The sequence below is a fragment of the Azolla caroliniana genome, unplaced genomic scaffold (genome assembly GCF_043228905.1).
Source record: "Azolla caroliniana isolate FFs.n. ecotype wild unplaced genomic scaffold, voAzoCaro1.0.p SCAF_16, whole genome shotgun sequence".
Taxonomy (NCBI): domain Eukaryota; kingdom Viridiplantae; phylum Streptophyta; class Polypodiopsida; order Salviniales; family Salviniaceae; genus Azolla; species Azolla caroliniana.
Genome location: NW_028230451.1, coordinates 12183492 through 12255580, shown reverse-complemented (window position 1 = coordinate 12255580; position 72089 = coordinate 12183492). Strand labels below are relative to the sequence as shown.

The 72089-nt window shown below is 44.9% G+C and overlaps 12 non-coding genes across 12 annotated transcripts; all 12 read left to right on the top strand.

The window, feature by feature from the left end:
• Positions 1-41136: 41136 nt before the first annotated feature.
• Positions 41137-41210, top strand: TRNAV-CAC (transfer RNA valine (anticodon CAC)). The gene has a single exon. It is a non-coding gene; the product is annotated as a tRNA-Val (tRNA).
• Positions 41211-42601: 1391 nt separating this feature from the next.
• TRNAV-CAC (transfer RNA valine (anticodon CAC)) lies at positions 42602-42675 on the top strand. The gene has a single exon. It is a non-coding gene; the product is annotated as a tRNA-Val (tRNA).
• Positions 42676-42797: 122 nt separating this feature from the next.
• Positions 42798-42871, top strand: TRNAV-AAC (transfer RNA valine (anticodon AAC)). Its single transcript has one exon. It is a non-coding gene; the product is annotated as a tRNA-Val (tRNA).
• Positions 42872-43207: 336 nt separating this feature from the next.
• On the top strand, positions 43208-43281 carry TRNAV-UAC (transfer RNA valine (anticodon UAC)). The gene has a single exon. It is a non-coding gene; the product is annotated as a tRNA-Val (tRNA).
• Positions 43282-44140: 859 nt separating this feature from the next.
• TRNAV-CAC (transfer RNA valine (anticodon CAC)) lies at positions 44141-44214 on the top strand. The gene has a single exon. It is a non-coding gene; the product is annotated as a tRNA-Val (tRNA).
• Positions 44215-44336: 122 nt separating this feature from the next.
• Positions 44337-44410, top strand: TRNAV-CAC (transfer RNA valine (anticodon CAC)). Its single transcript has one exon. It is a non-coding gene; the product is annotated as a tRNA-Val (tRNA).
• A 1466-nt stretch (positions 44411-45876) lies between these two features.
• On the top strand, positions 45877-45950 carry TRNAV-AAC (transfer RNA valine (anticodon AAC)). The gene has a single exon. It is a non-coding gene; the product is annotated as a tRNA-Val (tRNA).
• A 1203-nt stretch (positions 45951-47153) lies between these two features.
• On the top strand, positions 47154-47227 carry TRNAV-CAC (transfer RNA valine (anticodon CAC)). Its single transcript has one exon. It is a non-coding gene; the product is annotated as a tRNA-Val (tRNA).
• A 122-nt stretch (positions 47228-47349) lies between these two features.
• Positions 47350-47423, top strand: TRNAV-AAC (transfer RNA valine (anticodon AAC)). The gene has a single exon. It is a non-coding gene; the product is annotated as a tRNA-Val (tRNA).
• Positions 47424-48693: 1270 nt separating this feature from the next.
• TRNAV-CAC (transfer RNA valine (anticodon CAC)) lies at positions 48694-48767 on the top strand. Its single transcript has one exon. It is a non-coding gene; the product is annotated as a tRNA-Val (tRNA).
• A 122-nt stretch (positions 48768-48889) lies between these two features.
• TRNAV-AAC (transfer RNA valine (anticodon AAC)) lies at positions 48890-48963 on the top strand. Its single transcript has one exon. It is a non-coding gene; the product is annotated as a tRNA-Val (tRNA).
• Positions 48964-50161: 1198 nt separating this feature from the next.
• On the top strand, positions 50162-50235 carry TRNAV-AAC (transfer RNA valine (anticodon AAC)). The gene has a single exon. It is a non-coding gene; the product is annotated as a tRNA-Val (tRNA).
• The last annotated feature ends 21854 nt before the right edge of the window (positions 50236-72089 follow it).

Below are 72089 nucleotides of genomic sequence, written 5' to 3'. Positions count from 1 at the left end.
GATTTCAATATCGAATGTTTTCCTTTTCGGGGAAAGGATCTTGGTCGCCGTCCTCACATTTTTGTGAGAATGGCATTGTCACCATCCCCTTTCAACAAATTTTTATTGTTGACATCCCCGTTGGTGACTTTGATTTGGTTACGTAATGAAACAATCTTAGCCACAATGGTGTTGAGAACATAGGGCTTGACCCAGTTGATGTGAGGTCGCTCTATGACACACATATCTAACATCCCTCCCTCGTTACATGGATATGATGCCACCATGAGGTTATTCTTACGAAAGGCATTTGTAATGATGTAACCATGTGATGGGCCACGTGGGCCTACTACGAAAAGAAGGCTCATTTGGCTTGACCATTAGGTTGCACTTTGGCGTATGCCATCGTAATTTCAAGACTTGACGTTAGGTAATGTACAAAAAAAGTTTGCGGTAAACGAGGGGGAAATAAGGACTCTTAATATATATGCTTCTTTTAAAAAAACATATATGGGTAAATGCCTGACATATCTCTTATATGCATTAAATATTAAACATTTAAGAAGAGCAACGTACTTGGTTGGCTCAAGTGTTTAATGCATTTGTTCTCGAGGTCTCGAGTTCAAATATGACCAAGACAATACAACATTGTTGATACATATGACTATAACAAATGTTTAGACTTGAGGTCTAAGTGCACTTTGGGGTCCTCATAGTAGGACTTAAAGAGCCAAAACCACAAATGTGGGCACCGAAACATAGTTTATTGTTAACATTTTTTTCGTGTATAAACTATTCATGACGCGAACATAAATGGTTGAGCCTCGGGGAGCCACCATGAAAAAAACGATATAGACGTTAGGGAAAGACATTCATTTGTCACCCCCATGGTTTTTAAAACACCTTTGTGTTACCATAGTAACCTGATCTTGAACCTCATCTCATACGTCTAGAGGGGTATTGACATGGGATCATGATATCGATAAATGTTGACCCATGATATGTTTACATTACGACATGACGTTATGACTATTTGTCTGACCTTATCCTATTTCTTTGGCAGAAATAATCATTGAATGGCTCAAAATAACGACCCGATGTCATCCGCTCAAGCGGAAGGAACTCAAGGAAATCCTCCTGAACAAATGTCCATTGAGATGTATTTTTCACAAATAAGCCAATACCTTACTTTCACTACTCTCGAGGTACGTGTCATTAGTTTACAATGTGAGACTAATAGACCTGATGAGCAACAAGGTAAACCATCGTTTGTCGTTAAGCCATTTACGGGAGAAAAAAGGAAAGAACCGAAGAAGGGTTTAGGGTTTGCTCTACCCCACACCAGATATTACGAAGATTGCATATGTTGGTCGAGAACTAGGGGGTAAGGTCACCACCTAGTGACGTGGGCTCCGAATTTTGGGGAAATTGCCTGATACCTGGAAAGAATTTGTCACAGTTTTTAAGGGCCAATTTCTGTAACCTCCCTCTTGAACCAAGGCAACACAAGCTTTAATGAACCTTTCTACTAGGAAGTTTTCCTCGCTAAAAGACTATGTTCACCATGCTAGAACCCAAATCCAAAAATCGGGTCTAGAAGGGGACAACTGGTTAATAGCTTGTTTTGTCAATGGCATCCCCAATTAGGACTATCATTGGATAGTGCATGATAAGGATCCAAAATCCTTCGAAGAGGCCGTTGAAATAGTTCTTCGCTATCAACACACTTCGAAGAAGGACCATAACAAACCCAACGAAGCGCCTGCGACTAAGCAGTCACAATTCGCTGGGAAACGCAAGACACCCAACGAATTCATTGATCGCGATTGTAAGCGACAATATCCTTTTTGCGTATTCTGCAAAAAGAAGGGTCATACAAAAGAACAATGTCGAAAGCTCCAACGGAAAGAGCACGACAACAAAGTTAAAGCTGGAGACCATAAAGGTCAGATTCCGAATGTCCTTAAGGTCTATATACATCATTTAAGTAATTGTTAATGTTCTTTCCCTCATTATGTATTGGGTCCCAATGATTTACTACGTGCAAACGGGTAATACTGGGTTATGCCTGGTTTTTTAATAAAAACTCTTCTTTATCTATTGATTGGGTTCATCATTCATTTACATTTAGTTGAGCGGAAAGCTCAACCGGATCCGGATCGGCTAAATAAGCCTGAGCCGGATCGACATCTGGAAGGATGAAGCCGGATCGATGAGACAGATTGGACGGATTGGCGAGCTGGTGAGCTGGGCAGCCGGTTAGCTGGATCAAACAGTAAACGGAAGCCTAGGAGTAGCCTAGACTATTAGGTAGTTAATAGTCTCGTATTTAGTGTTAGACGCTCTTATGAGCATTGAAGTACACAATACTTCTGTCAGTCCACTTAGGACTTGTATAAATAGTGTTGTTGAGCACGTCTTATGTACAGAGAACTATTATTGTATTTGAAACAGATTTAACTTGTTCTGTTCTTTCTATGTCTCTCTCGCGTACTGTCAAGCTCTCCATTAAACCTGCGTTTCTGTGTTCGGTTTTCTATTGCTTCCGCACACTATTCATTTCTACATGATATTAGAGCGCGAGGGTTGAGAACCTCTACAACCGACATCAGCATCTGAAGACAAACCCTAAGAACAAAAAGAGAAGTAAGGGACAAAGGAATGGCTAGCTCGCTCCCGACGGAGAAGCTCGACAGAAACAATTACACATCTTGGTCCTACAAGATGCACTAGTACCTACTCCGGCACGGTTACTGGAGCTATGTCGATGGAGCAAATGACATAGCACCCGAATTGACACACAGAGATTTCCCGGTGTGGGAACAGTCGGCGAGCAGAGTACTGTACTGCTTCGCGTCTTGTGTGGGCGAATAGCTCCTAAGCTACATTTGGGATGCAAAAACACCGATAGATGGTTGGGGAAATCTGAAGAAGATTTTCGCCACAAGCACTACAGCCAGGAAGCTTCAACTCCGACAAGAGTTGAGCAACCTATGACAACGCGACTTGTCGGTGGCAGACTACACCTCTAAAATCAAGGACATTTGCGACTCTCTGGCCTCCATCGATGTGAATATCGAAGAAGCCGATATGGTACAAATCTGTCTCAGAGGTTTGGCATCAAAGTTCGGACTGTTCCGAACTGCTGTGTGTACAAGGGACAATACGCTGTCATTTTTCGACTTATAGTCAATGCTCCTTGTAGAGGAGAACCACGCCGGTGCTTCAACAAGTGCACCCACCGACAACCCGATGTTGTACACGGAGGCGGATCGGCCCCGTGGGCGTAGTGGATGAGGCGGCTCAGGTCGCAATGGTAGCGACCGCCAAGAGCAGGACCGAAGGCATAGAGAACGTGCTGACAGCAGTTCCAAACCCTCCACAAGCAGGGGGAGTTAGGGCGACGCCAGAGGCCGGCAATCAAAGGCCGACACGGAATGCTGGTATTGTGGTAAAAAGGGCCATAGAGAAAGCAAATGTTGGAAGAAGCGCGCCGATTCGGACAAATCCGGATCCGGCAAGGCCGGTAGAGAGAATTGGCAATACTCGCACTACGCAGAAGGATCCGGAGGATCCAAAACTGGGAAAGCCGGTAAAGGCCAGCCTTGGTGATGAAACACGAGGCTAACTCAATGAAGAAGACCACTTCCAAATCGGAGGAAGTGTGGTACGTTGATTCCGGTGCATCAAATCACATTACGAGCCACAAAGAGTGGTTCTCTTTCTTGGAGAAACCGGAACAACCAGGAGTTGTCGAAACCGGAGACGACACTCCACACCCAATCGTGCATGTCAGAGAAGTCCCTTCGAGCCACGTTCGACAGGGGGGGAAGCTAATGAACGTATTACACATTCCAACCATCACGAAGAACCAGGTGTCGGTTGGACAGATTGTCAACTAGGGAATGTAGGTGCAGTGTACACACCTCGGGTGCTTCATCGAGGAAGAGGGCCAGATTATTGTGCAAGGGCGTAGAGAAGGGAGGATGTTCATTCTCGACACCAATGACGTCGGCACCGCTTTGTTCGCCAAAGGACAGAAGATTGAATCGGATATTGATCTCTGGCACAAGCGGATCGACCACGTCAATTACCGGAGGCTTCAAGTCTTGCAAATGAAACAAGTTGTTTTCGGTTTGCCAAAGTTTAGTGGCCGGAAGGACCAAATATGTCAAGTCTGCCAACTCGGGAAGCAACGCCGGTTTCCATTCCCCACCGAATGAAACTGTAGTCGTAACAAGTTCGACCTTATTCATTCAGATGTGTAAAGAATCAGATATGATTCTTGTGAAGCGGAAGAGAAGTGGAAAAGATGTGAGTTATGTGTGTGTGTAAGAGAGAGAGAGAGAGAGAGAGAGAGAGAGAGAGAGTGAAACACAAAGAATACGCAAGGTAAAAGTATATTGACAAAGGAGATAAACTCAACAACATACAAGGTGGGAGGAGGGTGCTATATGTAGTCACCCTCTCTCTTCATTAACTACAAGGCTCATGGATCATGGGGAATGTGAAAGCTCATAAGTTATGTGTCATAGAATATGATTCTATGACTCACACTAAATGCTAGAATACAAAGAGGTGACTTAATGGTGACTCTTGACCGTTGGAGTGTCTATTCACTCTGAAGGTGAGTTCACACACTAGACCAAGTTGAGCTTGATTCTCAACACGCCCCCTCAAGCTCAAATTGGGTCGGTTTCAGATGGTATCCGAAATCCGCTTCAACTCGCGTTACGGAGTCCGCGTCAACTCGCGCCGGCTCGCTTTATGCGGAGTTGTAGAATCCGTGCTCCAGCTTGCGTTGTGCGTAGTTGCGAAGTTTGTGCTTCGGCTTGCGTCTTTCTTCGCGGTAAATCAGCTCTCCGTGGCTTTGATGCGTGGTTTACGGAATCCACGCGTTATTGCGTAGTGTGCGGTTGCGGAATCTACGCATTATTGTGTAGTGTCTTGCATACTCCCCCTCAAGCTTGGCAAGTCAGGGATCGTCAATCCGAGATTGGTCATGAATTGCCATAGCTTGTCGGCTCCTAAAGCTTTAGTGAAAATGTTGGCCATTTGAAGATTGGTGCTAATATGTTGTAGGTCGACATCGCCAGCTACAACGCGCTCTCGGATGAAGTGATAGTGCTTTGTTTGCGCGTGGAACACCGGTTTCCGAGCCAGATAAATACTGCTCATGTTGTCGCAGTAAAGGGAAGTCAGATCCTTGATGGGTACGCCCAGATCCTTCAAAATCCTCTTGAGCCATACGGCTTCACATGTAGCTACGGCTACGCCCCTGTATTCCACCTCCGTACTCGAAAGAGCGACGGTAGGCTGCTTCTTGCTACTCCAGGATATTGCTCCGCTGCCGAGGGAGGAAACAAATCCAGAGGTTGATCTTCTATCGGCTTTGTAGCCGGCCCAATTGGCGTCGGTGTACCCCTTGAGTCCTATTGGCATCGCGGTCTTGTAGAGGATGCCGCAATCCATTGTGCCGCTCACGTATCGTAGAACTCGCTTAGCGCAATCCAAGTGAGTATCACGCGGTGTTTGCATGAATTGGCTAAGGAGATCAGCCGGATAACTGAGATCGGGTCGTGTGATCGTGAGGTAGATGAGACTCCCGATGAGTTGCCAATACTGAGTCGACTCACACACTTTGGTGCCGGAGTTCGCATCTAGTTTGAGATTGCGATCGAGTGGGGTTGCCGTGGATTTGCACTCAGCCATCCCGAACTTGTATAACAAGTTGAGGATGTAGTGCCGTTGAGAGATCATGATTCCGGCCGGAGTCCGAATTACCTCGATGCCGAGGAAGTAGTGGAGCTCCTTCATGTCCGTCATCTCGAACTTGTTGGAAAGGAGAGATTTGACTTATTGATTTCGACGAGATGCTCACCTCCAATGAATAGATCATCCACATATAAGATGATCACAAGAGGACTTGCGGAATTGCTTCGTATGTAGAGGGAGTTGTCCGATTTTGACATACGGAAGCCAATTTGATGAAGATATTGCGTTATCTTCGAATCTCAAGCACGCGGTGCTTGCTTGAGGCCGTAGAGTGTCTTCTTGAGTCGGCATATAGCTTTCGGATGGGTGCTCGAGTTGAAGCCGGGTGGTTGTATCATGTACACCTCCTCTTCTAATTCACCTTGTAGAAAGGCATTCTTGACGTCCATTTGATGGAGGTGCCATCCTTTCGCCGCAGCAAGCGCAATTACGGTCTGCACCGTCGTCATCGTTGCCACCGGGGCAAAGGTCTCTTCGTAGTCGACGCCATGCGTCTGAGCGTATCCTTTCGCTACGAGTCAAGCTTTGTAGCGATTTACGGAGCCATCGGCGTTATACTTGACCTTGTAGATCCATCTTCATCTGATCGCCTTTTTGTGTGGTGAGGTGGGAACGAGATCCCACGTCTCGTTCTTCCGTAGTGCCTGCATATCCTCGTTCATTGCTTCGATCCATTGCGGGTCCTTCGCGGTTTCCGAAAAAGTTTCCGGCTCCCATACTGTCGCTACCTTCATCATAAAGGCATAATGGTATGCCATATAATCGTTGTAGCTGAATCGGCTTACGGGGTTCTTTTCACGAGTGGATCGGCGGAGCTTTTCATTTGCAGAGATGAGGGCTTTCTTAGCTCCGATTGGTACCTCGAAACCGCCGAACTCACTATCGAGTGAGTGAGTCGACTCATCGTCGTTGAAGCGATCGTCTTCTTATTCCGACATTTTCACCTTGCCTTTGTCCATCTTCGGGCTAGGCCGTGATATGCTTTGATCGCTCAAAGGCTCTTGTGGTCCGCTCAATCGGGTCGTGATCGGACTTTCTTCGAATATGCACATAAGGCGATCTTCATCCTCGATCTCTTGTTGGGTGAATTCCGGGTTGAGCGGAGTCGGAGTTGGAGTTGTCTCTGGTGCGTACCAGGATGCGGACTCGTCAAAAACGACGTCTCGACTTACTCGAGATTTTCGAGTTGAGGGGTTGTAGCACTTGTACCCCTTTTGCTCTAATGAGTATCCTACAAGGATATATTTCTCCGACTTCGGGTCAAGCTTTTGACGCTTCTCGTTGGGGATATGTACGTATGTTATCGCGCTGAATATCCGGATGTGCGATAAGTCCGGATTCTTTCCGAAGTATTTTTCGTGCGGAGTGACCTCGTGCATGCCGGATATTGTGCACCGGTTCATTAGGTAAACGACCGTATTTCCAGCTTCGGCCCAATATGACTTGGGCATATGCTTCTTGTTCATCATGGCCCGCGCTACTTCGAGGATGTGCTGATTTTTGCGCTCAGCTACTCCGTTTTGTTGCGGAGTGTGTCGGCAAGTGAATTCTCATCGAATTCCTTCCTTTCGGAGATACGCCGTGAAATCGTCCGAGAAGTACTCCTTGCCGCCATTCGATCGAAGGCATCGTACATGTCGGCCCGTGGCTTTCTCGAATTCATTCTTGAAATTTTGGAAGTGTCCGAACACTTCGCTCTTTTGCCGCATCGGGTAGATCCAAGTGTGCCTAGAGAAGTCGTCGATGAAGAGCACGTAATATCGGCATCCGCCGAATGTAGCCGTCTGCGCCGGTCCCCATACGTCGGAATGGACTATGTCGAGTAGACCTTTGCTCACGTTCCGATCTTTCGGAAATGGGTGTCGATGTTGCTTGCCGAATTGGCACGCTCCGCATACACCTTCAATCTCCTCCTCTTTGAATGTCGGGAGTCCGATGACGACTCCTTTCGATTTCATTGATTTGAGTTTGTTGAGATTGATGTGGCCGATTCGCTTGTTCCATAGCTCTATGTCGGAGTCGGCTTTCGTGTTTTTCGCGAACATGGCGGATTTCATCTCACGTGAATCGAGAATGAACATCCGGCCCTCTCTTCGTCTGTGTGCGATGAGTCGGCCCTCTTTTTCGATGAAGCAACTGCCTTGATTAAATCGAACTTGCATCCCTTGCTCTACAATTTGGCCGACGGAGACCAAATTCTTTGTAATGGTCGGTACATGCAAGACATTTTTAATGTAATTTTGCTTACCTTCTTTTCCGAACGGAACATTGCCATTGTGCCGAATCAGGTGCGTAGTGTCGTCTCCGGTTCCGACATAGCTGGGTCGGTCCGGCTCTCGAAGTTCTCGGAAGCATTCTTGATGCGATGTCATATGGTTCGAGGCACCGGAATCGACGAACCATATGTCTTCCGGACCGGAGGCACTAGTTGAGGTAGTAGCTGACATAGAGTTTGCTCTATGTTTCATCATGAACATTCCGCCACGGTCGGAGTTGCGCGCATGCATTCCGCCACGATCTTCGTAGTCGGAGTTGTGCCCGTACATTTTGCCACGGTCGAAGTTGTGTGCATACATTCCGCCACGATCTTCGTAGTCAGAGTTGTGTGTGTAATTCGTGAGTTGTCGGCTTGTGGAAGCCGATTCACGCATCTTCTTTCGGCACTCTTCCTCGTGGTGGCCGAGCTTTCCACAATATCCGTATTCGGTTGCGTTTTGACGGCTCGGGCCGGAGTGGAAGCTCCCCCTTCCTGCGAAGGTTCCTCGTTGGCCTCCGTTTTGCGGCCGAAATTAGGAGTTGTTGTCGTAGGTCGGACCTCGTCTGCCTTGTCCTTGGCCGAATCGGCCTCTCGCTCGTCCGCGTCCTCTTCCTCCATTAGAGTGCGTGTAGAGCATGTGGCCTTCCGACTCATTGCTCCTTGTACACACGTGGTTTTCTTCGACCAATAGTATTGATTGGAGCTCAAAGAAGGAGGGATATTTATCCCGTGCTAGAACGGCGGTTTGCATCGCGCCGAACCGTGGTGCGAGGCCGCCGAGGCATATTTGCACCATTTCATCATCATCTATACTTACGCTTATTGAGCCGAGCGAGTCGCAAAGCTCCTTGATCTTCAAGGTGTATGTCGTGATGGACATGTCCCTTTGTTGAATGTTGTTCAAGTCTTGGCGGAGTTGAAGATTCCTCGCGGTCGTGTTGGCGGCGAAAATCTTTCGTAGATTTTCCCACACTTCCTTCGGCGTCTTGGCTTCTCGAATGTAACCGAGCATGTGGTCGTGAACACATGTCGCCAAACAATACATCACGTGGCTTGCGGCTTGCTCCCATGTCGCGTATCTGGGGCCGCTTTGGCGGGTCGGTCTTCATGCGCTCCTTTTATGTAGCTCCAATAGCCTTGTCCGACAAGGTATTGGTGCATCTTGTACTCCCAAGATGCGAAGTTGTTTCAATCCAACTTCTCGGTAGGGAGAGCGCTCCCCATTTGAGTATTCATTATGTCGATTCTTCTTCTTCTTCTTCTCTCTTCGAATGCAAGCTATGTAGCGAAGCTACAATAGCTATGAGCTGGTTCTTGATCGTCAGCGTAGAGCACAACACATGATCACGATGAGGCGAATGGGCTAGGTTGAGCTACCAAATCGCTCTAATACCATGTAAAGAATCAGATATGATTCTTGTGAAGCGGAAAAGATGTGATTTATGTGTGTGTGTAAGAAAGAGAGAGAGAGAGTGTGAAACACAAAGGATACGCAAGGTAAAAGTATATTGACAAAGGAGAAAGACTCAACAACATACAAGGTGGGAGGAGGGTGCTTTATGTAGTCACCCTCTCTCTTCATTAACTACAAGGCTCATGGAGCATGGGGAATGTGAAAGCTCATAAGTTATGTGTCATAGAATATGATTCTATGACTCATACTAAATGCTAGAATACAAAGAGGTGACTTAATGCTGACTCTTGACCGTTGGAGTGTCTATTCACTCTGAAGGTGAGTTCACACACTAGACCAAGTTGACCTTGATTCTCAACAAGATGTATGGGAACCGGCATACAACGTTAGTCTTGGGTGGAGTCATTATTTCGTCTCCTTCATCGATCACTACAACCAACACACATGGATCTACCTCATTGAGCGGAAGAGCGAAGTCTTCGAGTGTTTTGTTATTCGCTGACCGGACAAGGCCTAACACAAGGTGTCGCGGAGACACTTCACCAAAGGGTGATTACGGCATAGGATTAAGATTCAACGATTACAACGACTTCCATAGGTTACACGATTAGAGTGCTTTAGTTAATTACACGCGTAAGATATAACAGTAATTACAGAACGGAAATCAAGATAGAAGTATAAACATCATAAGCTCTATTAATTATCCGCTGCGATTACAATGGGGTCCGGGCCTTTAAATAGGTTTCCGGCCCGTAGTACAAAACGGTGCCTATCGCACCTATTCGGGATCCGTCCGGATCTGGAACGGCATACCGTTTCCAGTCCGTCCGTCCACACTATGCTCATTTACAACCATATTTAATTAATTCCTTCACTCCGTATTTTGGACTCCTTGCCGGCCGGTAACACATGGCACGCCCGTGGGACAGTACCTTGTACGTCGAACCCTTCTCGGCCCCTTCATTGTTCACCCCAACTGTCCAAAATATCTTGTTTCAGAGTTTCCAATTATTCTTCCGGTTGTGGTTGTTGCGGCTGTGCTTGCTGCTGCTGCTGCTGTGGTTGCGGTTGGGACTGAGGCTGCTCCGGCTGCTCTATAGGCGGCTGCTCGACGGCTGCTCCGTTTGTTTCTCTATTCTCTGACTCCGGCATCTCCGTTTGACTGCTTCCGGTCCGGTCTCCTTCCAGTACCAGTTCCTCATCACTGAGGTTGACCGTAACCGGTTCTCGTGCTTTCTCTTCCCGGATCCGGGACCTCTCATAGCTTTCAAACTGGATCTGCGCCTCCAGCCTGTCGTCGTCCAGCTGAGCTACAAGTTGCCGGACTTGCTCTAGTTGGTCCTCTGCCAAGGCTTGAAAGTCTTCGGCCAGCTCATCTCTTATGCCGGTGAAGTCTTCGGAATTCAGCATATAGCAATCATCTCCCTCCTTCCGCCGGTTCTCTACGTCGGCCCAGAGCAATTGGAGTTCCGCCGCGTTCGTGGCCCACTTGGTCCACCATTTGACGGACCTGTTGTCAATCAAGCTCTTGGTCTGGTTCAACCAGGCCCGCATGATATCCTGGATGCGACTTGCTCCCATTTGTGCTCTGCTTTCCACAACTTGTCGCTCCTCCTTCAACTGCTTGATGAGATTAGCCGTATCCTCCGCTTGCTCTCTGTAGCGCGTCAGCTGCCCTTGATATGTCGTTTGCAGCCTCTGCAGTACCTCCGCCGCTCTTTCTTTTTCCGCCTGCTGTTGCCTGAGGAGCTCTGTCCGAACCTTCTCCGCCTCTTCCAACCGTCTTCTGGTTTCCGCTTGTTCCTTGGCGAATGCGGTTGCGGTCCGATCAACTGCTTGCCGGAGCTCATCCGTCCGTTCCTTGTGCTCCGTTTGCAACCGTTTATACTCCCGGTGCAATTGCTCAAATTCCTCCGTTTTTTGTTTGAGCTTGCCGTTGATCTGGCGATGGTTCCGGTCCTCCCGGTCCTTTACCTGCCGGAGTTCCTCTTTCAGGCGCTCTACTTCTGTTTCGGCGTTTCTCCGGAGCCTCTCCTTCTCTTGCAGCATTTTCTCCTTCTCCTCCTTGAGCCGGTCGTACGCTTGGTGGCCTTTTCGTAAGCTCTCCTCGGCCAAGCGTAGCTTCTCAGCAGTCTTCTTGAGTTCTGCCTCCGCTGCCGTTTTCAACTCTCTTTCGCGGCTCCTCAGCGCTTCTTGGGCAGCTAGCTCATCCTTTAAGTCCGCAAGCTCTTGGGCTCGTGCCGCATTTCTCTCCCGAACGGTTTCCGTTGCCGGGGTCTGATTGCTATGTACAGGTTGATCTGCCGCTTTATTCTGTACATTGCCCCGAGTCACCGGTGCTTGGACTTGTGTTGTCAAAGCCAATTGAGCCATTTCCCTTGTGACCCTGTCCAAGTCTTGTTCAAGGCTCCGGATTCTGGACCGGGCCGTCTCTAGATCTACGGTTGTGACGAGCAACCGTTCCTGGTGCGCTCTCTCCTCCGCCTCTATGTACTCAACCACTCCGGCGATTTGCTCGCCAACCCACCGTAGCCACATACTACTGGTGCCTTGCTGCTGTACTGGTCCTACTCCTTGGCCGCCGTGTGTGCTGGCTGGGCTCGCCGGCTATTGAGTTCCGGTTCTCGCCGTCTTCGGAGCCGATGGAATGACTTCTTCTATAGAAGCCGACAAGGCCGGTTCCATACGCATCGGTTCCGGTTCCTCCCTTGTGGTTTGCTCAGGTTGAGTTGGGGGCGTTTCTTCCTCTTGCGGGTACGAACGCTCCCCCGCTGTCCCGGCGGTCCTACTTCTTGACCGTCGTTGGAGGTGCTCTTCTGGCTCCTCCGTTTCCTCTTCCTGGGTAACGACCTGTTTCTATGCCGTCAAGGGTTCTGGTTCCTTCTGTCCCGGTCGCCATATGGTTATCTTAACGGGTCGGACCGGTGACACCTCCTCCGGTTCTGAGAGCCGTTTCTTCCCTTTCGTCGCCTTCGACGCCAGCAGCTGCTGTCGTTTGGACGCCGGCTTCGAGGTGCTTCCTTCCGATACTCTTGGCCGCTTCTTTGGCTGGACGGTCTCAACCGGCGGCACGAGCAATGTTATCCACTGAGCTACGGCGTGCCACAGCTTCCGGCCCTCCTTGCCGTCCTTTCCTCGTACCATGTCGATTGCCGTGCACAAACCGTCTGCAATCAACACCGGCCAGTCCACCTTGATCCCTTCATAGGTGGCTATGATCATCCCTGCCCGATTTTTTGGCATGACAGGGGGTCGGGGGTACACGTGGCCGTACTCATGGAGCACTCGAGCTATCTCCCTGAATAGGGGATCTTCGCCGCCCTGCGTCCGATAGCCTTTGCCGGCAACAGAGTACTCACCAAAATATCGGATGAGTTGCTCCGAGGTTGGGTTATCGATCTGAAAGATACCTCCCTCCGGAAGGCCTGTTAGCGCACGGATCGCTTCCTCGGTGATGACCTCTGTGGCGAGCTCCTTGATGACCCGGTTGGCTTCTCTGTGCGGCGGTGCCTCCATGATGGCCAAGAACCCCTCCAGTCCGTGTTGCCTGAACCATTTCCTGGCCGCTTCCGACAGCGTTTGTGGTTCCATGTCTGCTTCGAGGTCGAGGAAAGATGGCGAGGTAGAGTGGTGATGAGAGTGAGAGCGAGAGAGAGAGCGTTCCGAACGTGGGGGTTCTCTGCGTGCAGGTTCGCGTTTGCTCAGCTTCCACTGCCTTGGTGCTTCTGTGCTTCTTGGCTCGCGAAATGAAAAGGTCTCCATGCGTTCTGCTTCTTCTTTGTGCGTTTTGGCGCCTTTTCCGAGCATGCACACGTCGTGTACCAATTTAGTAGCGTGGCGGCTCTTAAATGCCCACTTCGTACCTTTTCGCTCCTTGCTTTCACGTCCGTTCATACCTCGATTTTTAATGATTTTTTTTTTTTTTTTTTTTTTTTTTTTTTTTTTAATGACGGTATGTGATCTTACACATCCGTAGGTCCCTTCGGACCCTTACCGTTTTCCTTACGGGTTGCCGTGTCTTCCTTCGCTTCTGCTACGGTTCCAGGTATAGTGCCGGTGGGCTGCATAAACGGGTTACTTGGCATCGGTCCTTTATAGGGCTTTAGTCTAAATCCGTTCACCCACTTGCCTAGTACTTCACCGGCAAGTGTCCCTATCTGATAGGACCCGTTGTATTCCCGTGTCAGCCAATACGGGCCTGTCCATCTAAACCGGAGTTTACCAGGCATCTTGCCCATCCTTGTTTGGAATACTAGCACCGGCTTTCCGATTTCGAACATCTTCTCATTACCTTTCCGGTGACGGTCAACGAACGCTTTCCGTCGTCGTTGCTCCAGTTCCATGTGTAGGATGCTGGCCAGCCGTTGCTCCTCCAATTCGCATAGTGCTGCTAGCCGCATTTCCTCCGACTCCTTTTCATTCAGCCGCTCCCGTAGTTGGATCCGTAAGCTTGGTACCTGAAATTCCACCGGCATGACCGCCTCTAAGCCGAACGCTAGCCGGAACGGCGTTGTCCGGATACTTGTTTTGTATGCCGTTCGGTACGCCCATAGCGCGCTATGGAGCTTTGTATCCCAGTCCGTCCGGTTTTCATTGACGATTTTGCGGAGAATGTTCTGCAGCGTTTTGTTGGTGGACTCTGCTAACCCGTTCGCTTGTGGGTAGTACGGTGTGCTCCGTTTATGGACCACGGCATAGAACGTTGTTAAGCTTTCCACTACCTGGCCGAGGAAGTGCCCTCCTTGGTCGCTGATTAATTCAATCGGACATCCATATCGGCACCAAATGTTCTCGTACAGGAATTTTGCTGTGGATGACGCGGTATTGTCTCTCAAGGCCTTAGCCTCCACCCATTTAGTGCAATAATCCGTTGCCACGATGACATAACGATTACCCGTTCTCATTGCCGGTGGCTTGAACGGTCCGACAAAATCCAACCCCCACTTTTGGAATGGCTCTAGTGGAAGTACCGGTTGGTGTGGCATCCGTGCTTGCTCCGTAGGCTGGCCCATTCGTTGGCATAGGTCGCATTCCTTAGCATACTTGACGGCGTCTTTTAACGTCGTGGGCCACCATAAGCCGCTCTGCCATACTTTCCTTGCCGTCGCTTCCCCGGCATAGTGTCCTCTGACAACCCCACAGTGTGCTTCCCGTAAGATTACTTGTTTCTCGTCACTACGGACTGCCCGTCTCCATATTCCATCTGCTCCCTTGTGGTAGAGAGTGTCCCGTAACAGACAGAAATTGCGGCTTTGCACCGCCAGTCGTTTCCTCTCGTCCTGGTTCATTTCCTCCGGTGGCAGGCCCGTGCTTAGGAACTGGTGCATGTTTGTCAGCCACCTATCTTCTGATGCCACCGTGTCGTCCGCTGCCGTTTCCGGGGTGATACGGAATAACTCTGCGTCCGGGAATTCATCCGATACTCCGTCGCCTGCTTCTCCGGACTCTAACCGGCTCAGGTAGTCTGCTACGGCATGCTGGATACCGGGCCGGTGGAAGATCTCGAATTCGAACTCCTGCAACAGCAAGGTCCAACGGGCCAACTTACCGGTCAGGGACGCCTTGGACACTAAGTACAGGAGCGCCGAGTGATCCACATGAAAGGAGAACTTCCTTCCCAATAGGTAATGCCGAAACTTTGTGACACTGTAGATCATGCCCAGGGCCTCCCGTTCCGTCGTCGAATAGTTCTTCTCCGCTTGGGACAGCTTCCGGCTGGCGTAATAGACCGGCCGGTACCATTTAGGCTCCGTAAGTTGCATTAAGGCGCTGCCGATAGCGATGTCGGACGCGTCAACGAACACGTGAAATTCCTTGCTCCAATCCGGAGGCTGCACGACGGGTGCTTGCGACAAAAGTAGCTTCAGGGCATTGTATGCCTTATCCTCCGTATCTGTCCATTGGAACGGTGTCCGATGTACCGCGGTGTGTAATGGTGTAGCCAAGTCAACCAAGTGACGGAGCATCCGGCTGTGCCACCGGATCTGTCCTAAGAATCGGCTTAGTGCTTTGGCCGTTTTTGGCGCCGGTGCCCCTAGTATCGCGTTTACTTTGTCCGGGTCGACCGCAATGCCCTCCTTACTTACAATGTGTCCCAGTAAGATTCCACTTGAAACCCCAAAGATGCATTTTGCTGGGTTTAAGCTTAGCCGGTATAACCTACACTTTTCAAGGCATAACCGTAGGTGCTGCAAATGGTCTTTTCCCCGGCTATAGACTGCAAAATCATCCAGGAAAACTTGCATGAAGGCAGGAATATATTCGCCGAAGATCTCCATGATGATTCGCTGGAACGTTGCTGGTGCCGTTTTTAGGCCGAACATCATGACTTCGGCCACAAACACCCCCCATTCGGTGACGAACGCTGTCTTCTCCTGGTCGTCCGGGTGCATCCGGATTTGATTGTAACCGCTGAACCCGTCTAGAAAGCTATAAACTTCATGGCCGGCGACGGCATCCAGTACTCCATCCGTGAACGGAAGAGGGAATGCATCCGTAATTGTGGCTGCATTTAATTTCCTGTAAGCTACAGACACGCGGATTTTACCGTTCTTCTTTGGGACGACGACGATGGGGCTCAGCCACGTCGCTTTCTTTACCGGCCGGATGAAGCCCACTCTTAGGAGTTTGTCGATTTCCTCCTTCACTTTGGCGGCGTAGTTGGGGTTCATTCGGTAACGTCGTTGCGCCACTGGTTTCACGTCCTTGCCTAAGTGGATCTGATGCTGATATAATTGAGGGTCCAGCCCTCGCATGTCCTCGTATGACCAGGCGAATACGTCGCGAAACTCCGTGAGAAGTTTGATCATCGCCGCTTTATCTTCCGGCTTCATTTCTTTGGCGATGTGAACCGGCTTTGATTCGTCCTTGCTTCCTAGGTTCACTTCGTCGAGCTGGGATGTTTTTACCCGTTGGGAAACGGCCATTTCCCGTTCCAACGCTTCTTGTGCTTGCCGTAATTCCCGAATCGCATCTTTGTCTGGTTCGGCTTCGGTTTCGTCCCGCTGCGGCAAGTATGGCGCTACGGCTTCAGCCACGTCAATCTCGAAGAGTGGTACGATCTTTGGGTGTTCCTCCAAGTACTGGGCTTCTTCGTCGTCTGCCAACCCTTCAAGCATGTTCACGCATTCCGCATATAGCGGTGTGCATTCCTTACCGTTGCTCGTCCGTGGTTGTGTCGGAACCCGGACCTTGGCTTTTCCGCGCCGGAAGGTAATCATATTTTTCCGCCAATTTTGCTTGATGTGTGCTGTTTTCAACCATGGTCTGCCCAGCAACAGTGGGTACGCGCCTTGCGCCTGTAGCTGCAGCACGACAGCCGAGATGTGAAATGTGTGACCTCCTATGGTGACTTCCAATTTCCGTATTAAGCCCGTCGGCCGTACAGAGCTCGTATCCGCCATCCATAGCCAGAACGGACATGGCTCCCATTCATGTATACCCAAGGCATCACACGTGCGGACGCTTATTACGTTCACTCCGGAACCTCCATCGATTACTGTGCCGGGAAGTTCGTGCCCTTTGACAATAGCTGTGATCACCGGACTACTAGTGTCCACCACCGTCGGTCCCTCCTCCGGATTCGAGAAGAGGACTGGTGCCGATGGGGCTATACCGTCTGTCATGACCGTTTTTAGTCCTTCTGTAAATCGCGGCACGAGCTGCAAGAGTCTTCCTAATGGTAACGTGATCTGACATTCTTGCAGTGCTTGCCATGTCTCGTTTTCTGGGTGGCTACCGCCGGCACTCCCTATGGTATTCGCCTTTTGCCGTTCCGCGTCCGCGACGTTCCTTTCATTGGCTTCCTTCACCCATTCCGTCGCCTGTTTTCGTATGGCCTCCTCTGTTTCCCACTCTTTGGCCATGCCTTTCGACCGTGTGGTTACTTGCTGTAAATCCGCCACTTCCGGAACCACCATATTAACTGTTGGTCGTTTATCGTAGCTCTTTGCCGGGCACTGGTTACTGTAGTGGCCTTCCTGCCTGCAGTAATAGCAGTACTCTTTACGGGTATTGCTGGATTCAGCTTTGCTGGTATCCGGAGTCGGTCCCGTAGTGAGTGGTGCGTTCTGTGCCGGTTGGCTCCTTGGGGTTCCCTGTTCCGGGTCCCTAGTGTGACCACTTTTCTTGAAATTACGTTTCTTATTATTCTTATTTTTATTTCGGTAGTCCGGTCGTGGTGGATCGTAAAATCGGCCGTAGTCCTCCTGGTGCCTTCGGTAACCAGGGGAATGGTCTCTGTCGTATTGCTCGTGTCGTCTGTTGGGCTCCCGATAACGGTCCGATCGCTCATACCGGTCGTAGTTATCACGCCGATTCCCGTATCGGCCATCATTCTGTTGCCTGTCTCCGTACCGGACATCCTATGCCAGTGGGTACCGGTTCATTCTTTGCCAACGATCGTCATCTTCGTCTCGGCTGCTTCTTGGCTCGATCCGTCGGACGGGTGGTGCTTGTCGGTTTAACAGGTTATACTCGCACCGGTCCGTTGTATGACTCTTGGATTGACAAATCACACACTGGGTTCGCATGGTGCACTCCACTGCCGAATGTCCGGCATTCACGCAGATTGTGCATTGAATTGCCTACCGGAACCGGAGATCTTCCTCGGTGGGTAACGCCCGTTGCAGTGTTCCCAGCGTAAGCCATGAGCTTGACTTTTCCATTTCTCTGACCCGGTCAATGACCTGGTCGATGGTGCATCCTCGAAAGTCGATCACCGTACACACCGTGCGTAACGATTCCCGGAGTGCGTTTAAAAATATCGTCCGTAATTCCTCCTCCGGGGGTGCACGGGCAAGCTGGCTATGCATTCGTTGGAAACGGATGACGAATTGGGGAATGCTTTCCCCTACCTCCTGTCGGATCGTATAAAACAAGCCCACCATTGTCGTCTGGTCGACCTCCTTGTGGAAAAAATGCAAGAATTTTGCTTTTAATTCTGCAAAGGTTGTGATGGTCGCCGGGTCCTGCGTCCGCCGCCATCGTGTCGCTGGTCCCTCCAACGTGACTCCGAATTCCGCTATCTTCGAGCGTTCTTCTTCCTCCGGTGTCATTCGCTGGGACGTGTGATTTGCTTCCCATGTCTGCTCGAAGTCATGAACATGCGCTTCCGCGTCCGGATCATCGCGATACTTTGATTATTGGAACGGCATGTCGTCGTCCAGTATTAGGCCGCGGTTTAGTGGCGTTTGTTGATATCTTTCCGGTTTTTTCTCCGGTTCTTGTGCCGGTGCTTTTTCCGGTTCCTTTTCCGGCTCTTCTTCCGGTACCTTTGCCGGCTCTTTCGTTGGTGTCGGTGGCTTTGCTTCTTCCACTTCCGGTGTTGGTAAGTTGACGGCTTCCGTTTGCGGTTCCGGATAGCCCTGGTTGAGCGGTTCCGGTTCTGGAGTCGGCACGGTATCCGACCCGTCGTCCTCCGCGCCGCCGGGGGTATCGTTGCTGCTCCAGTAGTTCGTGTGCACGCTGTATCCCCCTTCGGAATCCGATTCGTAGGCTGAAAAGGCTGCTGCCTCGTTTTCTCCGCTTGCCAGCGCCTCGAGGAGGCGTTCGGTTTCCCGGAGACTACTTAGATTGCTTCCGTCGTCCTGGTCGCGAGTTTGCCGTAACCGAAGAGATTCCTACGCGACTCTCCGGATCTCGTTGGAGAACGAACGATCCGAGCGAATTTCCTGCGCTGCTTGCTGGAAAGTCTCACGCCGTCTTTGCCGTTCGGCGAGGCGTCTAGCTCGGTCTGTAACCAGGTCGTGCGTTGGTCTCGTCATCCATTAAGCCGCCGTTCGCTGCGAGAAAGCAGGAATCGTGGTCGCCAAAACTGTGTTATTCGCTGACCGGACAAGGCCTAACACAAGGTGTCGCGGAGACACTTCACCAAAGGGTGATTACGGCATAGGATTAAGATTCAACGATTACAACGACTTCCATAGGTTACACGATTAGAGTGCTTTAGTTAATTACACGCGTAAGATATAACAGTAATTACAGAACGGAAATCAAGACAGAAGTATAAACATCATAAGCTCTATTAATTATCCGCTGCGATTACAATGGGGTCCGGGCCTTTAAATAGGTTTCCGGCCCGTAGTACAAAACGGTGCCTATCGCACCTATTCGGGATCCGTCCGGATCTGGAACGGCATACCGTTTCCAGTCCGTCCGTCCACACTATGCTCATTTACAACCATATTTAATTAATTCCTTCACTCCGTATTTTGGACTCCTTGCCGGCCGGTAACATGTTCCGGATGAGAAGCAGAGGAAGTTGAATGCAAAGTTGGAGAAATGCATCCTGGTCGGTTACTCGCATGAGCAAAAGGGGTATAAGTGTTATAACCCCCGGACAAAGCAGGTCTGAGTTAGCCGGGATGTTGAGTTTGATGAGATGGCATCATGGTATGTCTTACCGGCTCCGACTTCCGACCCTGACCCGATACCAGAGGATAGTCCGATCTAGAAGAGAGCCCAATCTAGAAGTGAGTCTAAACTAGTCCAGATAGAAGATGAAGACCTCGGCACTCTAGAAGAGAATCCGATCTCATTTCAGTTAAGTGAACCGAATGAGCAGCTGAGCCGGGATGACCAGTCGGATGAGGAACCAGCGAGTAGTGGAGACTCTGACGTGCTCTGCCCACACAAGGAATCAAGGAGATGGTTCACGTGCAAAGAAAAAGGGAAGAAGAAGACGTCGGAATACGAAACCAGCAACGATGAGTCGGATCGGAGCAAATCCGACTCTGGAAAGGACGAAGGCTGATCTTCGGAAACAAAGTCCAACCTGGCCAAGAAGGGCCCCAAACTGGGTAATACCAAGTTACGCCGGTCTTCCCGCCTGAAGAGCCCAGTTACGGGTACAATGAATACATGACACATCATTATGCGCACATGACCAAGGTGGCGGAAGTGCGTGAGCGGGAGAGCTACGCAGAAGCGGCAAAGGACACAAATTGGTGTGCCGCTATGGAGGAAGAGATGCGGGCAGTTGATGCCAACGACACATGGGACCTAGTTGACCCTCCTCGACACTGTAAACCGATCGGATGTAAGTGGGTGTACAAGGTAAAGTACAATGCCGACGGTTCAGTTAACCGGTACAAGGCCCGGTTAGTGGTGAAGGGATACGTGCAAACCCACGGAATTGACTACGACGAGATCTTCGCTCTGGTAGCGAAGATGACGATAATTCGTGTGGTGTTGGCGGTTGCTACGGCAAGGGGGTGGCATCTTCACCAGATGCACATGAAGAATGCATTTCTTCAAGGTGATCTTGAAGAAGAGGTCTCTATGACCCAACCCCCCGGTTTCCAGTCAGAGATGAACAAGTCGGCGGTATGCCGGCTTGGAATGCGAAGATCACGCACTGGTTGCGTAAGATGGGGTTTGTGGCATTCAAGTCCGACTCTTCGTTGTTCATCCGGCAAGGTCCGACCGGTTCGGTTTGCATCTTGCTATATGTTGATGACCTAGTCATCACCGGACCCGGACTTGATGAAATCAACCGAGTCAAGTCCCAGCTGTCAGACACATTTGAGATGAAGGACCTAGGGGACCTTCACTATTTCCTTGGGATCTAGGTGATCCGAACCCCCGACGGCATATTGCTCTCATAGAGACACTATGTGTTGAATATGTTGTACAGTCATGACAGAATGCCGACCGATCTCCACACCCCTGGACCGGAACCAAAAGCTTCGTCCCGACTCCAGACCGGCCTGCGATGAGAAGCGGTTCCGACAAATCGTCGAAAACCTTATATATTTGACAATCACCCGACCCGACATCAATTATCCAGTCAGCGTGATCAACCAATATATGCAGAAGCCGACGGTGGAGTACCTTCTGTGCGTGTATCGAATTTTGTGATATGTGAGCAGCACGAGGGAACGGGGACTGGTATACCGGCATGGTATAACTGAAGACCTAATCGGCTACACCGATGCCGATTGGGCCGGTGATGCATCGGATCGCCGATCCACCTCCGGCTATATGTTTTCCCTTGGTAGCGTGGCTGTTGCGTGGACCAACAAAAAGCAACCAACAATGGCCCTTTCGAGCACTAAGGCTGAGTACCGGGGCGCTACCGTTGCCACCTGTGAAGCCATTTGGCTTCGGCGACTACTGCAAGACCTGCGGATCGAGGTGCCGACCCCAATCCTGATCTACTGCAACAACATAAGCAGCATGCAGCTCGCCAAGAACCCCATATTCCATGCTCGCACAAAGCACATAGAAGTGTACTACCACTTCGTGCGTTAGCGTGTCCTGAGTGGTGAAGTCTAACTTCGGTATGTTCATACGGATCGGTAGGTTGCTGACATCTTCACCAAACCGCTCGGATCAGACAAGTTGCAACAGTTCACCGAAATGCTTGGTGTTCAGCATCTCGACATGCCACACCTGAGGGGGAGAATGGGCAAAGACACTGGAATGGGCAAAGGCAAAGAAACTACTGATTGCGCCGGTGAGAGAAGAACCATCAAAGGGGGAGACAAGAAGAAGAAAGGAGCCGAGTCGACAAAGGAAGTTGACACATCCGAACAAGTCAGAACAGGCGGCAACGGTGGCAGGGTCAAAAAGGACAGAGCCGACCGAAAGAAGAAGGCCAAGACCTATACATGGTCCGATGTGGTGAAGGGCCTGGAACTGGAAGACGAATTGGGAGTGACCGATTCGGACAAGATCTGGAACGAGTCGAAGACAGCCAATTCGGTTCAATAGACGGATTCGGAAGAACCGGATCAATTCAAGGCCAAGAGGATGAGAAGGCAGCGAAAGTCGACGCCAACACGAAGGAATCGACGAATCGGCAAGCCCTGAAGTCACAACAACGAGGGAGTTGAATTGGGCCTATTGAGCAGACAACCCGACTAAGGAGGTCTAGGTGCGCAAAATCAGAAGGGTCGCGGGAAACGGGACCAGACCGGACGAGGAGCGCGAGTGAGACTGAGTGACGCTAGAAGGAGCTGGGTGGAAGGACCGGCTGCCATGGAGACTGACACTACGATCCGACCTCAAGTTGAGGTCTTGACCAGCACGCTCAACCGGATCCGGATCAGTAGAATAAGCCTAAACCGGATCGGCATCTGGAAGGATGAAGCCGGATCGGTGAGACGGATCGGCGAGCCGGTGAGCTGGGGAGCCGGTTAGCTGGATCAAACAGTAACCAGAAGCCTAGTAGTAACCTAGACTACTAGGTAGTTAATAGTCTCATCGTTAGTGTCAGACGCTTGTATGAGCATTGAAGTACACAATACTTCTGTCAGTCCTCTTAGGACTTGTATAAATAGTGATGTTGAGCACTTCTTATGTACAGAGAACCATTATTGTTTTTGAAACAAATTTAACTTGTTCTGCTCTTTCTTTGTCTCTGCCACGTACTGTCAAGCTCTCCATTAAACCTGCATTTCTGTGTTCGATTTTCTATTGCTTCCGCATGCTCTTCGTTTCTACACATTTCTACTGAACGATTGTACTCATTTTATTCAATGTGTTAAAAAACAATCTCTCTTGATTGTTTCCTCTCCATCAATATCCGAGTTGTCTTGTTCTACTCTATTTTACTCTGTACTTGATCCGGACATTCACGTTTACAATATCGATGCAGTCTTGGTTCAATTAACATATTTTGAACAACAACAACTTGATGAAATCTTAAATGATTTTTGTGATGTTTTTCCAAGTGAACTACCAGATGGGTTACCTCCTAAAAGTAATATAGATCATCGTATAGATATTGTACCTGTGTTGCACCAATAAGTATAACTCCTTATCGCTTAAGTCAATCCATAGAGGATGAGATATCTAAGCAACTCAAGGACTATTTACGAATGGGTTATATACGCTATAGTAAATCTTCATGGGGTGCACCAGTTCTCTTGGTTGAAAAGAAAAAGGCCACATGGCATATGTGTATTAATTACCGACGCTTGAATAAAGTCACGATCAAGAATTCGTATCCATTGCCCCGAGTTGACGATCTAATTGACCGTCTCCAAAGAACTTAGTATTTTATGACACTTGATCTCTGTATTGGCTACCATCAAATTCGTATAAGTGAGGACGATGTTCCTAAAACGGCATTTCGTACACGCTCTGGCCATTATGAGTTTTTGGTTATGCCTTTTGGTTTGACCAAAGCTCCCTTCCCTCCGGATGGGAAGGGAGAAGAACAGTGCTAATGAGCAAACTCGACCGAGGCCGAGAACCGGATGAGGAGTACCCGGCTTTGGAGAGCCAGATGGTGCAGGCACGGTGAGAACCGGATGGTGCAGACCCGGTGAGAACCGGATGAGGACTACCCAGCTACGGAGAGCCGGATGGTGCAGACCCGGTGAGAACCGGATGAGGAGTACCTGGCTTCGGACAGCCGGATGGTGCAGACCCGGTGAGAACCGGATGAGGAGTACCCGGCTTTGGAGAGACGGATGGTGCAGACCCGGTGAGAACCGGAGGAGGAGTACCCGGCTACGGAGAGCCGGATGGTGCAGACCCGGTGAGAACCGGATGGGGAGTACCCGGCTATGGAGAGCCGGATGGTGCAGACTCGGTGAGAACCGGATGAGGAGTACCCGGCTACGGAGAGCCGGATGGTGTAGACCTGGTGAGGAGTGCTCACCGGATGAAGAGACATATTCGTAAATATGTTTCTGAAAGTCCATCGAGGCTATATTTGTAAATAGCCGAAAAGTCATATTAGTATAAATATGACTTAGGGCAAACTTATTGTGTGTGATGTAGAGTGTTGTTGTCATTCTTGTTGGCGCAAGAGATCAGAGCGCGTAACTGTGTACAGAGAGAGAGAGAGAGAGAGGAAGAGGTCGTTGCCTCTGTTGTAACTGTCGCCTGTGGCGAAGATAGAAAGTTCGAGGTTGTTTCCTCGGTGCTTTACTGTTGTACACTGTAACATAGTGATAGTTTGCAGCCTGTGGGCTGCCGTGGTTTTTTCCCTAGTTTGGTTTTTCCACGTAAACATCCTGTGTACTCTTCTCTTCACTGTGTCGTGCATTCATTCCTGTTTTTTGTGTACGATTCTAAGCTCAGTTGTGGTCGAGCGTTGTGCATAGGGGACGTGTAGTTCCCGGCAAATTTGTCGTTATTTTCTTGGATAATATTTTAGTGAAGGGAACGACAACAATCGCGGTAAGTGAAGAAGAGTTGATGCTCATCACCGAGGAGAGTGAAGTAAACCTTGCCGGCGACGAGATGACCTGGGTGGTCGACTCCGGAGTGTCGTTCCACCTTACCCCGGACCGGAAGTACTTCTCATCCTACTCAACCGGTGATTACGACTGTGTCCGGATGGGGAATAAAGGTACATGTCGAATTGTCGGCATAGGAGACATGTGGCTAACAACACCAACCGGATGCAAGTTGCTTCTGAAGGATGTCCGACACGTTCCGGAGGTTCGTCTGAACCTGATATCAGCCGGTCGGCTAGACGATGAAAGTTCAGCAAAGGGAGCCTGATTGTGGCTCGGGCCCGGAAGGTCAACACACTGTACCTGATGAATGCTCGGTTATGTCCAGAGGAAGTGAACGTGGGATCCGACACTGCCGGTGAGCTGTGGCACAAAAGGTTGTGTCACATGAGCGAGAAGGGGATGAAGAGGCTTGTAGACGACAACCTCATTCTAGTGAAGAATGTGCACTTGGAGAAGTGCACTGATTGTCTGGCCGGTAAGCAAAACCGGACCTCCTTCCGACCAAGGCCACCGATGAGACGTAATGCACCACTGTAGCTGGTGCATACTGATGTGTGTCAAGTGGACACGAAGTCACATGCAGGATCGCAGTACTTCGTGACGTTCATAGATGACCACAACCGGAAGCTATGGGCCACACCGTTGAAGACGAAGGATCAGGTGCTATCCGTCTTCAAAGAGCTCCACGCGAGAGTGGAAAGAGAAACCGGCCGGAAGTTGAAGGCGGTTCGAGCAGATAACGGAGGTGAATACCGGGGGCAGTTTGAGGAGTACTGTCGCTCGAAGGGAATCCGGCTCGAATTTACCATGCCGAAGATGCCGGAACTAAACGGGCTAGCCGAGAGGATGAACCGGACCATAATGGAGAGGGTCCGGAGTATGCTAGCGCATGCAAAACTACCCAAGAAGTTTTGGGCTGAGGCATTGTCGACGTCGACATATGTGATAAACAGATCACCCTCAATACCCTTGGACGGAGACACGCCACAGAGAGTATGGACCGGTAAGGAAGTATCCTACCGGCATCTGAAGGTGTTCGGGTGTCTCGCGTACGTGCATGTAGCTAAGGACCGGAGAGGAAAGTTAGATCCAAAGACCCGTCCATGCATATTCCTCGGTTACGACGACGATGAGTTCGGCTACCGAGTGTGGGAAAGGTCGACAAGAAGGTATTCCAAGTTGAGATATTATCTTCATGGAGGACAAGACACTTGCCGACTGGGAGTCGGAGAAGAAGATAATGAACTCCGAGTCGACCGGTAAGGATCGATTCTACGATGAGCAGACCCACCTGACAAGAGACCGGTTAGCACTCAAGGGACCAGTTGGTTATGATGAGGATACCGAACAGGCTAAAGAAGAAGTAGAGGAAGCTGAAACTGGAACCGGCCAAGACCCCAAATCGGATTCGGATGAAGAGCAAATGGAGGAGCCGGTTACCGAAGCCCAGAGATGGAGATATCCTCTCAGAGAGAGAAGGGCCCCCCGGAGATTTCCGGATGCAGAGCATGTTCTGCTGACCGATAAGGGGGAGCCGGAAAGCTTTGAAGAAGCGAAGGATGACACCCACAGCCGAAAATGGTTAAGTGCCATGCAGGATGAGATGGATTCCCTACATGAGAACCATACGTACGATTTGGTGGAGTTGCCGAAAGGAAAGCGGGCACTCTGAAACAAGTGGGTGTACAAGTTGAAACCGGGAGATGCCGGCAACCCCCCGAGATACAAAGCCAGGATTGTGGTGAAGGGGTTCCAGTAGAAGAAGGGCGTGGACTTCGACGATATATTTGCCCCGGTAGCAAAGATGACCTCCATCCGGACGGTGCTGAGTATAGCGGCAAGCATGGACCTCGAGGTAGAGCAGCTGGACGTGAAGACGACATTCCTTCACGGTGACCTCGAAGAGGAGATCTACATGCAGCAATTGGAAGGATTCGTGGAGAAAGGGAAGGAACACCTAGAATGCCGGTTCAAGAAGAGCCTGTACGGACTAAAGCAAGCTCCCCGACAATGGTACCGAAAGTTCGACTCCTTCATGACCGATCAAGGGTACCACAAGACGCAGGCCGATCGTTGCGTGTTTGTGAAGAAGTTCGAAGGAGGTGACTTCCTGATACTCCTTCTGTACGTGGACAACATGTTGATCGTCGGACGAGACCAAGCCAGAATCCGGATGTTGAAGAAGGCTCTCAACAAGACCTTCTCAATGAAAGACTTGGGTCCGGCAAGACAGATGTTGGGGATGCATATCATCCGGAACCGGCCAATGAAGCAACTGTGGCTGTCACAGGAGAAATACGTGACAAAGGTGCTTCAGCGGTTCAACATGTCAGACGCAAAACCGATCGGATTGACACTTTCGGCAAACTACAGGCTATCCAGTGAGCAAAGCCTGAAGACGAAAGCAGAGAAGGCGGATATGATGAAATTTCCATATGCCTCTGCCGTCGGGAGCTTAATGTACGCAATGGTTTTTACCCGACCGGATATAGGATATATAGTCGGAGTGGTGAGCTGGTTTATGAGCAATCCCGGCAAGGAGCACTGGAACGCGGTCAAATGGATACTCCAGTACTTGAAGGGCATTACGAATATGTGTCTCCGATTCGGCTCCGGAAAACCTCAACTTGATGGTTTCACCGATTCGGACATGTCGGCTGATGTGGATACCAGCCGGTCTACAACCGGGTATGTAATGACATATGTAGGGGGAGCTGTTTCGTGGTAGTCGAGGATGCAGAAGACGGTTGCATTGTCAACCATGGAGACGGAGTACATGGCGGCTGTGGAAGCCGGCAAGGAAATATTATGGATGAAGGACTTCATCGGAGAGCTCGGTATCCGGCAAGATGAATACCGGCTCTATTGCGACAGTCAAAGTGCCATCCACCTTGCTAAGAATGCGGCCTACCATTCCTGGACGAAGCATATCCAACGAAGGTATCACTGGATCCGGGAAAGAGTAGATGACCAAGAGTTCACGCTGACGAAGATCCACACGGCCGAGAACGGGTTAGATATGCTGGCCAAAGTTTTGATACCCGACATGCTGAATGCATGCCGGAAGCAGATCGAACTAGTAAGACATCCCATGCCGGAGTGAAGGGGGAGTTTGTTGGGAGACAGGTCCCTCCGAATGGGAAGGGAGAAGAACAGTGTTGATGAGCAAACTCAGCCGAGGCCAAGAACCGGATGAGGAGTACCCGGCTTCGGACAGTCGGATGGTGCAGACCCGGTGAGAACCGGATGAGGAGTACCCGGCTTTGGAGAGACCGATGGTGCAGACCCGGTGAGAACCGGATGAGGAGTACCTGGCTACAGAGAGCCGGATGGTGCAGACCCGGTGAGAACCGGATGAGGAGTACCTGGCTACAGAGAGCCGGATGGTGCAGACCCGGTGAGAACCGGATGAGGAGTACCCCGCTACGGAGAGCCGGATAGTGCAGACCCGGTGAGAACCGGATGAGGAGTACCTGGCTACGGAGAGCCGGATGGTGCAGACCTGGTGAGGAGTGCTCACCCGATGAAGAGACATATTCGTAAATATGTTTCTGAAAGTCCATCGAGGCTATATTTGTAAATAGCCGAAAAGTCATATTAGTATAAATATGACTTAGGGCAAACTTATTGTGTGTGATGTAGAGTGTTGTTGTCATTCTTGTTGGCGCAAGAGATCAGAGCGCGTAACTGTGTACAGAGAAAGAGAGAGAGGAAGAGGTCGTTGCCTCTGTTCGAACCGCCGCCTGTGGCGAAGATAGAAAGCTCAAGGTTGTTGCCTCGGTGCTTTATTGTTGTACACTGTAACATAGTGATAGTTTGCAGCCTGTGGGCTGTCGTGGTTTTTTCCCTAGTTTGGTTTTTCCACGTAAACATCCTGTGTACTCTTCTCTTCACTGTGTCGTGCATTCATTCCTGTTTTTTGTGTATGATTCTAAGCTCGGTTGTGGCCGAGCGTTGCGCTTAGGGGACATGCAGTTCCCGGCAAATTTGTCGTTATTTTCTTGGATGATATTTTAGTTTATAGCCGTACATTACAAGAACATGCTAAACATGTCTGCTTTGTTTTACAAACATTGCGTGACAAACAATTTTATGCGAAGATCTTAAAATGTGAGTTCTTCAAGAAATCAATTACTTATCTTGGACATCTCATAACCGAACAAGGAGTTGATATTGATCCTTCTCGCATCGAGAAAATCAAGCTTTGGCCCACTCCTTGGAATATTCAAGAAGTTCAATCATTCCTTGGTTTTGTCAGGTTTTTGCGGAAATTCCTTTGTAATTACTCCCAATTGACAACGTAGTTTACTCATCTTCTAAAAGGTCAAATGCGTAAGTCAACAAATCCTATTGTCTCGAATGCTACACTAGACCTCACCTTTAAGGAACTAAAGGACCTTGTGTGTAAGACTCCTTCGCTTCTTCTACCTAATCCTTCAAACCCTTTTGAGGTTGAAACCAATGCAAGGAATTATGCTATAGGTGTTGTCTTATATCAAGATGGTAAACCAATAGCATTCGAGAGTAAGAAACTTGATTCTGCTCAATGTCGATATACCATTCAAGAAAAGGAATTATTTGGAGTTATACATGCGCTCGAAACATGGCGCCATTATCTTTATGAAAATCGCCTTGTGGTAACTATGGACCACGAGTCCTTGAAATATTTTTGTGACCAACAAAACCTTAAAGGTCGTAAGGCACGATGGGTTGATCTAATCCAGGACTTTGATTTTTCGATACAATATGATAAAGGTTCCATGAACATTGTCGCTAAGGCACTTAGTCGCATCCGTGAAGTTAACATGCTTTGCTTCATTGAGATAACATCATATCTTTATGATCACCTTCGAGGAAAGTATCGAGATGACAATTATTTTGCGAAATACTAGGCAAGAGTTGAGTCTGGAACAGACACCACCACATCCTCGAAGGAATACTACCACATTGCTAATGGTCTGCTCTACCGTTGTCGTAGTGTAATTCGCACACTACGTTGTCGTGCCTTTCGGCTCCGGATCGTTTGCGTGAGTCGGGTGGGAACCGCCGAGGTTTTGGACTAGGAGAAAGAAAAATACAAATAAGGCTACTAAAGAATAGGTATAAAGAGTTATAAGATAAGAATCTCGTGAATCCCACGAGTTTAGTATATTTAGTCAATATTTAGGTAGTAAGAGAGAATTATTTTTAGCAAATTCGTGAATCCCACGAATATTTTAGATTGATTGATCATTATAGAAAAATAATCAACAAAAACTACAATGTGCTCCCCATCCTTATATAGTGATGGGAGAGACTAAGCATAGCTACATGGTTTTTCTAATATGTTCATGCACACTAAATGTGCATGTGATGCTTTTCTAATCCTTGCTTTTATTTGCTAAATATAGTGCTCATTCATGCTAGATGTGCATGAGTCACTTTTTAGTCGCTTGCGTTTTTCTATAAAATATTCACGCACTCTAAAAATGCATGATTTACCTTTTAATAAAGGTAGGCGCAAATAAAACACTTATAGTTATTAAATCTATTTGTAGAACGCTAAAGATAAGGTAGCATAATGGTAAAGTTGAGATTTGGCTACGTGGAGGTACAAGGTTCGAATCTTGCCCTATGCACGTGATAAATATCTTGATTTTCTTATTTTATTTATTTATATGTAATTAAATCGGTTATATTATTTTTACTTTTTCACGTAGTGTACGAAATACACTACGACAACGTGAAATATGTAAAAAATATATATGATTGTAGTACGTATAAATAAACAAAAGAAAATATTAAAAATATTGTTACATGCATGGGGCAATATTCAAACCCTATACCTCCATGTTAACGATTGTAAGCCTTACAACTGTACTAGCATATTATGAGTTTTAATGTTATACTAAGCCTTATGCGATGTAAATATTCTAGATAAGCATGATAGAAAAAGTTATTCATGCATACACACTCGACTTAAAAGAAAAGATGTGATAGAAAGCTAATCTTGCACATGTAGTGTACATGAAAACTAAAGTTAGAAAAAGCATGATACTTGCATGTGATAAACTTAGACTCTTCCATCCCTATATAAGGAAGACAGAAAGCTATATAGGGGTTGTTGATTTTTTCTAAAGTTTGATTAATATAAAATATTCGTGGGATTCACGATTTTGCCGTCTATTTCTATCTGACAATCTAAGTATCACATAATACACTATACTCGTGGGATTCACGATTTTCATATCTTCTTCTTGCAATCTTTTCCTAACTAACATTATCTCATATTCTTCTTTCTCCTACTCCAAAACCCCAATGGTTCCCACCCAACTGATGCAAACGATCCAGCGCCGAAAGGCACGACACCGTACTAGGAAGGTTTGTGTTCCATATTTGCGTAAGGTCAAAAAGAGAATTCTTTTTTAATGCCATGATGCACCCTCTGCGGGGCACCCTGGAATACATCGTACACTCGTTCTCATCTCCACTCAATTCTATTGGCCTAAGATGCGCCCTTACATACATAGATAGCTATGTGACTAAATGTCACCAATGTCAGGTTAACAAAGCCAAGTGACTTAAAGGCACAAGACTTTTACATCCCTTGGACATTCCCAATAATAAGTGGGAAAGTATATCCATGGTTTTTTTTGTTAGCCTTCCTCGCACCCAAAAAGGCCATGATGCCATCTGGGTTGTGGTTGATAGACTAACTAAAATGGCCAAATTTATTGGTACTAAAACCACGGTAACATCTCCTAAATTGACTTACTAATTTGTTGATGAGTTACTTCGTTTTTATAGGTTACCGATGGATATCGTGAGTGATCGATATCCAAAGTTTACTACTGACTTCTAGATGCAAGTCTTTAGGAAGTTAGAAACTACACTGAGCATTAGCTCCACAGATCATCCTCAATCCAATGGATAGGCAAAATGAGTAAATCAAATTATTGAGGACATGCTTCGATCATACGTTGGTACAAAACCAACAAAATGGGAACGTTATCTCCCAATTTTGGAGTTTGCTTATAACAACTCCAAGCATACATCGACGGGATATAGTTCTTTTATGTTGATGTATGGTATTCAGCCACGAGCCCCAATTGATGTAATATACATCATGATGAGTTGCGAAGTACGCAAAGCGTTCTTTAGGATATGCAAGATATGTTGCATATTGCACGAGATTATATAAAAACAACTCAAGATAAAGCGCATTTTTATGCCGATCATCATAGGCAACCTCGTGTATTCCACCCTGGACAGAAGGTATTTTTATGTGTACCTCACAATTCTAAGACATTGTCTAAGGGTAAGTGCGCTAAGTTAGCCCCACGGTTTTGTGAACCTTTTACAATCCTCAAACGCATTGGGTCATCAGCCTATCGTCTCGCTCTTCCCCATGGTGTTGAAATTCATCCAGTTTTTCATGTGAGTCGTCTAAAAGAACTGAAACTCTGATTACTTCTAAAGAATTATCTAAACCACATGTACCAAAAAGAATTCTAGATGTTAAAACAAAAAAATTACATACTAAAGAAATCCAAGAATTTAAAATAAAATGGATGCATAAATTTAATAAAAGATGCCAGATGGGAACGCGAAAATACTCTCAGAACTAACTTCCCTAATTTTCCATTGCAAGAGTGCAATGTTTTGAAGAGAGGGAGTATGTTACGGGCATGACCATATAATATCCCGTGGTGAGAATTTACCGTTGTATTCTATACATGTAGATAAGTGTGAGGTTAAACGAGAGTGTAAAGAAGGGGAGGATTACTTTTAATCCTCGGGATTGAAACAACCCATTAGGCCAAGTGTGAATTTGCTTGGTAGCCTTGGGTATCGCTATAAATAAAAGGCCTAGCTACCCTCATTTGATCATCTTTTGACTACGTCAAGACTCTCTTCTTGTGGTGGGTCAACTCTTCTAGCGACGGTGGTATGGGACACCGATTGAGGCTTGAGTTCGTCTCGATCCCTTTGCTCAAGGGTGGTCGGGTGGATCAACACCCTTCTTTCTCTCTCTCCTTTCTATCTATCATTCTTTTATGCTTATCATATGCTTACATTAGGGCATATCTTTAATAGTCAGGGTTTGGAAACATGATCTTGTCGATTACAACAACAATGTTTTTAACTGATTGATTTAGAGTTGACATAAGGAATTTCCATTGAGATCAGTCTTTTATTCATCGATCCAAACTAGTTAATCTCAGTATGTCCAGATGATATAGTTGGTTATCAAGCTAGTCTAACACACTAGAGGTTCGCAGTTCAAGTCCACGTTTGGACAAAAAAAGATGCTACATAGAATGAGTAGAGAAATACAATATAGCCATGAAAATCAACGTCTACATTTTTGTAGTGTCCATTAGTGCTATTTGTTTTTATGTACAGACATGTTTGCGCTAAATGCCACACGACCACATGGGCTACATTGACACTCGTGATGGCGATGTAGTTATGACATCGCATCAGTCAAAGTAATTAATTCAGTTGAATCCATGAAATTGGTTTTCACAATTAGGTCCAAATAGTGTAGTTGGTTATTATGCTAGTCTTACACACTAGAGGTTGCCAAGAAAATAGACGTGTTCATTTCTTGTGTCAATTATGCCAATATGTTTCTTTCTAGAGACTTGTTTGAGTTAAATTCCACTAACGCATCGGATACATTGAAACATGTGATGCCCATGTATTTTTGACATCGTGTAAGTGAAATATCAAATTGATTTGAATCCATGAAATTGATCTTCACAATTGGGTCCAAATAATGTAGTTGGTTATTGCACTACTCGTATAGAATATAGGTCTCTGGTTCGAGTCCAGGTTTATTTGTATGTTTTGAAGTACTCTTTTACGAATAAATGATATCTTGAAATTCAGCTAAGAACACTCTATTTTTCAATGGATCTTAGCTCGCTATTGCACCATCATCAATTAAGATACACAAATAAATATCTTTGATATGTTTAGATGGTGTAGTTGATTTTTATGCTACTGTAACACATTAGATTTGTCCGGTTTTAGTCTACGTTTGGACAGGAGAAGTGCTACTTAGATTGACGAGAGTCACAACTATTATTCTTTGCACGGTTGACTGATCGTAATCATGTAGATAATAGTCAAGTATTTAGTTAAAGTAACTACAAGTCCTGCACATATCTTAAGCAAAGAAAAAAGAATTCTTCATTTCTGGCTTCCATCCATGCTATCTTTTTCAATGGAAACAGGATTTAGTCACAAAGACCTGTATAAGATAAATCACACTACAACTTGGCAAACTTACAAAGTTGTTATGTCCATTTCATTCTGACATACCAATCGCTTGGTCTAATTAATAAATTCATGCCAAACTATGAAACCATTTATAATGATAAATGGGTCCAGATGGTGTAGTTGGTTATCATGCTAGTCTCACACACTAGAGGTCTCTGGTTGGAGTCCACGTATGAACACATAATCTTGTTGATTACTTTCAGGGTTGTAGCACCCTACGGTGTACCAAGAAAGTAGTATTTTTTACCACCCAAAACGGCAGTCCTTTTGATGATGTTATTACTGAAAAGTTGAAATGAACAATCCGAGAAAAGAAAAATCGATTTTGGGGAGTGGGGTGAATATAGTACAAGTGACATTTAAGACAAGGAATGGGGGGAACACATGAGGAGATGTTCTTGCCATTTTGGGGACTATTTTCCCCTCACGTTTTTCGACGCTTCCCCTCAAACGAAGTCCTCTCCCTCTCTCCCTCTGAGTTTCTTTGAGTTCTTCATCTCAGACATCTATGTCGTGTTTCGAGTTGTCCTCCCATCTCCAAGTTTTGTTACGCATGTATATCGTTAGAGTGCATAAACCCTATCTCAGATATTTGGGTGCTTCAACACTAAACATGTTTTAGGGTTTGTGTTGAGGATTAGAGACTAATCTGAGGCCTCTTATAATAGCCATTAGTGACTTCTTCGAGAACAATTTCAAGCTTCTTCCACCGATTGCAGTTTCCATCACGCGGTGATTTGAGGCTTATTCCTACGAGTCGAGGTCCTTCCACCGAATCAATGCAGAATATCACACAGATTCGAGGCTCCCTCCACCAAATTGAGGTTCCTTCTACGGATTTGAGGCATATTATCATTGAAATACGAGGCATCCTCCATCGATTTGAGGGTTTGTCCACCGATTGGAGGCACAATATTGCATTCATCTTCGTCACTTCTTCCACTCGTTTGAAAGTATTCCTATACTTGTTTGAGAGTTCAGCGATAATTGATTTATGTGGTAAACAACCCTAATCTTTATTTTGACATTTTCGGAAATCTATTTTTTCATTTTCAGAAATCTGTGAATAAAGAAATGATTATGTGTCCTTTTTTAAACGTATTTCTAATGTACGAAACGAATGATTTCTTACTTTGTAGGCCACATTTAAAAACATTTGACTGTGATTTTATTAACTACTCTCGCAAGACAGTTATTTTATTTGGATATATCTAGTGACCATGATAGTCCCCTAACTCATATATATCCGAAAGGACCAAGAGACGAGTGGTTCTTTACATAGTCCGTTATTTGGTAGAAATAATGAAGAGATTTAGTCAGACGGATCATAGGGATATTATATGTAGACTGCTACACCATCAACGTTTGAATGAAGACATGGGGAGAATAAAATTTAGGGACCATTGAGTTGCAGAAGAGATTGTAGAGTCTATGAAGTCATCCCTAGACTTAGTGAAATGTGTAGAGAGCATAGACAAACTTGTTGCAAAGAGGGCAACCCTACACATGGTTGTGAACAATGCGAGAGAAAAAAAATATGGTGATACTAAAGTTGTCTTAGCCTTGGGTATTCAGAGAAGGAACTTGAGGAAACATCATCGAAATATACACTTAAGCCAATTCAAGTGGGTGGGGTTAGGATGTAGACGAAGACGTGATGCCTTGTCTAAGGAGATTATTGAGAAAGTGGATTTGTTTTGGGCAAAAATTACACGTGTCTCACCAAATAAGAAGGACGTGTGTAGACAACGAATGAATTGGGGTAAGTACTAGATTCACCCTTAGGCCAGACACTTCTTGGAGATGATTGACGTATTCCATTTTTTTTTATCAATTCACATTCCATAATTTTTTGTTTTGACCAAGTGGATATTAATGTTTGCTCTATATTGGCCGATGTAGGCTTAATTCTACATGAACTTTGAAGACCAACATCCAAACATCATTGTTGAATTTCGCAAGTTCCAAGATTTGAAACCATATTATGTTAGAAAATTAAATGAGAGGAATATATGTTGTGCGTACCACGTGAAAATGGACATGTTAAGGCTTGGAGTGAATGCAATGCGTACTGATTCTAAGGGTATACACGAGGAATTATGTGTCTATACTTGTGAGGTTTGTAGACCACATGGGGAGGATAATAGGTCTAATGCACGAAACATGACCTATGCATCCATTTCTGAGTTATGGCGGTCTTGTGTTTGTGGAAAAAAACCATCATGTCAGTTGCATCATCGTACATGTCTTTTAAGAACATCTACGGTTTGCTCGCTACCATTATTTTGTAGACAAGAGCTTGATGTGGGAAACAATCATATTGTGAAATGGAAATATTTAGAGTATGGACTGAAAATATCGGCAAGGGACTTGTTAGTAAGCGTATCAAGGAAGTATATAAGGAGAAATGTGCTGCCACCCTTGTCTTCGAATTTAAGAAACAACTTGGGGAGTTCATTCCACATAACATCCAGAGTTATTGGCAAAATTCACAATTCAAGGAATGTATTAATAACTTACCACCGGGTGTCATGGTATTCGTTATTGACTTTGCAGAAAACTATACATTTAAAGTTCAAAATGAGGTTCAATCAATGCATTGGTACAATGATCAATGTACAATACTTGTACATATTTGCTATTTGAGACAAGACGGTGAGTTACATAAGAAATCAATATTTTACATTTCAGATGATAAAAAGCATGATACACTATCGTTCAACATTGTTTTAAGCTTCACCATGAAGATTTATTGTCTCTAGGGTTTAACTTTAACCACCATTGGGTCTAGTCTGATGGTCTTGCCTCATAGTTTAAGGCGGCACGATCGTTCTACTTTATCGCCAGGTAATTTTTAATCCATATGTTTAGTATGTATAATGCAATGTCTAAGGAAGTAATACTTTCATGCTCATCCTTCACGTGAATCAGTACTACTTGTTGTAATTCTCCTACTTGTTGGGTTCAAATTTTACATCTTAATATGGTACTCCCTATTGCGTTTGTACTAATTGTCTACACACTAACTGTTGTAGTATTCTTGCAAGACAAGTGGGTATTCTCCTATCATATCCTCTCCAACTCTGTTCTATCCGCCCTTGTGCATCAATACTATATTATGTTTTCAGCTACATAAAAAACTCTTGATAGAAGACACAATACTAAGTTACAAAATGCACATGATGTTGTGGAGTGGCTAACATGGAAGATGTCAAATGATGGTAAGAACAGATTGTTTGTTGAGGTTTGCGTTGATGATGTTGATAGAACTAAATCATATGGTTGTAAGATCGTGAAAGGCACGTGCAACACACATTGTGTATTAGGGTTTAACCGCAAGGACACAACACAATTGCTACTCCGTACTTTATCATGCATTTGTTCCATATGTATAGATGAAGCTTGGGACGAATGCATCAACCTATCAATCGTGGAGCCTTGGAAGCTGCAGAAGCTTGAGCTTGAACAACAAGATGATATTGAAGAGGATGCACATTCAAACAATATTGTATACTACAACCAACGTGAAGACTGGGCAGTTTTATTGGAAGTTGGAGATCATTTTGCAGTGCTCAAATGTCCTCAAAATGAAGATTTAGAAGACTACTACATTGTGGTGTGCAAGCAAGGGAAGACATTATTGAAAGAAGTGGTGAGGGATGGTTGGGGCAACATGTTCAACATTGGTGAGTCGGTCGTGTATGGAAACTATTATGCAAAGTTGCCGCAGTGCAAGAACACATATGCATTACTAAAAGATGCACCCACCGTAATAATCTACGTTGCTGCCATTATTGCGATCATGTTCAATATGACTCAAGCAAAGCACAATGTTTAGGGTACAACACTGTCTACAAGGTCCCCTAAGACATTCATGAGCACATATTGGGGGAGGTCTCTGTGTTTAATGCTTCAATGTTGCCCTATTAATACATTGTAGTTGGCAACGAAGCAACATCCTCTTGTAGTTCACTATTTGTACGTTGTACCTAGATCGGTTATTAATTTTGATGATTGACAAAGTGAATCGATATATTTCGTCTTTCTTCTAAAGTGTTTCTAGTAATTATTGAGCTTTTTTTGTAAGTGTTCATAGTAATTACAGAGTTGCTTGTTTCTAATCCCTATTGTGTGAAGTCTTTATTCTAGTATCAATACTTCATAGCATCAATATGGCCCAAACTTATTCGAATATCAATACCAATAGTATAAAACAAGTATCAATCGGAATAGTAAGTATTTCTTGTAATTATAGTAGTAAATGTTTTTAGTAATTATAGAGTTTTTTATTTCTAATCCCTGTTGTGTTAAGTCTCTATATCAACTCTGCATATGTGCACTCAAGAAGACCATACTTTGCAAGTATCAATACAGCCCAGACTTATTACAATATACATATTAGTTTAGTCTCCCAATGTATCTCGGTTAGATATATATATATATATATATATATCTTAGTTTAGTACTAATATGAATGTCAAATGTTCCGTAATACACAAATCAACAAAATCATAGCTACATGACAATGGACAATTGTTAGCATTCTCATTCTCTACAATTAGCAATATAGCATTTCACATTACGCTAACAACACTAGATGAGTCAATACACCATTTCACAATTTTGCCGATCTTGTAATGCACTTGTTATTGGTGTCAATCTTCTGTGATTTTACATTCTTCTTCATCATAAAGCCTTTAGGTATTAACTTACTAAGTGACACTTCATCATCAGAGGCATCAGAGACATGGGTGGATGTACGAGCACCTTGGACCAGTGCAAGCTTGAGAGAGCAACTATATATTTTGCAACTACAATGCTTGTACATACATTCATAAAGGAACCATTGATAGTCAAATTAGCACTCATCTTGTTCTCCAGATGTTGTTGCTCCTATATGTGGGTTGTAGTAGTACTCATGGTCAAATCCTGGCTGGTGATAGTCATCTCATTCTTAAAACCACCGTGCTCCCCTGCTTGGGTGGTCTTTATTGCGTTGTCATCATGGGTGATGCTAGTATGCTCATTCTCAGTACAATTAGCCTCCTGTATGGATATCACACTAGTCTTACACACTACAGGTGTTCGGTTCAGCGGCAGGATGTTGTACACGGATACCACATGGGCTACATTGAAACTCATGATGACCATGTAGTTGGGACATGGCATCAGTCAAAGTAACTAATTTATTTGAAACCATGAAATTGGTTTTCACAATTGTGTCCAAATAGTGTAGTTCATTATCACTCTAGTCTTACACACTAGAGGTCTTTAGTTGGAATCCGTGTTTGGACAACAAAAAATGTTACATAGAATGAGTAAAATAATTTGTATCTTTCTTTTTATAGAAGTAGAGTATATTGAGTAAAACTAAGTTGAACTCATGCATGTACCTTAAGCCAAGAAAATCGACGTGTTCATTTCTAATGTCAATTATGGCTATATGTTTCTTTTTATAGACTTGTTTGACCTAAATGCCACTACCACATGAGGATACATTGAAACTCGTGATACCCATGTAGTTATATGAATGTCATTGGCAAACTTACAAAGTCGTTATATGAATGTCATTGTGACATGACAATCGTTTGGACAAATAATCCTGTCCATTACAACAACAATAATGTTTTACCTTATTCTTTTCGAATTGACATGTGGGATTTCCATTGAGATTAGTCTTTTTTTTGTCGATCAAGGCTAGTTATTCCCAATATGTCACATGGTGTAGTTGGTTATCACACTACTTTAACACACTAGAGGTCTCCGGTTCAAGTCTGGGATTGGACATGAAAAGATGCTACATAGAATGAGTATAATAATTGGTATCCGATTTTAAAAAATACAATATATCCAAGAAAATCAACGTCTACATTTCTGTGTCAAATAGTGCTATTAGTTTCTGACATGTTTGAGCTAAATCTCTCTACCATATGGGCTACATTGAAACTCATGATAACCATGCAGTTGGGACATGCCATCAGTCAAAGTAACAAATTTATTTGAATCGTAGAAATTGGTTTTCACAATTGTGTTCAAATAGTTTAGTTGGTTATCACACTAGTCTTACACACTAGAGGTCTTCAATTCGAATCCGTGTTTCAACAACAAAAAATGTTACATAGAATGAGTAGAAGAATCTCTTTTTATGGAAGTATAGGCCTGTATGTACCTTGAGTGAAACTAAGTTAACTCATGCATGTACCTTAAGGCAAGAAAATCGACGTCTTCAATTCTAGTGTCAATTAGGGCTATATGTTTCTTTCTATAGACTTGTTTGAGTTAAATGCCACTACCACATGGGATACATTAAAACTCGAGATACCCATGTAGTTTTGAGATAGCTTCACAATTGCGTCTACATAGTGTAGTTGGTTATGTCAGTAGACTTCCACTCAAAAGGCCTTCGGTTGGAGTCCGGATTTATTTGCAAACTATTCTTTTGCGAATAAATGATTTCTTGAAATTCATCTAAGAACAATCTATTGTTCAATCGTTATTGCACCAAGATTAATTAAGATAGAAAAAAAGATATCATTGATATGTTTAGATGGGGTAGTTGATTTTCATCCTACACTAGACGTCTTTGGTTCAAGTCAGGGTTTGGACAAGAAAAGAAGCTACATAGAATGAGAAGACTAATTGGTATCCGTCTTTACAAAACTATAATATAGCCAACAGAATTACAAAAATACAATATATCCAAGAAAATCAACGTGTACATTTGTGCGTCAAATAGTGCAATTTGTTTCTAACATGTTTCAGTTCAATCTCTCTACCACATGCGCTACATTGAAACTAGTGATGACGATGTAGTTTGGACATGGCATCAATTATAGTAACAAATTTATTTGAATCCATGAAATTGGTTTTCACAATTGTCTCCAAATAGTGTAGTTGCTTATCACGTTGGTCTTACACACTAGAGATCTTTGGTTCGAGTCCATGTTTGGACAACAAAAAATGTTACATAGAATGAGTAGAAGAATTGCTATTTTTCTTTTTATAAATGTAGAATATATTTAGTAAAACTAAGTGGAATTGATGCATGAACCTTACGCAAAGAAAAACTACGTGCTACCTTTTTCAATCTAAATAGTATGTAGTCAGAAAGACTTCTATAAATTAGGTCAACGTTACTACGCCTTGGAAAACATAGAAAGTCGTTACGTCAATGTCAGTGTGACATACCAATCGGTTGGTCTAATTAAGAAATTCATCTGACACTATTAAATACTAATAATAAATTGATCCAGATGGTGTAGTTGGTGATCACCCTAGTGTCACACACTAGAGGTCTCCGGTTCGAGTCCGGGTTTGGACAAATAATCTTGTCTATTACACCAACAATAACATTTTACCTTATTCTTTTCGAATTATCATGTGGAATTTCCATTGAGATTAGTCTTTTATTTATCCATCCAAGTTATGAGTTATTCTCAATATGTCTAGATGGTGTAGTTCGTTATCACACTAGGCTAACACAAGGTCTCCAGTTCAAGTTGGGCTTTGGACAAGAAAAGATGCTACATAGAATGCCTAGAATAATAGGTACAGGTCTTTATAAAGATACAATATAGCCAAGAAAATTAGAAATATACAATATATCCAAGAAGTAACATATACATTTGTGCGTCAAGTAATGCTATTTGTTTTTGACATGTTTCAGCTAAATCTCTCTACCACATGGGCACCATTGAAACTCATGATGACGATGTAGTTGCGACATGACATCAATTATCGTAACAAACTTATTTGAATCCATAAAATTGGTTTTCACAATTGTGTTCAAATAGTGTAGTTGGTTATCACGCTAGTCTTACACACTAGAGGTTTTTGGATCCAGTCCATGTTTGGACAACAAAAAATGTTCCATAAAATGAGTATAAGAATCTGTATCTTTATTTCTATAGAAGAATATATCTAGGAAAACTAAGTGCAATTGATGCATGAATCTTAAGCCAAGAAAATTGGTGTGTTCATTTCTAGTGTCAATTACGACTATATGTTTCTTTCTATAACCTTGTTTGAGCTAAATGCCACTACCACATGGGATATATTGACAGTCGTGATACCCATGTAGTTTTGACATTGCTTCACAATTGCGTCTAGATAGTGTCGTTGGTTATGTCGCTAGACTTCTAGTCTCATTGTCTTCGGTTTGAGTCCGGGGTTATTTGCATGTTTTGAACTATTCTTTTCGAATAAATGTTATCTTGAAATTCATCTACAAACCATCTCTTGTACAATCGTTATTGCACCAAGATAAATTAAGAGAGAAATATAGATATCGTTGATATGTTTAGATGGTGTAGCTGATTTTCATACTACTCTAACACATTAGAGGTCTCCGGTTACAGTCTACGATTGGACAAGAGAAGTGTTATTTAGACTGATCTAAATTATCCCTATTGTTCTTTGTAGGTATGGTTGATTGTAATGATGTCGATATAGTCAAGCAATAAGTTAAACTAATTGCAAGCTCTCCACATATATAAAGCAAAGCAAAAGGATTTCGTCATTTCATTCTTCCATTCGTGCTACCTTTTTCAATCTAAATAGTATGTAGTCAGAAAGACTTCGATAACTTAGGTCAACGTAACTACGCCTTGACAAACATACAAAGTCGTTACGTCAAATGTCATTGTGACATCCCGACCGCTTGGTCTAATTAACAAATTCATGTGAAACTATTAAATTAATAATAATAAAGTGGTCCAGATGGTGTAATTGGTTATCACGCTAGTCTCACCCACTAGAGGTATTTGGTTCGAGTCCGGGTTTGGACAAATAATCTTTTCTATTCCAACAACAATAATTGTTTCCCTTATTCTTTTCTAATTGTCATGTGAAATTTCCATTCAGATTAGTCTTTTATTTATCCATCCAAGCTATGAGCTATTCCCAATATGTCCAAATGGTGTAGTTGGTTATCACGCTAGTCTAACACACTAGCGGTCTCTGGTTCAAGTCCGGGTTTGGACAAGAGTAGATGCTACATAGAATGACTAGAATAATTGGTATACGTCTTTATAAAGATACAATATAGCCAAGAGAATTAGAAAAGTACAATATATCCAAGAAGTAACGTATACATTTCTGCGTCAAATAATGCTATTTGTTTTTGACATGTTTTAACTACATCTCTCTACCACATGGGCTACATTGTACGTCAAATAATGCTATTTGTTTTTGACATGTTTCAGCTAACGCTCTACCACATGGGCTACATTGAAACTCATGATGACGATGTAGTTGTGATATGGCATCAATTATCGTAACAAAGTTATTTGTATCCATAAAATTGGTTTTCACAATTGTGCTCAAATAGTGTAGTTGGTTATCACGCTAGTCTTACACACTAGAGGATTTTGGTTCGAGTCCATGTTTGGACAACAAAAAATGTTCCATAGAATGAGTAGAAGAATCTGTATCTTTATTTTTATAGAAGTAGAATATATCTAGGGAAACTAAGTGCAACTGATGCATGAATCTTAAGCCAGTAAAATTGGTTTGTTCCTTTCTAGTGTCAATTACGGCAATATATTTCTTTCTATAACCTTGTTTGAGCTAAATGCCACTACCACATGCGATATATTGAAATTCGTGATACCCATGTAGTTTTGACATCGAGTCACAATTGCATCTATATAGTGTTGTTGGTTATGTCGTTAGACTTCTAGTCTCATGGTCTTCGGTTTGAACCCGGGGTTATTTGCATGTTTTGAACTATTCTTTTACGAATAAATGTTATTTTGAATTTCATCTCAGAACCATCTCTTGTAGAATCGTTATTGCACCAGGATTAATGAAGAGAGAAAAATAGATATCGTTGATATGTTTAGATGGTGTAGCTGATTTTCATGCTACTCTAACACATTAGAGGTCTCCGGTTACAGTCTACGTTTGGACAAGAGAAGTGCTATTTAGACTGACCAAAATTATCCCTATTGTTCTTTGCAGGTATGGTTGATTGTAATGATGTCGATATAGTCAAGCAATAAGTTAAACTACCTGCAAGCTCTCCACATATATAAAGCAAGGCAAAAGGATTTCGTCATTTTATTCTTCCATTCGTGCTACCTTTTTCAATCTAAATAGTATGTAGTCAGAAAGACTTCGATAACTTAGGTCAACGTAACTACGCCTTGACAAACATACAAAGTCGTTACGTCAAATGTCATTGTGACATCCCGATCGCTTGGTCTAATTAACAAATTCATGTGAAACTATTAATTTAATAATAATAAAGTTGTCCAGATGGTGTAGTTGGTTATCACGCTAGTCTCACACACTAGAGGTCTCCGGTTCGAGTCCGTGTTTGGACAAATAATCTTTTCTATTACAACAACAATAATTGTTTCCCTTATTCTTTTCTAATTGTCATGTGGAATTTCCATTCAGATTAGTCTTTTATTTATCCATCCAAGCTATGAGCTATTCCCAATATGTCCAAATGGTGTAGTTGGTTATCACGCTAGTCTCACACACTAGAGGTCTCCGGTTCAAGTACGGGTTTGGACAAGAGTAGATGCTACATAGAATGACTAGAATAATTGGTATACGTCTCTATAAAGATACAATATAGCCAAGAAAATTAGAAAAGTACAATATATCCAAGAAGTAACATATACATTTGTGCGTCAAATAATGCTATTTGTTTTTGACATGTTTCAACTACCTCTCTCTACCACATGGGCTACATTGTACGTCAAATAATGTTATTTGTTGTTGACATGTTTCAACTAAATCTCTCTACCACATGGGCTACATTGAAACTCATGAAGACGATGTAGTTGCGACATGGCATCAATTATTGTAACAAAGTTATTTCAATCCGTAAAATTGGTTTTCACAATTATGTTCAAATAGCGTAGCTGGTTATCACTCTAGTCTTACACACTAGAGGTTTTTGGTTCGAGTCCATGTTTGGACCACAAAAAATGTTCCATAGAATGAGTAGAAGAATATGTAACTTTATTTTTATAGAAGTAGAATATATCTAGGGAAACTAAGTGCAACTGATGCATGAATCTTAAGCCAGGAAAATTGGTTTGTTCCTTTCTAGTGTCAATTACGGCAATATGTTTCTTTCTATAACCTTGTTTGAGCTAAATGCCACTACCACATGCGATATATTGAAATTCGTGATACCCATGTAGTTTTGACATCGAGTCACAATTGCATCTATATAGTGTTGTTGGTTATGTCGTTAGACTTCTAGTCTCATGGTCTTCGGTTTGAGCCCGGGGTTATTTGCATGTTTTGAACTATTCTTTTACGAATAAATGTTATTTTGAATTTCATCTCAGAACCATCTCTTGTAGAATCGTTATTGCACCAGGATTAATGAAGAGAGAAAAATAGATATCGTTGATATGTTTAGATGGTGTAGTTGATTTTCATGCTACTCTAACACATTAGAGGTCTTCGTTTACAGTCTACGTTTGGACAAGAGAAGTGCTATTTAGACTGACCAAAATTATCCCTATTGTTCTTTGGAGGTATGGTTGATTGTAATGATGTCGATATAGTCAAGCAATAAGTTAAACTAACTGCAAGCTCTCCACATATATAAAGCAAAGCAAAAGGATTTCATCATTTCATTCTTCCATTCGTGCTACCTTTTTCAATCTAAATAGTATGTAGTCAGAAAGACTTGGATAACTTAGGTCAACGTCACTACGCCTTCACAAACATACAAAGTCGTTACGTCAAATGTCATTGTGACATCCCGATCGCTTGGTCTAATTAACAAATTCATGTGAAACTATTAAATTAATAATAATAAAGTGGTCCAGATGGTGTATTGGTTATCACGCTAGTCTCACACACTAGAGGTCTCCGGTTGGAGTCCGAGTTTGGACAAATAATCTTTTGTATTACAACAACAATAGTTGTTTACCTTATTCTTTTCTAATTGTCATGTGGAATTTCCATTCAGATTAGTCTTTTATTTATCCATCCAAGCTATGAGCTATTCCCAATATGTCCAAATGGTGTAGTTGGTTATCACGCTAGTCTAACACACTAGAGGTCTCCGGTTCAAGTCCGGGTTTGGACACGAGTAGATGCTACATAGAATGACTAGAATAATTGGTATACGTCTTTATAAAGATACAATATAGCCAAGAAAATTAGAAAAATACAATATATCCAAGAAGTAACGTATACATTTGTGCGTCAAATAATGCTATTTGTTTTTGACATGTTTCAGCTAAATCTCTCTACCACATGGGCACCATTGAAACTTATGATGACGATGTAGTTGCGACATGACATCAATTATCGTAACAAAGTTATTTGGATCCATAAACTTGTTTTTCAGAATTGTGTTCAAATAGCGTAGTTGGTTATCACTGTAATCTTACACATTAGAGGTTTTTGGTTCGAGTCCATGTTTGGACCACAAAAAATGTTCCATAGAATGAGTAGAAGAATATGTAACTTTATTTTTATAGAAGTAGAATATATCTAGGGAAACTAAGTGCAACTGATGCGTGAATCTTAAGCCAGGAAAATTGGTTTGTTCCTTTCTAGTGTCAATTACAGCAATATGTTTCTTTCTATAACCTTGTTTGAGCTAAATGCCACTACCACATGCGATATATTGAAATTCGTGATACCCATGTAGTTTTGACATCGAGTCACAATTGCATCTATATAGTGTTGTTGGTTATGTCGTTAGACTTCTAGTCTCATGGTCTTCGGTTTGAGCTTAGGGTTATTTGGATGTTTTGAACTATTCTTTTACGAATAAATGTTATTTTGAATTTCATCTCAGAACCATCTCTTGTAGAATCGTTATTGCACCAGGATTAATGAAGAGAGAAAAATAGATATCGTTGATATGTTTAGATGGTATAGTTGATTTTCATGCTACTCTAACACATTAGAGGTCTTCGTTTACAGTCTACATTTGGACAAGAGAAGTGCTATTTAGACTGACCAAAATTATCCCTATTGTTCTTTGCAGGTATGGTTGATTGTAATGATGTCGATATAGTCAAGCAATAAGTTAAACTAACTGCAAGCTCTCCACATATATAAAGCAAAGCAAAAGGATTTCATCATTTCATTCTTCCATTCGTGCTACCTTTTTCAATCTAAATAGTATGTAGTCAGACAGACTTGGATAACTTAGGTCAACGTCACTACGCCTTGACAAACATACAAAGTCGTTACGTCAAATGTCATTGTGACATCCCGATCGCTTGGTCTAATTAACAAATTCATGTGAAACTATTAAATTAATAATAATAAAGTGGTCCAGATGGTGTAATTGGTTATCACGCTAGTCTCACCCACTAGAGGTATTTGGTTCGAGTCCGGGTTTGGACAAATAATCTTTTCTATTCCAACAACAATAATTGTTTCCCTTATTCTTTTCTAATTCTCATGTGAAATTTCCATTCAGATTAGTCTTTTATTTATCCATCCAAGCTATGAGCTATTCCCAATATGTCCAAATGGTGTAGTTGGTTATCACGCTAGTCTAACACACTAGCGGTCTCTGCTTCAAGTCCGGGTTTGGACAAGAGTAGATGCTACATAGAATGACTAGAATAATTGGTATACGTCTTTATAAAGATACAATATAGCCAAGAGAATTAGAAAAGTACAATATATCCAAGAAGTAACGTATACATTTTTCGTCAAATAATGCTATTTGTTTTTGACATGTTTTAACTACATCTCTCTACCACATGGGCTACATTGTACGTCAAATAATGCTATTTGTTTTTGACATGTTTCAGCTAAATCTCTCTACCACATGGGCTACATTGAAACTCATGATGACGATGTAGTTGCGATATGGCATCAATTATCGTAACAAAGTTATTTGAATCCATAAAATTGGTTTTCACAATTGTGGCCAAATAGCGTACTTCGTTATCACGCTATTCTTACACACTAGAGGTTTTTGGTTCGAGTCCATGTTTGGACAACAAAATATGTTCCATAGAATGAGTAGAAGAATCTGTATCTTAATTTTTATAGAAGTAGAATATATCTAGGGAAACTAAGTGCAACTGATGCATGAATCTTAAACCAGTAAAATTGGTTTGTTCCTTTCTAGTGTCAATTACGGCAATATATTTCTTTCTATAACCTTGTTTGAGCTAAATGCCACTACCACATGCGATATATTGAAATTCGTGATACCCATGTAGTTTTGACATCGAGTCACAATTGCATCTATATAGTGTCGTTGGTTATGTCGTTAGACTTCTAGTCTCATGGTCTTTGGTTTGAGTCCGGGGTTATTTGCATGTTTTGAACTATTCTTTTACGAATAAATGTTATTTTGAAATTCATCTCAGAACCATCTCTTGTAGAATCGTTATTGCATCAGGATTAATTAAGAGAGAAAAATAAATATCGTTGATATGTTTATATGGTGTAGTTGATTTTCATGCTACTCTAACACATTAGAGGTCTCCGGTTACAGTCTACGTTTGGACAAGAGAAGTGCTATTTAGACTGACCAAAATTATCCCTATTGTTCTTTGCAGGTATGGTTGATTGTAATGATGTCGATATAGTCAAGCAATAAGTTAAACTAACTGCAAGCTCTCCACATATATAAAGCAAAGCAAAAGGATTTCGTCATTTCATTCTTCCATTCATGCTACCTTTTTCAATCTAAATAGTATGTAGTCAGAAAGACTTCGATAACTTAGGTCAACGTAACTATGCCTTGACAAACATACAAAGTCGTTACGTCAAATGTCATTGTGACATCCCGATCGCTTGGTCTAATTAACAGATTCATGTGAAACTATTAAATTAATAATAATAAAGTGGTCCAGATGGTGTAGTTGGTTATCACGCTAGTCTCACACACTAGAGGTCTCCGGTTGGAGTCCGGGTTTGGACAAATAATCTTTTCTATTACAATAACAATAATTGTTTACCTTATTCTTTTCTAATTGTCATGTGGAATTTCCATTCAGATTTGTCTTTTATTTATCCATCCAAGCTATGAGCTATTCCCAATATGTCCAAATGGTGTAGTTGGTTATCACGCTAGTCTAACACACTAGAGGTCTCCGGTTCAAGTCCGGGTTTGGACAAGAGTAGATGCTACGTAGAATGACTAGAATAATTGGTATACGTCTTTATAAAGATACAATATAGCCAAGGAAATTAGAAAAATACAATATATCCAAGAAGCAACGTATACATTTGTGCGTCAAATAATGCTATTTGTTTTTGACATGTTTCAACTAAATCTCTCTACCACATGGGCTACATTGTACGTCAAATAATGCTATTTGTTTTTGACATGTTTCAGCTAAATCTCTCTAGCACATGGGCTACATTGATGCATGAATCTTAAGCCAAGAAAATTGGTGTGTTCCTTTCTAGTGTCAGTTATGGCTATATATTTCTTTATATAACCTTGTTTGAGCTAAATGCCACTACCACATGGGATATATTGAAACTCGTGATACCCATCTAGTTTTGACATCGCTTGACAATTGCGTCTAGATAGTGTTGTTGGTTATGTCCTTAGACTTCTAGTCTCATGGTGTTCGGTTTGAGTCCGGGGTTATTTGCATGTTTTGAACTATTCTTTTACAAATAAATGTTATCTTGAAACTCATCTCAGAACCATCTCTTGTACAATCGGTATGGCACCAAGATTAATTAAGAGAGAAATATAGATATCGTTGATATGTTTAGATGGTGTAGTTGATTTTCATGCTACTCTAACACATTAGAGGTCTCCGGTTACAGTCTACGTTTGGACAAGAGATGTGCTATTTGTACTGACCAAAATAATCCCTATTGTTCTTTGCAAGTATGGTTGATTGTAATGATGTCGATATAGTCAAGCAATATGTTAAACGAACTTCAAGCTCTCCTCATATATAAAGCAAAGCAAAAGGATTTCGTCATTTCATGCTTCCATTTGTGCTACCTTTTTCAATCTAAATAGTATGTAGTCAGAAAGACTTCTATAACTTAGGTCAACGTTACTACGCCTTGACAAACATACAAAGTCGTTACGTCAATGTCAGTGTGACATGCCAATCGGTTGGTCTAATTAACAAATTCATGTGAAACTATTAAATTACGAATAATATAGTGGTTCAGATGGTGTAGTTTTTTATCACGCTAGTCTTACACACTAGAGGTCTCTGTTTGAGTTCGGGTTTGGAGAAATAATCTTTTCTATTACAACAACAATAATGTTTTACCTTAGTCTTTTCGAATTGGCATGTGGAATTTCCATTCAGATTAGTCTTTTATTTATCTATCCAATATGTCTAGATGGTGTAGCAGGTTATCATGCTAGTCTAACACACTAGGGGTCTCCGGTTCAAGTCCGGGTTTGGACAAGAAAAGATGGTACATACAAGACCCCAAATTGGATTCGGATGAAGAACAAATGGAAGAATTGGTAGCCGAGAACCAAGGAAGAAGATATCCTCTAAGAGAGAGAAGAGGCCCCCGGAGATTTTCGGATGCAAAGCATGTGTTGCTGACCGATGAGGGGGAGACGAAAAGTTTTAAAGAAGCAAAGGAGGACACCCACAGTCGTAAAGATGCAAAGGATTTCGATGATCTCTTTGCCCCGGTAGTGAAGATGACATCCATCCGGACGATGTTGATCATAACGGCAAGCATGGACCTCCAAGTAGAGCAACTAGACGTCAAGACAACATTCCTACATGGCGACCTCGAAGTAGAGATCTACATGTAACAACCGGAAGGATTCACCAGGAAAGGTAAGGAGCACCTGGTATGCCGGTTAAAGAAGAGCTTATATAAACTGAAGCAAGCTCCCCGGCATTGGCACCGGAAGTTCGACTCCTTCATGACTTACAATTGGTACCAAAAAACGTAGGCCAATCACTGCATGTATATGATGAATTTTGACGGAGGAGATTTTCTCATCGTCCTGTTATATGTGGGCGACATGCTAATTGTCGGACGAGACCATATGAAGATCTGAGTGCTGAAGAAGGCCTTGACTAGGTTGTTCTCGATGAAGGATATGGGTCCAGGAAAGCAAATCCTGGGGATGCAAATTGTTCGGGATCGAACAAAGAAATTATTGTGGTTGTCAAAAGAAAAGTATGTGACAAAGGTGCTCCAGAGATTCAGCATGGAGTGCGCGAAACCGATCGGCTCGACACTGCCGACGAATTGCAAGCTGATTAAAGAACAATGTCCGAAATCAAGAACAGAAAAGGCCAAGATGGAAAGGGTTCCTTATGCCTCAGTGGTTGGAAGTCCAATGGTTTGTACCAGGCCGAACATAGGATACATAGTCAGAGTGGTCAACCGATATATGAGCAATCTCAGGAGAGAGCATTGGGCTGTTGTGAAGTGGATACTTCGGTACCTAAGAGGCACCTCGAATATGTGTCTTTGTTTTGGCTTAGGTAACCCCACATTGGAAAGTTACACGGATTCGGACATGTCGGCTGATGAAGATACCGGCCGATCCACATTCGGATACATAATGACTCATGCCAAGGGAGCTGTCCCATCGCAATCGAAGTTGCAGAAGGCCATGGCTCTATCGACCACGGAAGCCGAGTATATGGCCGCAGCGGAAGCCGACAAGGAAATCATATGGATGAAGGAGTTTATCAATGAACTGGGAATTCAGCAAAAAGAATTCCGACTCTACTACAATAATCAAAGTGCCATCCACCTTGCAAAAAATGCCGCCTACCACTCCAGGACCAAACACATCCAGAGGAAATACCATTGGCTCCAAGAGAAAGTAGAAGAGAAGGAGTTTTCTCTAACTAAGGTTCACACGACTGAGAATGGATCAGACATGCTAACAAAGGTGTTGTAAGCCGAAAAGCTGAACGCGTGTCGATAGAGGGTCAGATTGGTGAAGTACCCCATGCCGGAGTTAAGGGGGAGTTTGTTGGGAAACAGGTCCCTCCGAAGGGGAACAGAGAAGATCCGAGTTGATGAGGAACTCGGCCTAGGCCGATAGGCCGAGGTCGAAACCGAAATCGTGTAGACAGCCAACTCAGGAGACTATATCTATAAATAGTCGAAATAAGCCTCTATGGGCTATACTTGTAAATAGTCCGAGAGTTGTACTAGTATATAAGCATCTATGGCAATCATTATATGGATTATTATCATGAGATAGTTAGTACGGGGTAGTGGCCTTCGTAACTGAGAGAACGTTGTTGTGAAAATCCGTTACTATGTGTAGATCACGAGGCGGAACCGTCGGGGTTCTAGACTAGAAGGTTTTAGTGCAACACGTACAACACAAGCAAAATTCACATATAAGATGAGTAAATGAGAGAAAATGTTCATTTATAGCATAAGAAAATAGATTCTTTTATAAATCAAGAATCTTGTTACAACGGGTTGAAGATAAAAATGAGAGATAAATTTTTTTAAAGAAAAGAGCCAACAGCCATGTAAGGAGTGGTCCAATATCAATATGAGAGAGATTTTTTTCCCAAAGAAGAAGAAGGAAAAAAAAAGTAGAGGGAAAAAATGGAACATATATCAAGCTCTTTGTTGATCCTCCTTCCCAATGTTACTTTGCATGTCCACTTTTAGTTGCATGACCTCTATTTTTAGTTGCATGGCCTCTACTTTTAGTTGCATGCTTCCATGTTTAGTTGCATGCCTTTTACTTTGAGTTGCATGGCCTTGGCTTTTAGTTGCATGCGACCGTCTGTATAATTCGGTCAAATGACCCAATCATCCATAAAGTTTAGCCCGTGCGCAATACATACGTGTGTCGCAACCAAACCGTAGACGCGTCCGCGCGCAAAAGTCCCGACTGTGCAATGTACGCATCCACACACGGGCGCGTCCCGACCATAGCATGTACGCAATGGCCTTGGCTTTTAGTTGCATGCAACCGTCCGTATAATTCGGTCAAATGACCCAATCATCCATAAAGTTTAGCCCGTGCGCAATACGTACGTGTGTCGCAACCAAACCGTAGACGCGTCCGCGCGCAAAAGTCCCGACTACGCAATGTACGCATCCACGCACGCGCGCGTCCCGACCGTAGCATGTATGCATCCACGCGTCCGTTCGAAACATCCACGCAATCGTGCACGCGTATGCCTGGAACTTGCACACACGCATATGTCCGAAAACATCCACACGTACGCCCAGAACTTACACACGCGCGTATGCATAGCCATGTGGACGCTTCGGGCGTACGCGCGTGTGTAAGTTTTGGGCATACGTGTGGACGTTCACACCACACAGTGTAGCCCAAGTCACCTTGAACATTCTATGCTCCACTCATTGATAAAATGAATATGTTTTGGTTTCCGTTATATATCCTGGGTTCCAATGTTGTCCTATTTATGTGGGATATCTCACAGTTTTGTCTTTTCTTTTCTTTTTTCTTCAAACTTCACACTCACATAACTTCATACTTGTTTATCCGTTTCATGCATAGTAAAATACATTATGAAGCTCTTGAAGACATCTATCTTCCCATATGAATACATTAAACTAATCTTAAATAATGTTTTTACTAGTTTTCATATCGTGTGTGAAAAACTACACCACAACGTGTAAGACAAGGAGAGTTCGAGTAAGTGCAACTCTATTGCCATTTGCTGATGAAGAAGAACTCGAGGTCGTTTCCTCTGAGTTTCTTGTTGTACCCCCTCATCACCATAGTGATTTGTTTTTCGGAGCAAGTGGACTCCACGTGGTTTTTCCCAGTTCGGGTTTCCACGGTAAAATCGGTGTGTTCTCTGATTTTAGCTATTTTGTTCTTCGGTTTTCTGTCTGAGCGTTATTTCTTGCACGCGAATATATGAATGGTAACCAGCTATGGCCGGTCACGAGCGCAACAATATTCACTATCCCTCATATTCCATGGAATTTTAAGCTAATACCCATGCCTATGGCTAGAATCCCTCAACTATTAGAACTTTTGAAAGAGAAGATAACGATGGGTATCTTGGAACCATCGAACGCTCCTTAGTTGAGTCAATGGTTCACTGTGTTAACGAAAGATGAGCGATTTTGATTTATCCAAGATATGCAACCCGTGAATAAGGTAACAATCCGAAACTCGAGAGTAGGGCCAATTGTGGATGAGTTTGCTGAGATGTTTGCAAGAAGAATGGGAGACCTTTATTCCGGGTATGATCAATTTCAACTTGCTACCAAAAGTCGAGATATTACTTCTATCAAGACATCTATAGGGTTAGTACGGATGTGTACCTTGCCGCAAGGAGCGACCAACTCAATGGTGCATATGATGAATGGAATGAACAAGGTACTTCGTGATTTTATTCCTCACATTACAATGCCTTTTTTACATGATGTTCTGATTAAGGGATGCAAGGAGGAAGAGAAGAATGAGGAATTGGACGAAAGTGGTTGCCGACAATTCGTGGTCGACCATATCAAGGATTGTGAGAAGATACTATCAAGGATGGAAGAAGTGCATTTGACCTTATCAGGGGCGAAGTCAAGATTTGGTACCAAAGAGATATTGATAGTTGGTCATATGTGTGGCCCGTATAGGAGAAAGCCATCCCCAACCAAGGTTAATGCAATTCAAAATATGCAGGAGGAATGTAAATCCATCTCAGAAGTACGAAGGTTTCTGGGGGTATATGTCTTTTACTACCAATGGATTCCGCATTATGCCCATTTATCTGAACCCTTATATAGAATCCTAAGAAAAGGAGAAACATTTGAATGGATTGAAGAACATTCAGAGGCAATGAGGAAACTGAAGTCCTACTTGGCACAAGCTCCACCGTTAAAGCAACCTGACTACACCTGACCCATTATCTCATAGTAGACTCTAGTCCCATTGAAATTGGATGGGTGATAAGCCAACAGGATGAGGAAGAAAGGTATCCAATCCGATTCGGAGCAAAGGTTCTGAGTGGTCAACAAAGAAAATATGCACAAGTGAAAAAAGATCTATGGGGGATAGTAACAACAGTTAAGACAAATAGAGATTACTTAATTGGTGTTGAATTAATAATAGAAACGGATAGTTTGCCGATTCTTGGTATCATAGCTAATTGTGATATTCCAGATCAAGCCATGTTAAGATGGTGCATCTATATTAGATCAATCAACCCTGAAGTTCGACATATCTCTAGGAATAGAAATGCAGTAGCAAATATGTTATCAAGAGCAATGTATAAGGAAGAGGAGATTCTAGACTCAGACGATGAGGACAAAGAACAAGCAGTCCTTACCACAAGCATTACCCGGGAAGGAGGAATGCAATTTCTAGAATACTATGAAGAAGAATTCAAGGAAATAAGGAAATATCTGCAAACCCCTATCAATTATAAAGGACGATCTCGAAAAGAACTCGCACAGTTTCGCAAGAAAGCCCATAAGTTCTTCCTACATTAAGGATATTTGTGATGACATCTGAAAACCAAGGCAGGAAACCCACACACAGTAATAGGTTCTGAAGGGCAAAGAAAGGACATAATGAGAGAGTTGCACGACAAAGAATGGGATGGTCATCAAGGAGTGTGGGTCACTTTCGGTAAGATTAAAGAACGGTTTGGTGGCCTCGATACTATGAGGAAATAAAAAAGTATGTGAAAACTTGTCCCACTTGACAATATTATTCATATGTAAAAAAATTTGATGAGTTACACCCAACATACTCACTGGGGGTGCATTACAAGTGGATGATAGATTTGGTTAACAATGCCACTTGGAGTAGGACAAAAGAGATACTTGTTTCTTGCAAGAGAAGATCTAACAAATCAACTGGAAGGATGTCCACTGCAAACAAATGGGACATTAGGAGTATGTCAATTCATCTTGGAGGACATTGTTTGTAGATGTGGATGTATCGAGAAGATAGTGGCAAATAGGGGAGAGCTCAATTCTATAGAAGCTCAAGATTTTTTCGACAAAGTAAGGATTCAGCTTTCTTTGATAATGACATACAATCCGGAAGCTAATGGAAAGATAGAAAGGGGAAATGGGCCCATAGTCAAAACTTTAGCAAAGGCATGTAAAGGACGGGTCGGTGATTGGCCAAAAGTCTTACCCTATCCACTATGGGCTAATAGGACAACTCACAACATTGTTACCGGATATATGCTTGCAAAATTAAACACAGGACAGAAGCCGATAATGCCAATTGAAGAAAAAATAACTACATGGGGTGTGCTACCGTGGGAATAAAAAAGGAGTAGGAAAGATTTACTAGCGATTCAGATACAACAACTTCAATCCAGGACAAAAGACATAGAAAAAGCAGCTACTAGATTGAAAGAGGAAAGAATCAAGAATAAGGATAGATTTGACAAGATAAAAAGAATACGACCAAGGAAGGTGCAAGAGGGAGACTGGGTATTAGTATATGATAGTAGCCTAGATAATCAATACAGTACTATTCGGAAGTTCGCAAAAAGATGGTTTTGACCTTATGAAGTTAGGAAAATAACAGATGAGGCCACATATTTCCTCAATGAATTAGATGGGACAGAAATTCGTATTCCAAATGCAGGAAAAAGGATTAAAATATTTAAAAGGAGGGAGTCACTAGATCCCGAATTTTATGAAGAAGGAGAAGAACTAAAAGAATCAGAAGAAGTGTTGGATGAACTCTACACAACCAATGTGCAAGTTCAGAGGGGGTGGGTGTCGTGAAGGATGTGCTTCATGATATAAAAATGAACTTAAACATTGTATTCAAAAATGTTTTAAAAACTTGAACCAATAACCTCACACACCAAGTACGAAGTACATACCACTAGGTTAAGTTATTTGTTTTGAAAGTTTTGTAAAGGATATAGAAATAAACTTAAATATTCTATTGAGTAACTTCTAAGAGACTTGAACACACAACCTTACATACCAAGTATAAAGTACATACCACTATACTAGTTTATTTGTTTTTAAAATTATATTTCCATGACCCTACTTATCCCATGTTTATTTTCATACATGAAAGCTCAAATGAGCGAGATGTCTATCATGCATCACATGTAATGCATGAACGCCAAATGGCGATCATGCATATCTTGTACCCTCACATGCATGGGGGCATCTATAAAAGGAGGGGAATCAAGTAAGGGAGGGAATCAAGAAAAGGTTAGAAAATAATATAACCAAACAAACAAGCTAGCTCATTTGGGAAGTTTATTATCTCTCAACACTTAAGTCGAGGGTTCAAGCCGAAATTTGGAAGAGAAAGGGTTTATCTTGCAATCAAGCATTGTAAAGTTGGTAACAACTTGTATTCTTAATATAAATCATGTTCATATCATATACTTTTGATTCTGAAATCATACATTGTCTCTTTCTCTTATCTATGCTCGTCTCTCTCTCACACATTACTTTTAACTCTTCTTCTTCCTATTCTTAATCTTTCTCACATCAACGCATAAGCCTTATATAAATTGAGCTAATTCTCTTTAACCTTAGTCCCTGCAACTTGCCGCGTGAACCACAACTACCCCAACACCGTAGGCTCCAACAGCCTACCGGTTCTTACTATTCTAGAGTACAATCCAGTTCTCTGATTCAGCTATAGGTTCTGGATACCGATATATCCAGACACGGATCCGGGTACCTATTCGGTTCTCCATTCCAGATACCGATCCGGCTCTAGCTTGTTCAACCGATGCGAATTGAGCCAATTCTCTTTAACCATAGTCCCTGCAACTTGTCGCATGAACCACAACTACCCCAACACCGTAGGCTCCAACAGCCTACCGGTTCTTACTATTCCAGAGTACAATCCGGTTCTCCGATTCGGCTATAGGTTCTGGATACCGATATATCCAGACACGGATCCAGGTACCTATCCGGTTCTCCATTCCGGATACCGATCCAGCTCTGGCTTGTTCAACCGATGCGAATTCGGTTGAGCTTGCCCGATCAACACACCTGGTCTTGGCCTTCTCATTCTGGTCAGCTCTATCCTTCATGACTCTGTTGCTTGTTCTGACTTTATCATATGTGCCGACTTCTTCAGTCAACTAAGCTTCCTTCTTCTTCTTGTCTTCCCCTGTCTCTCCGGCTCTTTGTCCAGTGTCATTACTTGTTTTCCCAGTTCCCGTTCTGGTTTCCTCCTTTCTCCCCCTCAAGTGCGGCATGATGAGATATTGAAGACCAAGCATCTCCGAAAAATGTTGCAACTTGTCCAAGCCGAGATGTTTGGTGAAGATGTTGACAGTATGCCGATCCGTCGGAACATACACAAGTTTGACTTCACCGAAGAGGACACGCTCACCGGAGAGTGCACCTCAATGTGCTTGGTCCTTGCGTGAAAAACGGGGTTCTTCACCAGGTGGATGTTGCTGAGGTTGTCACAGTAGATCGTTGTAGGATCAGACACCTCCAATTGCAGATCCTTTAGGAGCCGCTTGAGCCATATGGCTTCGCATGTCGTGACAACCGCTCCTCGGTACTCATCCTCGATGCTCAACAATGCTATTGTCGATTGCTTCTTACTGCTCCAGGAGACCACGACGCTTCCAAATGAAAATGCATATTCAGATGTAGACCTACGGCCTCGGGCATTTCCAGCCCAATCGGCATCTGTGTAGCCGACAAGTTGTCCAGCTACACCGGTCCAATACAGCAACCCCCTATCCTTAATGCCACTAACGTACCTAAGTATTCGGTGCATGCATTAAAGGTGCTCCACGGTTGGATGTGCCATAAATTGACTAATCAATCCGATCAGATAGTTGAGGTCCGATTGGGTGATGGTCAGATATATGAGGCTTCGACTATTTGTCGGAAACTTTTCGGGTCGCATGCCGTTTTGTAGGCAGGGCAAAGGTTCACATTCCTATCCAGAGGAGTCATGACTGACTTGCATTCTGTCATACTGAATTTGAAGAGAATACTCAACACATAGTGGCGTTGACTTATCAGTATGCCTTCCAAGGAGTGGATCACTTCGATCCCGAGGAAGTAATGAATGTCCCCAAGATCCTTCATGTCAAACAATGCTGCTAGTTCGGACGTGACGTAGTCGATTTCGTCCAGGTTGGCGCCAGCGATGATTAAATAATCAACAAAAAGCAAAATACTTATCGGCCCATTCAAACCTCATCGGATGAATAGGGAAGATTCTGACCTCACTGCGGCAAACCCCATCCGACGCAGTTGCGGCTTGATTTTTGCATTCCATGCACGTGGGGCTTGCTTGAGTCCGTAAAGGGACTTCTTCAGTCGGCAAATGGCCAACGTGTTCATTCCAAACTAAAATCAGGGGGGTTGAACCATCTATACTTGTTCCTCAAGATCACCTTGCAAGAATGCATTTTTCACGTCCATTTTTTACCACAAGCAAGACACGGACGGTCGTCATCTTTGCGACCGGCATGAACGTCTCATCCTAGTCAATGTCGTGTTGTTGCATGTAGCCCTTTGCTAGTAATCCGGCCTTGTACCGGTTGACGGAGCCATCGGTATTGTATTTGACTTTGTATACCCACCGGTAACCAATCGGCTTCACTCCTTTCGGTACATCCACCAAGTCCCATACCTCTTTATCCATGAGCATGTGCATCTCTTCCAGTTTGGATCGTTAGCCGCTTCTGCGTAGCTCTCCGGCTCACACATGATTGCCACCTTCACCATGTACGCATAATGATGGGCCATATACTCGTTATATCCGTACCGAACTATAGGGTGCTTCTGACGGGTGGATCGACGCAGTTTTTGCTCTGCCAATTTCTTGGCCCTCTTGGCCGACTCAAACTTCTCTTCTAAAGATCCATCTTTGTTCTTTCCGGAATCGGATTCGCTCCGATCCAACTCATCTCTGCCAGTGTCATATTCCGACATCTTCTTCTTCCCTTTCTCTGTGCGGATGAACTGTCTCCTTGGTTTCTTGCATGGGGAGAGCACGACCGAGTCTTCACTACTCGCCAACTCATCATTTGGTTGACCACTCCGGCTCAACCAACCCGGATTCGGTCCAGTGATCCCGAGGGAAGTCAGACTATCTGGTCATTTAGATTCCGCAACACTTCCCTATGTGCCGGAATCTGTCACCTCATCTGCATCAACCAGCTCGGGTTCGGGTGATGCGAGGTACCAAGATGCTAATTCGTCAAAGACAACATCACAACTAACTCGGACTTGCTTCGAACAGGGGTTGTAGCACTTATACCCCTTCTGTTCATCGGAATAGCCAACCAAGATGCACTTCTCGTATTTTGCATCCAGTCTGCTTCACTTTTCATCCAGCACATGCACATACACAATGTTGCCGAATACCCGAAGGTGCGCCAAATTCGGCTTCCGCACGAAATACAATTCGTGCGGCGACATGGGTAGCCAAATCCTCTCGAACCGACTAGGCAACGCTCGACTCGGCATAGACGAAGGATTCGGTTTTGGACCATCCGACTCTGACACCCAATGCGACTAGTTCAGCCATACCTTGAAGATCCGAGAGACAATCGCAACCCCCGGAGAGGTACTCTCTTGGAGTCTTCTTCACAAACACTAGAGAACCGACATCACATGAAGAAGCATCGGCATCCACGGATTCAACCATCTGGCATCTTGCGATGGAGTCAGAGATGAACTCCATTCGGTCAAACAAGACTTGGGACTTGGTCGAATTACCAAAGAATTGAGGTGCTTTTCCGTGCAAGTGGGTCTATAGATTAAAAGAGACGTCTGATTCGGCCACCCCAAAATTCAAGGCTAGAACACTAGAAAGGGGTTTCCGACAAGAATATGACGTCGACTTCGATGAGATATTTTCACCAGTAGTGGCAACCGAGGACTTGGAGCTGATCCATCTAGATGTAAAAATGTCCTTCCTCCATGGAGATCTAGAGTTGGAATTTTATATGGAGCAGGCGAAAGGCTTTGTGGAATTCGGCTAGGAACATCTAGTCTGCCGACTCAAGAAGAGTTAATATGGCCTAAAGCAGGCACTGAGACAGTGGTACATGATAGGGAACTACACGCTCCCGATAAACAACGCTCGGCCACAACCAAGCTTAGAATCAAACACAGGAAAAAAATGGGAATGAATGCACGACACAATGGAGAGAAGAGTACACAGGATGTTTACGTGGAAAACCCAAACTAGGGAAAAACCACGGCAGCCCACAGACTGCAAACTATCACTATATCAGAATGTACAATAGTGAAGCACCGAGGCAACAACCTCGAGCTTGCTATCTTCACCACAGGCGGCGGTTACAACAAAGGCAATGACCTCTTCCTCTCTCTCTCTCTCTCTGTACACTGTTGTGCTCTAATCTTGCACCAACAAGAATGACAACAACCACTTCTCTAAGTTTGCCCTAAGTCATATTTATACTAATATGACTTTTCGGCTATTTACAAATATAGCCCACAATGGACTCTCAAAAAACATATTTACGAATATGTCCCTTCATCTGGTGAGCACTCCTCACCGGGCCTTCACCATCGAGGGCCTTCACCATCCAGCTCTTGCCGGGTACTCATCATCTGGTTCTCACCGGGTCTTCCGTAGCCGGGTACTCGTCATCCGGTTCTCACCGGGTCTTCCGTAGCCGGGTACAAGTCATCCGGATTCGGCCGAGGCCGAGTTTGCTCATCAGTATTGTTCTTCTCACTTCCCATCCGGAGGGACCTGTTTCCTAACAAACTCCCCCTTCACTCCGGCATGGGATGTCTTACTAGTCTGATCCGCTTCCGACATGCATCCAGCCTATTGGGTATCAAAACTTTGGTCAGCATATCTGACCCGTTCTTGGCCGTGTGGATCTTCGTCAGCACGAACTCCTGGTCATCTACTCTTTCCCGGATCCAGTGTACCTATGCTGGATATGCTTCGTCTGGGAATGGTAGGCCGCATTCTTAGCAAGGTGGATGGCACTTTGACTGTCGCAATAGAGTCGGTATTCATCTTGTCGAATACCGAGCTCTCCGATGAAGTCCTTCATCCATAATATTTCCTTACCGGCTTCCACAGCCGTCATGTACTCTGCCTCCGTGGTTGACAACGCAAACCGTCTTCTGCAGCCTCGACTGCCACGAAACAGCTCCCCCTGCATATGTCATTACATACCCAGATGTAGACTCCACCAATTCGTACCTATGGTTTTCATGCAGGGAATCCATCTCATCCTGCATGGCACTTAACCATTTGCGGTTGTGGGTGTCATCCTTCGCTTCTTTGAAGCTTTCTGGCTCCCCCTCATCGGTTAGCAGCACATGCTCTGCATCCGGAAATCTCTGGGGGGGCCTTCTCTCTCTGAGAGGACATCTCCGTCTTTGGGCTTCGGTAACCAGCTCCTCCATTTGCTCTTCATCCGAATCCAATTCGGGGTCTTGGCTGGTTCCAGTTTCAGCTTCCTCTACTTCTTCTTTAGCCTGTTCGGTATCCTCATCGTAACCGGCTGGTCCCTCGAGTGCTAACCGGTCTCTTGTCGGGTGGGTCTGCTCATCGTAGAATCGATCCTTACCGGTTGACTCGGAGTTCATTATCTTCTTCTCCGACTCCCAATTGGCGAGCGTCTTGTCCTCCATGAAGATAATATCTCGACTCCGGAATACCTTCTTGTCGACTAGGTCCCACACTCGGTAGCCGAACTCATCGTCGCCGTAACCGAGGAATATGCATGGCCGGGTCTTTGGATCTAACTTTTCTCTCCGGTCCTTAGCTACATGCACGTACACGAGACACCCGAACACCTTCAGATGCCGGTAGGATACTTCCTTACCAGTCCATACTCTCTGTGGTGTGTCTCCGTCCAAGGGTACTGAGGGTGATCTGTTTATCACATATGTCGCCGTCGACAGTGCCTCAGCCCAAAATTTCTTGGGTAGTTTTGCATGCGCCAGCATACTCCGGACCCTCTCCATTATGGTCCGGTTCATCCTCTCAGCCAACCTGTTTAGTTCCGGTATCTTCGGCACGGTAAATTTGAGCCGGATTCCCTTCGAGCGACAATACTCCTCGAATTGTCCCCGTTATTCACCTCCGTTATTTGCTCGAACTGCCTTCAGCTTCCGGCCGGTTTCTCTTTACACTCTCGCGTGGAGCTCTTTGAAGACAGAAAACACATGATCCTTCGTCTTCAACGGTGTGGCCCACAGCTTCCGGCTGTGGTCATCTATGAACGTCATGAGGTACTGCGATCCGGCATGTGACTTTGTGTCCACTTGACATACATCAGTATGCACCAACTCAAGTGGTGCATTACGTCTCATCGGTGGCCTCGACTGGAAGGAGGTCCGGTTTTGTTTACCGGCCAGACAATCAGTGCACTTCTCCAAGTGCACGTTCTTCACTAGAATGAGGTTGTCTTCTGCAAGCCTCTTCATCCCCTTCTCACTCATGTGACACAGCCTCTTGTGCCACAACTCACCGGCAGTGTCGGATGCCACGTTCACTTCTTCCGGGCATAACCGGGCATTCATCAGGTACAACATGTTGACCTTCCGGGGCCGAGCCACAATCAGGCTCCCTTTGTTGAACTTCATAACACTGTTCCAGATGCTACCCGTGTAGCCTTCATCATCTAGCCGACCGGCTGATATCAAGTTCAGACGAACCTCCGAAACGTGTCGGACATCCTTCAGCAGCAGCTTGCATCCGGTTGGCGTTGTCAACCACACGTCTCCTATGCCGACAATTCGGCATGTACCTTCATTCCCCATCTGGACACACCCATGATCACCGGCTGAGTAGGATGAGAAGTATTTCTGGTCCGGGGTAAGGTGGAACGACGCTCCGGAGTCGACCACCCAGGTCATCTCGTTGCCGGCAAGGTTTAGCTCACTCTCCACGGTGATGAGCATCAACTCTTCTTCACTTGCCGCGATTACCGTCGTTCCCTTCCGGTCCAGCCCCCTCCGGTCTTTACCGTTCTGGTCCGGTGTCCGCTTCGAATCGGTACCGTCGGTTTCCTTGTCTTTTCAGAAGTGCCGACAGTTCTTCTAGAAGTGTCCCAGCTTGCCGCAATAGAAGCAAGTAGGCCTCCCCTTTGACTTTGACCGTGTCCCCGATTTCTCCCAGTTCTGTGGACTACGGTTCCGATTCAGTAAGGAGCGCTTTGGAGTCGGAGCTCGTATCCTTATCTTTCTGATGCACCTCCTCATCTAGCAAGCTCGACTCCACTCTTGCTAGGGATAACCGTTTCCCTTCCAGCCCGGCGTTGCCCAAAGTGACAACCAACGTCTCCCAGCTATCCGGGAGGGAACTGAGCAAGAGTAGTGCTAGTACCTCATCGGCGAGAGGTACTTCCAATGATGTTGCCTGGTGGATCAGCCCCTAGAAGGTATTCATGTGCTCCGCCATGCTGGAGCCATCTTGGTACCGGAGTCTTACTAGCTTCCGAAATACCGAAACCTGATTAACATCATTTTTGTTTTGAAACATAATGTTGATCTTCTCCCGGAGCTCATGAGCCTTCCTCTCTTCATTGAAGTTGTTGTATAGATTCATGTCGATGAAGCATCATATGTACGCCGTTGTCTTCATGTGCATGACCTCCCATATCGTGGCGTCGATTTTGTCCGGTCTCTTCTCCCCAAACTGAACTGGCAACCAAAGATCTTTAACCACGAGCATGTCCCTCATCTTCGACTTCCACACCGAATAGTTCGAGCCGGTGAGCTTGAACATGCCTCCCAACGATTCGTCCATTTTCTGTATTGTTTCGCTCTGATACCACTTTGATAGGGAACTACACGCTCCCGATGAACAACGCTCGGCCACAACCAAGCTTAGAATCAAACACAGGAAAAAAACGGGAATGAATGCACGACACAATGGAGAGAAGAGTACACAGGATGTTTACGTGGAAAACCCAAACTAGGGAAAAACCACGGCAGCCCACAGACTGCAAACTATCACTATATTAGAATGTACAATAGTGAAGCACCGAGGCAACGACCTCGAGCTTGCTATCTTCGCCACAGGCGGCGGTTACAACAAAGGCAATGACCTCTTCCTCTCTCTCTCTCTCTCTGTACACTGTTATGCTCTAATCTTGCACCAACAAGAATGACAACAACCACTTCTCTAAGTTTGCCCTAAGTCATATTTATACTAATATGACTTTTCGGCTATTTACAAATATAGCCACGATGGACTCTCAGAAAACATATTTACGAATATGTCCCTTCATCCAGTGAGCACTCCTCACCGGGCCTTCACCATCCAGCTCTTGTCGAGTACTCGTCATCCAGTTCTCACCGGGTCTTGCGTAGCCGGGTACACATCATCCGGATTGGCCTCAGCTAAGTTTGCTCATCAGTACTGTTCTTCTCACTTCCTATCCGGAGGGACCTGTTTCCTAATAGTACAAGAAGTTTGACGACTTCATCCGATCAATCGGCTTCTCAAAGATCGATGAGGATCACTGTCTCTTCACCAAAACAGCTTGATATGGGTCTCCCATCTTCCTCACCATCGACGTGGACAACATGCTACTCTCTAGTCGACATGCTAGAGACCTCGCCGAACTTGTTCGGCAACTGTAGTTGAAGTTTGCCATGAAGGACCTCAGTCCAGCAAGACACATTCTCGGGATGAAGATAAGTCAGAATCGGAATCAACGACAGTTGTCTCTATCTCAATCTGACTATATTGGGCGTGTCTTAGAACCCCTCTCCCGATAAATCTTCGGTTGTTTAGCGAGACTGCCTGACATCTGGTACGGAGGGGCAAGTTATGAAGTCTGTACCGTATGCACCGATAGTCGGCTCCTTCATGTACGCGATGGTTGCAACACGACCTCACATTGCTCACGTCATCGGAGCCATCAACATATTTATGCACAATCCTGGCCAATTGCATTGGAATGCAGTCAAGCATGTGTTTACATATATGGTGAGCACAAAAGACTATGGCATCCTATTCGGCCCGAATGATACATCAGACGTAGTCGGTTATACTGACTTGGACTTTGTCGACTGTGTGGACCACCGAAAGTCAACAACTGGATATTGCTTCAAATTCAGCAATGGAGTAATATCGTGGAAATCGAAACATCAGGAGTGCACTGCCAGATCAACAACCAAGGTCGAATACATAGCCACATCCGTTGCGGCGAAAAAGGCTTTATGGCTCGGTCGGCTGGCACACACAGTGTCATGGTTTTTCGCGCTTGTATTATGAAACAGGTGGGACCACCGAGGTCTCGAACCAAGGAGCCAGTGAGAGAGGAAGGTTGTCCGGTTCGGTTTCCGGATAACTTAACTGGATCGGGTCCCGGATGCGTGGATGATTCGGATCGATTCCAGGATGCAGGACGGTGGACACACGGGCTGAAAGACGTATACCACTCTGGATCTCAATGGACACGCACACGGGCTCAGGCACAATGAACCCGAGATGAAACAGAGAGAATGAGGAGATGCTTAAACACAAGGATAGAATCGGAAAACTAATGATTAACAGAAAAAGGCAGGAAAGATTACAACAGGACATGGCTGGCGAGAGAGCCTTGACCTCTACTCACACACACGCAAAATGACGAACCTCTGGTCGGGAGCACATGGGCTTTCCACGCGAGCAGAGGCCTCCACCTTCTTCCATAAACCACATAGAACAGAAATGGAGGAACAATAGAGCTTGGCACTCAAACCGAAAGCACTTCGTTCTCCGATTCATGAATCCTCAAAACAGTCTCAAAGCTCTCCTTTTATAGCACAAAGGGGAGACCGTTCCATCGCAAGTAAATGGCAGCCTTTTCTATCAGAGATTGCCCTCGATTCTCTCCATCTAATCTTATTCTTATTCTCTATATGTGTCGGACATAAAGTACCCATTAACTACTCTACCTAGTACCTTAAATATTTTACACACATTTACATTTCTTGTACTCCTTCCCTTGTGTTTTGTGCCTATTTGCACACCCTTGCTCACACGCTTGTCCGACCGGTCCTCCTCCTCACGTTGAAACCCTTATTCACATGCGCTCAACCCTTTTTCACCATATCGCTAGAATTCTTCACGACATCCACCCCCATCAAATTGCACATTCTCTGGCATGTGCCAAGTAGTGCAGTGATGGAGATTCTAGCTCGACCCTTACTCGTCCTCTCCCGATCCGTCTTCGGTCCGGTCTTCATCCGACTCCTTGCCCTCGCCGGCACTTCCATCTTCGATCTCCGGATGCAGGTCCGCTTTATGCCTTTTCTTGAAGCCCTTGATCTATTTACCCACAACCGGTATCGCGATCCTTGTTCCGTCGAGCACCATCAGGTGGTATGTTGCATTGCCCTTCACACTTGTCCCCTCGCGAATTTTCGGGTCGACCAGTGTTGATTGTCGAGGTTGTTGTCGTGGACTAGCACCCAGTCGCCTTCCTCAATCTTCTTCGGCCAGAGCCGGTGAGTCCGGTCAAACCAGCCCTTGTTCTTCCTCGTTGCTTCCTCCATTCTTGTCGTCGCTCACCCGATGTCTTCCGGTCTTCACTGTTGAAGGTTTGGTAGGTGTGTACGTATGCGGAAGCATATGAGAACCTCTTTGCGTACTCAAAAAACAACACCGAAAGGGAGGAAGGCGGAGACTTATACAGAGACGAACTTTAATGGGAAGCTTTATTACATTCTCTCTCACACACACATAGAGACATGTGTTATCTCTTCCTTGGAATAAACACCTTCGATGAACCCTGAGGCTATCGGTATCAAGGGTCGTGGAACCTGAAGACTACTTCTGAACAGAGATTTAGTTTGGAAACGGAGGGGAAAGATTATACTAGTCACAACCAGTTACTGTTTACCATGCGCGTAGCTTAAACTTATGATTACGAAAAGATCACCGAATAAGAAGAACAACAAGAGTTATATATTAAATCGAGATTTCCTTCCTCGGTTACAGTACGCGGCCCTAGGCCGGAATAAAGCTATTTAATGTTGAGGACTCGTCAGCTATAATTTCCCTAATAGTATCTATCTATCCCCCCCTCCGAGGTACACAGGTCTTGGTTTATATAGCCTTTTAATACCTAGGACTGAAACCTCGGCTGATTGTAAGGCTCAGACTCGACTGTTGGGATTACGGTCCCTCCGGATGGGATGGTCGGATGTCCGGAAATGAATGACGGCAAGCCCGGTTACGGTTACGGAACCGGATGAAGATACAGGCCCGGTGAGAGCACTCACCAGAAGTGAAGAGTACCCGGCATGAAGCCGGATGACGAGTACCCAGCTACGGATCCGGATGATGAAGACCCCGGTTACGGAGCCGGATGACGTATGTACCCGGAGAGAGATCCGGATGCGGGGACATATTTGTGAATATGTTTGCCAAGGGCCCTTGAGGCTATATTTGTAAATAGCCCGAAAGTCATATGTGTATAAATATGACTTAGGGCAAACAGTTTGTTGTTGTTGCTCATTTTTCTTGTTTCTCACCGAGAGAGAGTGAGAGAGAGAGAGAGAGAGACGAAGAGGTCGTTGCCTCTGTGTATTACCGCCGCCTGTGGCGAGGACAGCGAGCTCAAGGTCGTCGCCTTGCAGCTCGCCATTGTACATTCCCTACGCATAGTGATAGTTGGAGTTCAGGGACTCCCGTGGTTTTTCCCATTTAGGGTTTTCCACGTAAAACATCCTGTGTACTCTTCTCTCTATTGTCTTCGTGCACTTTGTATTTCCCGTTTTCTGTGAGTTGATCCTATTCCTCGGTTGTGGCCGAGCACCGTGTGCAACAAATTGGTATCAGAGCGACGGCAGTGCAGAAAATGGAAGGCGGCAGCAGCGGGCAGCCGGGGATGATGGTGCTGAATGCGCAGAACTACGCCGACTGGAAGATAAAGATGGAGGACCTGCTCATTGTTCGGGACCTGTATGAACCGATCGACAGGTCGGAAATACCCAAGGGGGTACTTGAGACGGAATGGAGGCTTCTGAACCGGAAAGCCGTTGCAACCATTCGCCAATACGTCGACGTGAGCGTTCTACAACATGTGGCGAACGACACCAACGCATACGAGATGTGGCGGAAGCTGTCGGGCCTCTACGAGAGGAAGAATGCGTTGAACCGGACCTCCCTGATGAGGAAGATAGTGAACCTCAAGTACCGCGACGGCGAGAGTATGGTGGAACACGTAAGCACATTCATGGGATTCGTGAACCAGCTTGCGGCGATCAAGTTCCCGTTGGAGGATGCAATGCAAGCCATCATCCTGATGTGTACATTACCGGAAAGCTGGGAGAACCTGGTGGTGACTCTCAGCACCTCCTGCACCGAAGATAACTTGTCCCTACAAACGGTAAAGACAAGTATTTTGAACGAAGAAGCGCGTCGGAGAGATAAAGAACCGGCCTCCGACTCGAAGGCGCTGCTTACCGAATCGGAACGGGGAAGACAATGGAACCGGAGTCCGCAAAGACGGGAGAAGTCGGGGACCCGGTCGCAGTCAAGAGGAAGACCCACATGCTTCCACTGTGGGAAGCCGGGGCACTTCCGGAAGAATTCTCGGCATTACCGAAAAGACAACGGAGCCGACGACACCGATTCGAAGAAGTCACCGGAGAGAAACGGTGCATACCGGGGAGCCACGGACCGGAGAGGTCCGGATCGGCAAGGGCAGGACCGGAAAGGAACGACGGCACTCGCGGCAAGTGAAGAAGAGATAATGCTCATTACCGAAGAGAGGGAGCTGAACCTTGCCGGTGAAGAGATGACCTGGGTGGTCGATTCCGGAGCGTCGTTCCACCTGACCCCGGAGAAGAAATACTTCTCATCCTACACAGCCGGGGAGCACGGCTGTGTCCGGATGGGAAATGAAGGTACATGCCGGATTGCCGGCATAGGAGACGTGTGGCTGATGACATCAACCGGATGCAAGATGCTGCTGAAGGATGTCCGACACGTTCCGGAGGTTCGATTGAACCTGATTTCGGCCGGGAGGCTAGACGATGAAGGCTACACGGGTAGCATCCGGAACGGCGTAATGAAGTTCAGCAAGGGGAGTCTGATAGTGGCTCGGGCCCGGAAAGTTAACACGTTGTACCTGATGAATGCCCGGTTATGTCCGGAAGAGCTGAACGTGGCAGCCGACACTGCCGGTGAGCTATGGCACAAGAGACTGTGCCACATGAGTGAGAAGGGGATGAAGAGGCTTGCAGATGACAACCTCATTCCAGTGAAGCATGTGCACCTGGAGAAGTGTACCGATTGTCTGGCCGGTAAGCAAAACCGGACCTCTTTCCGCTCAAGACCACCGATGAGACGTAGTGTACCATTGGAGTTGGTACACACTGATGTGTGTCAGGTAGAAACGAAGTCACATGGCGGAGCCCAGTACTTCGTAACATTCATAGATGACCACAGCCGGAAGCTGTGGACGGCACCGTTGAAGACAAAGGACCAAGTATTGTCCGTCTTCAAAGAACTCCACGCGAGAGTGGAAAGAGAATCCGGCAAGAAGCTGAAAGCGATACGAGCGGATAACGGAGGGGAATACCGGGGGCAGTTCACAGAGTACTGTCGCTCGAAGGGAATCCGGCTCGAGTTTACTGTGCCGAAGACGCCGGAACTGAACGGGCTGGCCGAGAGGATGAACCGGACCATAACGGAGAGGGTCCGGAGTATGTTGGCACATGCGAAATTACCCAAGGGATTTTGGGCTGAGGCAAAGTCGACGGCGACATATGTGATAAATAGATCACCCTCAGTACCCCTGGATGGAGACACGCCACAGAGAGTGTGGACCGGTAAGGAAGTGTCCTACCGGCACCTGAAGGTATTCGGGTGTCTCACATATGTGCATGTGGTAAAGGACCGGAGAGGAAAGCTAGATCCAAAGACCCGGCCATGCATATTCCTCGGTTACGGCGACGACGAGTTTGGCTACCGAGTATGGGACCCGGTCGACAAGAAGATATTCCGGAGTCGCGATATCATCTTCATGGAGAACAAGACACTCGGCGACTGGGAGTCGGAGAAGAAGATGAAGAGCTCCAAGTCGACCGGAGAGGATAAACTCTACGAGGAGCAATCCCGACCGGCAAGGGACCGGTTAACACTCGAAGATCCGGCCGAAGACGGTGAAGAAACAGAACCGGCCGAAGAAGATGAAAATGATACCGGAACCGGCCCCGATCCCGAAATGGATTCGGATGAAGAAGAATCGGAAGAACCGGTTACCGAAGCTCCGGAACAGAGATATCCTCTAAGAGAGAGAAGGGCCCCCCGGAGATTTCCGGAACCAGAGCACGTGCTGCTAACCGACGAGGGGGAGCCGGAGAGCTTTGAAGAAGCGAAGCATGACACCCATAGCCGCAGGTGGTTAAGTGCCATGCAGGAGGAGATGGATTCCCTGCATGAGAACCACACATATGAACTTGTGGAGTTGCCGAAAGGAAAACGGGCACTCCGTAACAAGTGGGTGTTCAAGCTGAAACCGGGAGATGCCGGAAACCCCCCGAGATACAAAGCCAGGATCGTGGTGAAGGGGTTTCAGCAGAAGAAGGGTGTCGACTTCGACGAGATGTTTGCCCCGGTAGTGAAGATGACCTCCATCCGGACGGTGCTGAGCATAGCGGCAAGCATGGACCTCGAGGTAGAACAAATGGACGTGAAGACGGCATTCCTTCACGGTGACCTCGAAGAAGAGATCTACATGCAGCAACCGGAAGGATTCGAGAAGAAAGAGAAGGAGCACTTGGTATGCCGGTTGAAGAAGAGCCTTTATGGTTTGAAGCAGGCTCCCCGGCAGTGGTACCGAAAGTTTGACTCTTTCATGACCGACGAAGGGTACCTCAAAACGCAGTCCGACCACTGCGTGTTTGTGAAGAAGTTCGAAGGAGGAGACTTTCTAATACTCCTCCTGTACGTGGACGACATGTTGATCGTCGGACGAGACCAGGTCAAGATACGGATGCTGAAGAAGGCACTTCACCGAACCTTCTCAATGAAAGACATGGGTCCGGCGAGGCAAATACTAGGGATGCACATCATCCGGGACCGGAAGAAGAAGCAGTTGTGGCTGTCACAGGAGAAGTACATGACAAAGGTGCTTCACCGGTTCAACATGTCGGAGGCAAGACCGGTCGGGTCAACACTCCCGACAAACTGCAAGCTGTCCAGCAAGCAAAGCCCCAAGACAAAGGCTGAGAAGGAGGACATGATGAAAGTACCATATGCCTCTGCCGTCGGGAGCTTGATGTACGCAATGGTGTGCACCCGACCGGACATAGGATATGCAGTCGGAGTGGTGAGCCGGTACATGAGCAACCCCGGCAAAGAGCATTGGAACGCGGCCAAGTGGATACTCCGATACCTGAAGGGCACGGCAAA